The 70369-nt window shown below is 49.1% G+C and overlaps 2 protein-coding genes across 3 annotated transcripts; both read right to left on the bottom strand.

The window, feature by feature from the left end:
* Positions 1–11855: 11855 nt before the first annotated feature.
* Optc (opticin) lies at positions 11856–19981 on the bottom strand. The gene is made up of 6 exons (XM_046462774.2): positions 19730–19981; positions 19064–19199; positions 17362–17520; positions 16259–16461; positions 13005–13100; positions 11856–12516 (listed from the first exon to the last, which is right to left on the bottom strand). Exons 1-6 carry the CDS (start codon positions 19964–19966, stop codon positions 12346–12348), a joined length of 1002 nt encoding a protein of 333 aa, XP_046318730.1. The 5' UTR covers positions 19967–19981; the 3' UTR covers positions 11856–12345.
* A 4467-nt stretch (positions 19982–24448) lies between these two features.
* Prelp (proline and arginine rich end leucine rich repeat protein) lies at positions 24449–37792 on the bottom strand. Of its 2 annotated transcripts, none has more exons than XM_046463574.2 (3): positions 37644–37792; positions 29529–30520; positions 24449–27030 (listed from the first exon to the last, which is right to left on the bottom strand). In XM_046463574.2, the coding sequence occupies exons 2-3, from the start codon at positions 30502–30504 to the stop codon at positions 26855–26857; spliced, it is 1152 nt and encodes a 383-aa protein (XP_046319530.1). In that variant the 5' UTR covers positions 30505–30520; positions 37644–37792; the 3' UTR covers positions 24449–26854. The 2 variants fall into 2 exon arrangements, with proteins under 2 accessions (XP_046319530.1, XP_046319522.1); XM_046463566.2 differs by having other exon boundaries at positions 37634–37791.
* Positions 37793–70369: the final 32577 nt, after the last annotated feature.

Here is a 70369-nt window from a genome sequence, read left to right on the forward strand (position 1 = left end):
GATCATGGTCATCATCCTGGGTGCCAGATCCCCAAGGGAGGATTCCTATTCTTCTTTTCAGGGACCCAGAGGATGTCCCAGACCTGAACTGAGGCATGTCTGGGGGGTTGGAGGAATGTTAGGGGGAGATGGGCAGGAGTGAGGGATAAGCAGCGGCCTGTGAAGGAAGAGGAAGAGAAGAGGAAAGACCAGGCCACCCTAGCAACAGTCTTCCTGCTTCTCACCTTCAGAACCACGTGCTGTCAATGGCCTGTCATGCTCTCTACAGATTTGCATCATGCCATGACTGTGGGCAAGGCACACCCCCACCATGCAGAAGTTTGCCCTCAGCAGCTGTCTGTGTGGGACCCTACTCCGTGGGTCACCCAGCCCACAAGAGCTGGGTCGCTAAGCAGGTGAAGAGGGGCCCATGCCAGTGCACCTGCTCCTTCCTCCAAGGAAACTTCCAGCCCATCGTGGCCCCAGCTCCTTCCCCTCCCTGCATGGCTGGCTGTGTCTCTCACTGCCAATGTAACTCCCCTCAACTCTGGCCCCAGACTATCAACATGAGCACATGTTTGATTTGTCAATATAACCCCCATATCCAGGAGTAAGGGAACCACAGGAAGTGGGGTCCCCAGCCCTGAGACGCTTTGTAATCCTGACGGTTCCATATTCACTTCCAGAAAGAGAGACAGTTTGGAGACCCAACCAATAAGGAAGTCATTCTCAATATTTTAGGTAGGAGAGACCAACAACACCAGCTTCCCCAGCCCCGGCGCCCCTCCCCTATGCCCAGCATCCTGTCACATTAGCAGCTTAGCAAGGGGCGGAGGGGGGGGGCTGCCATGGCTTTCTCTTTCTTTCTTCCCCCACCCCAGCAGCTGAGTGAGTGGGAGGACAGTAATACTCTGTCAGCTTCCCTGTTGTCTTGTGAGCACATGGAAGGTCTGGACAAATGGAATTCAGGGGCTGGGGCAGAGTAGGCTGAGGCTTGCCTCCGGACTGCCAAGCCTGCCAAGCAGCCGAAATTGCAGAGCTCGGCTCCTGGGGAGAGCGGCTGCAGTTCTGTTCTACCTCGGTCCCTGGTTTGGAGTCTGGATTGGATTGCATCCCGGGAAATGTCCCTTTCCCTCTGCTAGCTGCTGTCCTCGGTATCTGTGTCCTATACCCGTGAGAACCAGGTTGAATGGATCCTGTATCTATGCCAAGACAGCCAGGCCGCAGCCTGTTTCTGGGGCATTGGGGCACTGGGGCAGAGAAGAGGGGTGGCTGCGGGTAAGCAACTCTTCACTGCACCCCAAACCCATGGCCCTGAAGAGAAGGAAGAGACGATCCTGTGAACATCTGGTTCACCTTCCCCTCTCTGCTGCCTCAACCTCTCTGTGTCACTTGAGTCACAGAACTGAGTTCCTAGTTAGAGAGAGAGAGAGACAGGCAAACGGAAATGACAGAGAGGGATCCAGCTCCCCTGCCCCCAGCCGGCCCCCAGTGTCCCTCTTGTTCTGAATTGCTTTGCCATCGTATTTCTCTCCCTTCTCGGCCCCTCTGGCCTTAGCTGCCCTGAGCTGCTCTTGCCTTCTCATCCATCATGCTGGCTGCAGAGCCCCAGAGCACATCTACAGAGAAACCTCCCCGCCCCGGGCCTCCAAGGAGAAGGGCTCAGCTGTCAGAGAAGAGAGAGGTTTTCAAAGGGGTCAGAGCACCAGGCCCTGCAGGATTGATGGGCTCTGAATTACGGGCATCGCATCCCAATGGGTCTTGGCACTCGGGAGCCAGAGCGGATGCCTGAGAGGGTGTCTCTGCACCCTTTCCCAGGCTTCCCTTCTCTCCTTTAGCCTGTGCTTGCTTCATGGCAGGTGTGTTCCTGTGTCTGTGTTACTTGTTTGTTGCTTTTCAATGGGTGGGGATTTTGCACACACCCTCTGCGTTAGATTGGGAATCTTCTGAGCACAAAGGCTTTTTCCGTGGGCTACAGCCCAGCTAGAGGGTTGGATGGCCACTTATACCTAGTGGGCACCAGGATAGAAAGGTCTCTGTGTTGATGACGAGTGGCAAAATGAAGAGCAGTTCACATCCAGGAAGATCCAGGAGGTGAGCGAGTGAGGCCGTCCTCAGTCTATGAAGGCAGCAGTGAGCCCAGACTGTACACGCACAGTCACCAAGAGGAGCGTCATTCCACTTCAAAAGACAGTTTGCAAAATCCTCCTCTGAGTGAGGGTTGCCCCAACTCCTTCCTTCTTTGTGGGTGACTAGTCCGTGTGTCTGTCTGTCTGTCTCTCTCTCTCTTTGGTACTAGGAATTGAACCCAGGGAAGCTCTACCACTAAGTTATGTCCCCAGCCTTTTTTTTTTTTTTCTTTTTGGATAGGGTCTTGCTAAGTTGCCAAAGCTGGCCTCAAACATGTGATCCTCCTGCCTCAGTCTCCCTCCCAGGTTGCTGAGATTACAGGCATTTCCTATGGTGCCAGGCTGGTCTCTTCTGCTGCGGCTCTCTCTTCAATTTCTCTTCTGCTTGCATGCCCCTGTGGCTTCCCCTAGGCCTGTCCCTGTTCCTCCCAAGCAGTGCCCTCTGCCTGGCCTCTATGCAGGGGATGCTCAGGAAGCCCTCTCACACCCTCCCTGGGAGCCAGCTGGTTCCTCTGCTGAAGAGTCCCACATCTGTGAAACCATTGCAAGTTCTTCCCCTAATGGTTCTTTCTGTGCCTCCTACACTTTCTCTCATCCAACCTTGCTACCGTTTTCCTCACCCAGAACTCATATCTTATGTCTTCAAATTCCATTGCATCAACCTCCTAACCAATGACTGCAGGCTTGTCTTCATTAAAACCAGCTTTCCCGGGCTGGGGATGTGGCTCAAGCGGTAGCGCGCTCGCCTTGTATGCGTGCGGCCCGGGTTCGATCCTCAGCACCACATACAAACAATGATGTTGTGTCCGCCAAAAACTGAAAAATAAATATTTAAAAAAAAAACAAAACAAAACAAAAAAAACAAAATCAGCTTTCCCGGAACTTCCCAAATGCTCACTTGATTCTTCCCATCCCAATCCCCAACATCAGGAAAACTGCAGGGGCTCTGCCTTTGCTCCTGCCGCCCGCTCTTACTCCTCTGTGCTAAGGTCCTTTGATTCTGCAGCCCCTGGCCTGGAGTGACACCCACCCACCAACCCTGGATCCCAGCAGCTCCTAATGGCCTGGGATCCCTGCTCCAGCATCCCTGCCTTTGGGACATTTACCTTGATCTCTACACCCACGTGGACTGACTGTTCCCTTTGGTGTCACAGCAAGGCTGTGTGTGTGTGTGCACACCTCTGTCGCCACGGTGACTGCTTTGTATTTTAATGGTTTATTCATGTATCCATGCACACCCCTCTCCCCCTGCGTCTCATATCCTCAGCACCTCTTGTTCCTGGCACACAAAAGGAAGGACTCTCAATTACTGAATGAGGGTAATGAAGTGAAGGAAGGAAGAACTAGGAGTGGACAGGTCTGTAAGCAAAGGCTCATAGGTCAGGGTTAAGAGGATGGCGGGAGAGAGAGGCCAGAGGGGCAGCTTGAGAGGTAAAGGGAAGAGAGTGTCAGATTCTGCCGCAGGGGGGGAAGCTTTGAATCTACAAAGCACCCTTTGCATTGCTGCTGTTGCCACCCGCCACAGCCACCGCCACCGCTGACACCTTCTCAAAATGAGGAAAATAAACCTGTTTTCCTTATGACAAATGCTGATTTGATGAGAAACCCTCTGGGCTTCCCAGGAGGTGGCCTTGACTCTGATAGGTGGCGGGGAGGCCAGAGTAAGCGAGGAGAGGAGGGGGAAGAAAAGAGAGAGGAGAGAGAGGCGGTGGGGGAGGAGAGCAGACTCCGCTGCTTGCTGATTTCTAATGTGGCGGAAGCAAAGCTTGGCTGCTTGGCGGCTCTGCTGTTCTGCTGGGAAGCTTTTTATTTTTTTGGTGCACGGGAAGCAGGAGGGGGGCCTTCCTTTCTCCCTTACTGCTAAGGAGAGCAGGGCTGGCTGCTGGTGGTTAGGCCCTGCAGCCCTGATCTCTGGGAGGTGGTCTAGGGAGGGGCTGGCTTCTGGGGCCCACTTCTGGGGTCAAGAGCTGATCTCTAAGCCCATCTCCCCGGGTTCCTGAATATTCTCCCCATTAAGAAAGCCAAAGCACATGAGGACTCCTGGGCCTGACCCTTCCAGATGATGGAATCCAATCCACTCTGGCCACAGGACAGAAAGAGGAGGAAGGATTTGCCTGAGACCACTCAGCAGGTTCCTGTTGGAGCAGGGCTGTGACCCGTCCAAGGAGGTCTAGACCCCACAGAGTAGTGCCGTCGGGGCCTCCTCTGCTTCCCCTGTAGCCCTCATTTTTAGGCAAAGCCTTCCTGCTTGTACCTGTCCGAAGGGGACTGACATGACTCTGAAGCTCCGAGATGCAGCCAAGCCCCTGCCGGAGTCTTTTTGAGACTGTGACCCAGGGCAAATGACCAGACTGGACTCCCTTAAAAACACAAGTCCTGCGCCTCCTGGAAGCTGCCGAAACTCTCAGTCCAGGAACCCAGGAGGGCTTCCTGGTCTCGCCTCCCCCACACCCTGGGGTCTCTCCCTTCTCCACGTCAGCTTCCCATTTCTACCCATTACCATCCCCAGGCCTGGTAGCCAAGCAACAGATTCTTCCTCCTTAAATTTAGGTTATATTCGCTCTGGTCACTGTCACCCTCCCGTTTGTGAATCATGCTCCCATCCCTCTTGCCTGTGTTTTTAGCATGACTAACTGGGAGAGAGGGGGCTGAGATCATTTGAGTTTTCCCAAGAAGGATCCACTGCACTTACCATAAAATCCTACGGGACCTTCAGATTCAGGGCCCCCCTGCCTCGCTGACCCACCCCAACCCCATTCTGGCTACTCACGGGAGGAGGGGGCGGGGGGGGGGCTCCTTTTGCTTTCTCAAACTTGCAGCACTTGTTTCTGCTCGGGCTTTGCACCTTCTGTTCCCGCTGCCTGGAGATCACATTTTGCTGGTTGCTCCTTTCCCATTAGGAAGGTTGCACGTCTCTGCCACGGTCCCTTCTAGCATGGGTCCTTATCTGAAATCTATTGTTTATCTGTTATTGTTTGTTTACTCTGTTGTTCTGCTGGGAGGAGAACTTGCTTGCATTTATGACGTCCCTGTGCTTGACACTTAGAACTGTTCAAAGAATCAAGGAAGGTCTCTGGAGGGTCTGAATCGCTGGAAATCTCTTGGTGGATGGATTTCTCCTCAGAAAACTGAGACTCAGGCTCCATGTGAAGTAGAGGATCTCCTTGGCGGAGCATTAGCAGATCCCCTGTAACCTCCGAGACATGGGTACTGAGGCTGCCTGCTGCATTTGGGTTGCTCCTGCTTCTCAGCAACCTCCTCCTTCCCTGCGTGTTTGCAGGCCCTCAGAGAAGTTACTGGGAAAACACCATCACGCCCCAGCCCTCGCCCTGGGAGTAGGGTGGTATGGACTTGCTTGGTGGTGACGGTACTTGTGCCTCTCCTTCCACGTTCCAGTGAAGACATGAGTGGGCAGTTCCCGGACCCCATGGTAGGAAAGAAGCATCGTGTGTGGACCTATATTCATTTTCACCGTGAGCTATAATCCAGGAGGATGGAGGGCACAGGCAGCAGAGAGGCAGGGGTGGGCCGGGCCACCTCTCTAGGAGTTCATGTCCCCACTGGGAAACCACAGTAAGAGAGGCTCCTTGGGGACCTCAAACCTGGCTTGGAATAGCCCTGCTGGACCTGCTGTGATTCTGTTTACCAATAAGCAGGAAGATGTCTATTGTGCTCAGGGTTAGAGAAGTGGAAAGAAGCTGGTGAATAGGAGTACAGAAGCCAAGAAGTTGGGCTCCGAGACAATAGATAGGAAGGGAGGGGGTGTGGGAAGGGAGACCCAGACTGGAGAGCCTTGGAGGAGAAATCCAGATGGCCAGTGCCAACAGTTGGGAGACCTTAGAGAGGAGTGGAGAAGGGGACATTTATGGTCAGTTTTCTGTAGCAGGTCTGCCCCTGACCTGTGCCACAGAGCTGGCCTGCACAATGTTTATAGGGAATGTTTTGAGCAAAGTTCCCATGGGAAGTGTGAGGTGAAACAGGATTTAGCACGCGTGCCAGACACCCAGCTCCAATCCAGGAGGGCTGGAGGGCTTTACGAACACACCAGCCTGAACTTTCCGTTCTGCCTCTTACTTGCTGCATGACCTTGGGCAAAGAACTTAATCTCTTTGAGTTCCTCTATCACATTGGGGCAGTGCCCATTTCATTAAACCGCTATGGAGGTTATACAACAGGCTCGTGCATGCAAGGCTAAGGGCTAGCACAAGGCACACAGTGTCTTAAAAATGGTGGTAGGGTAGTTTTTTGCATCCTGGACTTCTGGCCCTGTCTTAAACCAGAGAGGACCTTGCCATTTGCACTTGGTAAAGGCCCGCCTGCACACAGGGGCATGGACCAAAGGACTTAAGGACTCTCCGGTTCTTTGGAATGTTGAATTTCTGCCTCTTCCTATCTTTCTAACCTCCTACAATCTCTGTAGGGACAATGGTCTAATCCACTGACTTTAAAAAAAGACCAAAATTTCAGACGGATCTCTCCAAAGGGCCAGCTCTATCCTGGCAAGGCGATTTCATCCCAAGTACAAGCTGATTTGAAAGACTTGGGTTTGGAAAGACGACATTTTTCCTCCTCCTCTGCAGGGAGTTTAACTTGAAACATCTGGATAACTGCTTAACGCCTTCCTATCTTGCAGAACATTCCCAGCATAGCAGCTGTTTGCATCTTCCTGGCTGGTGTTTGTCAGGATTATCCAGAGCCAAGGACCTCATGAACCACCAGTGGTCCCCACCTCTTCTCTACCCACTCCTATCCACGGCTCCTCTGCCCCCAGCACCCTCCAAGGCCAGAGGCTTCTTTCCCTGATTGCCTATCCTTGAGGGCAAGGCCCCTTGAGGGTTTTCTTAGAACCCCAAGAGGGGCACCACTGCTCGTGCAGGTGCTGGGCTCTAGGTAACTGCCCTGCGGCATGGAGCCCCCCGGGAGGGAAGGGTCCCCTTCTCCACGACTGCATTCAAGTATTATTATCTCTAGTGTCAGGATGGCTGAGGATGGGTGTGGAGAGCCTGGGCTGTTCCCTCTTCTGTGTGGATCAGAGAAGGGGCAGGAAGGTCTGCAGCTAAGCCAGCTGGAAGGCCAATGTGCTGTTGAGTTTGGATCAGAACCTGGACTTGAACTAGACCCATTTGTCTAGGTCTCATCCCTTGTCTTGCTCTCCATCACCATCAGTTATCTCTCTGAGCAGGTGGGTTTGTGCTACAGAGGACAGTAGGTAGGAGAGGCTTTGGTCTTTGTTCTCAGACAAGAAATATAACAGGGTAGGGCCAGGCAACATACCCCTGGGGCTTGGATAGACTTTGAGCAACAGAAAGCTTCACCAGGAAGGTGCTGATTTTTGACACATGTCCCATGAGCAAGCAGAGCTCCAGGTGGTCAAACTCAGGAGTCTGAACTCTCATTCCAGTGCTCACTCCCTTGCTCACAGTCCCTTTGCAGGTGGCCACAGCATAAAGCACTTCCACTCCCTCCTGAGTCTGAAGGCTGAGTGGGACCAGTGGCATAGAAGCAGCAGAAAAGCCATTTGCTCCAGTGTCTGGGGCATAGGAGGGCGGGGTGTGCAGGGGGTGCATGTTCAGGAGGGGTGCACACTCCTGCCCAGGGCCACATGTCTGAAAGGGCTAGACTGGCCTCATTGCAGTGAGGCGGGAAGGAGAGGCCTCTGAGGCTTTGTCACCCTGGAGGGCTGGGGGTGGGGACAAGGAGACATGCCACACAGAGATTCTCATGGAAGCCAGGAGGGAAGCTCTTGAGCTGCTGGAGTCTGAATCTGCGGGCCAGCCCAGAGACAACCTTGAGAGAGGGAGGCTTCACTGAGCTGGTGTCTGGCGGTGGAGCTGGGGGGGGGGGGTAGGCTGGAGGAAGGAGGATCTAGACTGGCAGAGCCCGACTGGTTGCCTCATGTCTGTCTGCCTCCCTCCTGGACAAAGTCAGAAGTCCACAGACACAAGCATGTGGAGGCAGGAGAGATGGGGTGGTGTGTCCTTGAGCCCGGGGGTTTTCCCGGGCTGAAATCCCTGAGGATGCAGGCCCCGATCCAGCTGGGGTCACCAACTCAGGCTTTCCCAGCCTGGGGGATGCCCTTCTCAGTGCTTGCTTTTCAAAGTGCTTCCAGGCGGGCGCTGGAAAGGTGGAGGGCTTGCCTAGCATGCGCTAGGCCCTGGGGTCACGCCAGACACTGCCTCATCCACACAAAAACAAAACACAAGAAGAAAATGTGCTTAAGGGGATACGAATCCATGGCTCCAAGCGCTGGAGATGGGGTTTCCCTTTTCTCTGGAAGGAAAGCCCAAGAAGTGACCAACCCCACCCGCCTGGTTTTCATGTCACCTGTTGTTGGTCATCTTTCTCTTTGACTCCCATTTCCTATACAGTAGGGATGATAATTCCTCCCTCCCAGAGTTAGGACTATGGAATCGGATCCCTTATGTAAAAGAGCTTCTTAAAGTGCAAATTCGCAGCACAGGAGAAAGAGATGACTGTTCTCTGGGAGGAGACCTAAGGGAAGAGGAAGCAGGAAGGAAGTCCAGGCGAGGTCAGGGCGAGGAAAGCTCTGGGCTCCAACCCCTCCAGCAGCCCTTCCGCCCTCCATTTCCTCCCCAGCCCTGGGCCTTGCTCTGGGAGCTTCAGGGTGACCGAGGACTGTGGAGTTGAGGGCGGGCAGGTGCGAGGGCGTCATGCAGACTTACTCTCCCTCTGCTGCGGAGAAATTGGGGACCTGGATTAACGGGGTTGGGCAAGTCTGGTTCTTGGAAGAGGGAGATCCTAAGCAAACCCACTGCTTGCTGGAGTGTGCCGGGCTGACAGGACTCTGCGGTCCCCTCCTCAGCTCCATTCTTATTTTCTCCCAGTGTGGCCGGCCCCACCCTCCCCGCCATTCTGCCCATCCCCCTGGACAGGGAGGGGCTCCCCACTGCCTTGCTGTGGCCCAACCCTCCCTCCATCCTGTGGAATATGAGCCTTCCTCCTTAACATCAGACCAAGATGTAACAGCTGCTGGGAGCGAGCTGGTCCCCTCCCTTCCCCAGGGTGAGGGACAGATGCTCTGTGTAGAATTTTTTCAGGGAGACAGCCAACAAGGGCATGCTTTCTGTTCCTTGAGCTTCCTAGCCAAAAATGGGGGATTAGTCAGGGGACAGCTGCAGAGGCACGGCCTTGGGGAAGCCCTCCCCAGAGCAGAGAGGGCCCGGGAAGACACAGTGGCAGCTGCCTTCTTGACTCGCACTTGAACCCAGCGCCCACCCTAGGGTATGGTGTAAGAGCAGGACTTTGGACACCTGACAGATGGACCTGGGTTTGAGTTTCAGCCTTGCTGCTTCTTTGCTGTTTGAATGTGGCTGCTTCCTTTCACAAGCGGTTTCCTCTTCTGAGGCAGGGAGACAAGCACCCTGCTGTCTAGGGTCCTCCTGGATAAATGAAGCAAGGTACACAGAGTTTTCATTGCAGTGCCCGGCAAACTCCACGAGCCCTGGAATTGCTAGTCCCCTTCCCTTACAGCAGAGCAGGAGCTGATGACTTTCTGTATGTACAGATTCACCATGGGCATCCGGGCATCACACAGCTTCTCGCACCCAGGAGCCCCAGTTCTGGAAAATCTCAATGGAGGGTTTCTTTCAGTTTAGAATCTTGAGGCCTTCAGCTGTTCTGACTTAGGCCTTTTCATAATCCAAGAGAGCAGGATATGAAAGAGATACGGGGCTTGGAAGGAAATAGGACTAGGGGACAAGACAGAGAGAGAGAGAGAGAGAGAGAGAAAGCTAGACACCCACAGATTCTACAGGCACACACTTGGGAGCCAGCGAGAGCTCACAATCTAAAAGGCCTGCCTAGTCCTCCCATGGGGTGAGGTGTGCTAGTACCTTCCAGTCTCCAGGAGAGAAGGCGTGCCCCTCAGACAAGGCATAAGGGCACCTCCTACCACTTCCAAGACTTCCCATTGACAGGAAGTGATTTATCTTTTCTAGTTCTCAATTTCTTCTTCTGAAGAATGTGAATAATAAATCCCTGACTTCTTATAGGGTTTTGTGAGGATCCAAAGTGCTTGGTGAGGTGCTAGACAAGGGTGGGGGAGGTAGATAAATGGGGTTCTTTTCCATGTGGGCCACAAGAAACACCTGTCCCTCCAGACTCAAGGACCACCTGGGACCTTGAGTGGTTGCCTTGGCAACCCATGGCTTGGCTAACTCCTACTTGATCTTTGCTTTCAGCTTTAATGTTAATTGTGCCAGGAGGTCTTCCAGACCCTTAGACTTGGTCCCCTTCTTGCAAGCTTCCCTTTATAGCACTGACACGGAATTGAACAGTGTGGTTGGTTGTGGGATTATTTGTTCAAGACCTGTCTTCGGTGCTAGAGTCTAAGTTCTGTGAGGAAAAGGAGCATGTCTCTGTTGCACACCATCTTGTCACCAGCATGTAACAGTGTTTGGCATCCAGCAGGCAGGTGCTCCATAAAACCCTTGCCCAATGAGTAAAGGTACTGCCTGCACCATGCCTGCCCTATGCCTCAGCCAAAACCTGATGCCCAACACCATCCATCACACCCTCCCTGCCCAGTGGCTCCTTGTGAGAAGCAGGGAAAGGGGGGAACCTCCATCCCCGCTTATTATTCAAGAAACAATGGCTCCCTTCTTCCCAGCCTCCTAACACAGCAGGCTCCACCCAGCCTCCAAAAGGCTGCAGGTGAATAATTACTCTGTTTATTTATTTATCTCTGCACAAGGCTGCCCTCTGGTGGTTGAACGTGCAGGAGGTTGGGAAGGATGGCAACAACCGTGGCCAGGAACCAGCGAGTCGTGCCAAGCTCAGAGACTGGCAGGTGAGGCTGGGAAAAGGTCAGCGCTATCAAGAGGGTGTCCAGGTAAAGAGTTGGATCAGCTCTCCATCTTCTGATTGGCCGCCCTCCAAATTTAAGCAGGTCCCAAGATATTAAGGAAGGTTCCCAGAGACTTGGGAGGCTAAGGCAAGAGGATCACAAATTTGAGGCTAGCCTAGGCAATTTAGCAGAACCCTATCTCAAAATAAAATATAAAAAGGGATGGGGAATGTAACTCAGTGCTAAAGAACCTCTGGGTTCAATCCCCAGTACTAAAAAATATTAAGGAACATCCCACAGAAACCCTACTCACCCCAAGTAGGGCAGTGTAGGGGTAAGGAATGGATAGTTTAAATAGCTATTTCTCTCTCTCTCTCTCTCTCTGGTACAGGAGATTGGACCCCAAGGCGCTTAACCACTGAGCCACATCCCCAGCCCTTTTTTATTTTTTTATTTAGAGACAGGGTCTTGATGAGTTGCTTAGGACCTTGCTAAATTGCTGAGGCTGGCTTTGAACTCACAATTCTCCTGCCTCAGCCTCCTGAGCTGCTGGGATTGCGGGCATGCACCACTGGCTTTATTTTTTCTTTTCTTTGATGTTCTAGAAAGCTTGAGCAACCAACTCTCTTAAAAAATAAATAAGTAAGTAAACAACAACAACAAAACCCCCCCAATCGGTAGCATTTTAAAAATCTTTTACCATGGCCAACATCAAGTATCGAACATGATGTCACCAAACAAAGAACTGGGAAAAGATGCCCAGTAGTGCATCACTGTATGAAATCTTCACCACACCGATATCTCACACAAATAACTTCAGGAGTGTGATTAATAGTAAAACAATTGAGAAGCAGTGAGTTTTGAGTATTTACTACATTTATGTATTTTGATGTGATACGTTTAATTGTGAGGTTATATAATATAATTTTTCATAATGACTGTGTTTAATAACTGATTTGCAAAGTTCTGGAAAATTCAATCTTGCAAGCCTCGTCGTTAGTAAGAGTGGTTCCAGCACACGACTGCTTCTCCCCCTCTCTCTTCTTCCCCCTCCATCCTCTGCTTCATTTCTCTGAACTCCTCTGTCTCCTCCTCCTCTTTCATGGGTTTCCTGGCATTCGGTGTGGATGGGAGGGATGGGGAACAAGGAGAAGATCTCTGTGCAGACACTGCAGTTCCTGAGCCAGCAGCCATAAGGTGTTAAAGAAAGAGGAGGGAGAAATGCAAATTTGGCTACTGAAGGACACTGGTGTGTGTGTGTGTGTGTGTGTGCGCGCGCGCGGGTGGGGTGGGGAGTAAGGTGGTGATTTTTGCAACTGGAGCATGAGGCTCTCTAATGCTTGGGCTAAAGACCACTGTTTAGACAGGTGATTTTCTATGTGGCCTTGGGGGCCTCCAAGGGCTCCTACTTGGAAGAGAGGGAGGGACAGACTAGGTGAAGCGGCCTATGGGGAGCCGAGGCAGGCAGAAGTAGGCGCTGGGGAACAGGCTCAGGTTGATGGGGTTCCCGTCCAGCCGAATGTCTTCCAGTTTCCTGCGGGTGTGTCTGTGCTCCACAGGGTCACAGAAGGCGTCTGTCTGCATGGTCTCTATCATATTATTCTGGAAAGAACGGGCAGCAGCTGAGCACCCTCCCAGACGCTCTGGCCCCAGGCAGCACTGAAGGTGCCACCAGCCCTTCCCACCAGCCCTGCCCTTCCGGTGCACTTGGGGAAACCGAGGCACCAGAGCCCAGACCACACAACGAGGGGTGAGAAGAGAGTATCAAGCAGGGAGAGAGGTGGGAGAGATTAAGAGGGGTGAAGGATGGGAGGGAGAAGGAAGGAAGGAGGCAGTGATGGGAAGAGAAGAAGAGAAACAGGAGGTAGGAAAAGGAAGGAGGAAAAGCAGGTGGCTGAAGAGGTAGAGGAGAGGGAGTGTTCTCAAAGGAAGAGACAGAGAAAACCAGACTGGAGCCATGGACAGCCATCTAGACGAGACCGTGTCTCCCACACACCTCGGATGCCCAGGCCTTATGGGGCCCCCTGCCCTGTTATCTGCTGTCCACCCTCTGCACTGGCTGTGGCCCCCCTGTGGCTGAGGCTCCTCACCTGCAGGTGGAGTGAGCGCAGGCTCAGAGGCAAAGGCCAGGGGATGGAATCCAGTCGGTTGTCTGCCAGGTAGAGAAACTGCAGCTTCTCCAGTGCCTGCAGGGACACAAAGAGCATGGGAGGCTGGTGGGCAGTGAGGAGGTTCCTGAGGTGGCCAGGGTCAGGTGACCCCCTTCCATGCACTCAGGGTTTACTGCTGTGTGCCGCGCTCTGTAGTGGGCTCTTTGGTGGTGGGAGGGGGGAGCTAGGACCTTTAAGGAGTTGACGCACACTCCACTACCTCTACCTATCCAGGTGCTGCTGTTTTCGAGGTGCAAGCAGCTAGAGGCACGACAGGGGCTGTTAGTGACAGCTATGGGGAGCAGGGGATGAACAGGGATAAGGTAGAGGTGAGGAAGGACCAGGGGACATTTCAGCTCAGCCTCAACTTCTCTGCCATCAGAAGGGATTTTTTTCCCCCAGTGCAGATGTGTGGAACTTGCTCAGGAGATGTCAGAGAATGAAAATCCAAGGCACACCCAGACCAAGGGTGTGTGAGCTTGAGAGCACCTTCAGAATCAGGCAGGCGAGTCAGAGAAGGATTTGGGATGAGAGAAGCCTTTGGGGGCTCAGAGAACAAGGAAGAATAATAGCTAGTGTACATGGAGCAGCTACTATCTATGTCATCTGCCCGTGCTCTGTGTAAGTGCTGTTTTACTAAATCCTGCGGCCATTGGGGCACGCAGGTGTTATTACTCTCAATTTGCAGATGAGGAAACAAGATCAGAGAGGTGAGATGACTCACCCATGAGCCCAGGTCCCTCTGGTTCCAAAGCCCCTGCCTTCCCCTGGACGGAGGAAACAGCCCCGAAGGCAAAGAAGTCCTCCTAAGACGGAGACAGGCTGTTTCTCAGGGCTGGACTTGGATCATCAAGTCCAGGGGGGCTCTGTGATCACCAGACCCCAGCTCTTCACTTTGAGATGGGAAGACTGGGGCCTGAGGACACCCCAGGGGAGGGTTCTGGTTTCCACGGCAGTAGGGCTATTAGCACTGCACCCAGAAGGCTGAGGGTGGAAGGTGTTTGGGAGAGGGGAGAGAACAGGAAAGTGTATGCCTTCACCCGGTTTCAAAATGGTAGCTGCCTTATTTGATTTCTGCTCATCCTTCCTCCTCCTCTTCCCCCTCCTCTTCCTCCCTTCCTTTCTTCTCTTTCTCTTCCTCTTCCTCTTCCTCCTCCTCTTCTCCTTTCCCTTCCTCCCTCCCTCCCTTCCTTCCTTCCTTTCCTCCTCCTCCTCCTCCTCCTCCTCCTCCTCCTCCTCCTCCTCCTTCTTCTTCTTCCTCTTCTTCTTCTCCTTCTCCTTCTTTTGGTACTGAGGGTTGAACCCAAGCTTCTCTACCTCTGAGCTACCTCCCCAGCACTTTGTATTTTATATTTCAAGACAGGATCTAACTAAGTTACTTAGGATAGTCTCAAACTTGCGCTCCCCCTGTCTCATCCTCCCTAGTTGCTGGAATTACAGGTGAGCACTACTGTGCCTGGATATTTGATGCTTCTAAACAGTTTGCCAAAAGAGCCCACCATAGTCATGATTGCTGAACGACAGGGACATGTGTCTTCAGGTAATTCTGCCATTGTACGAACATCACAGAGCGTACTTACATGAACTAAAAAGGCTACAACATCACTAGGTGAGACAATCTTAGAATTTCACTATCATATATGTGGCCTGGTGTTGATGACTGTACTTAAGAGAGACAGACAGAGGCTGAAAGTGAGTCCAAATGAAGAAGACACGGCTGGCAAGTGAGTAATGGGCTTTTGAAGGCCATTACTAATGTCCAGCCAGTATGCATGCAGGGGTCAGCCTTGTCCACACTGTGCTTCACTTCTTCAGCGGAACTGCACCCTCTGTTCTTCCTAACCCTGTCCCGGGGGCATATGTTTTTAATTTGTTGTTTTTAGATACTAGAGTATATTTTGACATGTTATACATACATGGAATATAATTCCCATTTTTGTGGTTGTACATGGCATGGAGTTACACTGGTCATGCCTTCATATATGAGCACAGGACAGTTATATCTGATTCATTCTACTGTCTTTCCTATTCCTATGCGCCCCCCTTCCCTTCATTCCCTTTTGTCGGATCCAATGAACTTCTATTCTGCCCCTCCTCACCCTCCCTTGTTGGGGGTCAGTATCCACATATCAGAGAATATTAGGCCTTTGGTATTTTGGGGACTGGCTTATTTCACTTAGCATGATATTCTCCAGTTCCAACCATTTATCAGAAAATGCCATAATTTCATTCTTCTTTATGGCCGAGTAATTTTCCATTGTGTGTATATATCACATTTTGCTTATTCATTTATCTGTTGAAGGGCACCTAGGTTGGTTTCATAGCTTGGTTATTGTAAATTCAGCTGCTACAAACATTGATGTGGCTGCATCACTGTAGTATATTGATTTTAAGTCCTTTGGGTATATGCCAAGGAGTGGGATAACTGAGTCAAATGGTGGTTCCATTCCAAGTTTTCTAAGAAATCTCCATATTGCTTTCCAGAGAGGTTGCACCAGTTTACAGTTCCACCAGCAATGTATGAATATACCTTTTCCCCCACATCCTTAACAATATTTATTGTTAGTTGTATTCTTGATAATCGCAGGAGGGCATAGTCACATCTTACAACTTAGCCCTTCCCATCAAAACTAGACAGACAGCCAAGGACTCATTGGATTGACTCTCTTGAGAACTGGACAATAGAAAATCACTTGTTGATGGTTTTTTTGGGGAAAATGATACTTAGGATTTAGGGTTAGAGTTAGCACTTTTGCAAGCCAAAGCCAAAGGCATTTGGGGGTGGGGTCTGACATTTTGGGGAGCAGATCCTGGGAATGTGCTGAGGATGCAGGTGTGCAGAGAGGTGAATGGAGCCGAAGCAGAGAAAGAAGCCAAGACAGGAGACACACGCCCCTCAGAGGAGCAGGAAGACTGGTTTCTTAGCACTGATCTTGTTTTTTGGCCCCCCATTCCCAGTAACAGGCTCATGAGGCCTGATAGTACTGGGTGTCCCATTTGAGGAGGCTCTTGGAATGGCATGCTATGAAACTCCTTTTCCTTGAGTCAGAATCCATTTCTTCCAACCCAAAGTACAAACAGAAAAGGATGAAAAATAATCATGGATTTTTAGACCTCAGAACACCCTGGAGGGTGCAACGCGCATGATGTGGGTGGGGGCAGGTGGCGTGTGGTGGTCTGAGTCCCTGACTCACCCTGAAGGCCTCAGGCTGTATCCCCGAGCTCCGGAGCCTATTCAAGCGGACATCCAGGAACTCGATGCCACTGGGCAGCAGGGGCAAAGCCACCAACTGGTTCTCTGGGAGGATCAGATCCTGCAGGGCAGGCAGCAAGCGGAGGGCGTCATTGTCAATGGAGGAGATGAAGTTGCTGGTGAGGTCAATCCTTTTCAGTTTTGCTGAGGGACATTGGGAGAGAACAAAGAAAGATACTGGAACACATTATTTTTCCTTGCAGGGATGTGCCTGGGTATCCTGCTCCATCCCTCTCAAGATAAGGGAATTCTAACCAGCTTTCTCCCTGCAGTAGGTCCAAACCAGAAGAAATCACAGTCTAAAGGACCCCTTGGAAAAGCCCGCGGATTCCTCAATACCTTTCCCTGGATTCTGGGTTGCCCACCTTGGATCCCACTGGAAGAAACCTCTGAAAGGCAAGAGCCAACTAGCCCGGGAATCTCTGGACCCATCCCACCTGGTCCCTATCAGCATACTGAGCCCTCTGCACTTTTCACAATGGGCACCAAGGCTGGAAAGGCTGTGGGTGATTGGCAATGGAAGCTGGAGTGGAGCCCGGCTCTCCTATCAGGACATGAGGCCTAGAGCAGCCAACAGCATCATTTATAGGTGGAGGATGATCTGGTCCAGAGGCCAGCAGAGCTATAGGTGCTGAGACATATTGAAAATGTTGGCTTCATCCCACCTTCCCTGCCCAGATGTTTGTAGAAAAAAAAAATGAGAACAGAACACTTCTACCATTTAAACTCGTCAAGGAAAGGAATTAGAAGGACTTGGGGGATCTTTCCCTTTGACAGCTGGAGACAGAACTAAAAGGGAAAGACTAACACACAGGTGGGCTGGGGCTGAAGCTCAGTGGTAGAGCGCTTGCCTAGCATGTGTGAGGCACTGGGTTCCATCATTAGCACCACATAGAAATAAATAAAGGTCCATCAACTAAAAAATATTTTTAAAAAAGACTAACACAGGTGGGGGAGAACAGTGTCTGGTCACTGTTCATGTGGCCAGATGCAAAGGAAAGGACCCTGGTGGCCCCTCTCCCCTTTTCTCAGGGCATTACATACTCAGCCCTTCGAAGTCTCTGGTCCTGATGCGGCTGATGCGGTTGAAGCGGGCGTACAGATAGGTGGTCATCCGGGGAAGAGGAGGAATGTTCTCTAGGTCAATGTCATCACAGTACACAGAAGATCCGAGGCACACACAGACCAGGCAGGTGGGCAGGCCTGGCCCAGGTGGAAGACAGAACAAAGGGAGACTCCTGATCAGACTCCCTTCAGCCTCTGAAGCCCATGGCTCTTGACCCAGGGAGTATCTGAGCCATGTGTCCTCTTGATGGCCTGTGGGTTGCTGTCTAGAACCAATTGGCCGATGCACCCAGATGGTACTGACAGCTCTCAGCCTGTCCCTCAGCCCTCAACCTAAGAGAATCAATCAGCTTCACCCTTAGTTCCTACTCAGTACTTTCATAAAAGACCCTGGTCCTTTGTAGGTTTTCCTGGGTCTATGTGAGCATTTCTTGGATATCTGGTGGCCTTTTTCCCCATAGGTCTCCTCTCTGGTCTCAATAGGAACAGTAAAGATGAAACAAAGCCAGAATTCAGTGGAATAGTCGGGGGTTGGTTGCTGGGTCTGCCAGCTGCCTTTGGGAAGAGCAGCTGGACATGTTCTCTGAGGCTCTGAGAAGCACAGTAAGGCCCAGACGGACTGGCCAATGCCCGTGCCACATCCATCTCCCCTTCTTATGGCAGCAGCACCCCGATTTTCTACTGGGAAACAGCCCTCCCCTAGCCCCAGTCCATGGCCCCACCTCTGTATCCAGCACTCATGAGGCTAAGGCAGTCCATCCAACTCAGACCACCTTTAAAAAGTTGGGAAGACTGTATTGGCTCAGGCCCTGGAACTGTACGGGAGGTTCTGTCAGTTGTTCTCGCAGGACAGAAATTCCTGTGAGGCCATTATTAGCCCGACTCAAGGAAGCACTACGGTAGCAATAACAGCCCCAAGATGAAGTAGCAGTTCCCTGCCAGCAGTGACCAGCGGGACTGGTAAAGCAGGGGGCCCCAGGACCCTTCTTATCCCAAGACCTTGAATGGCAGGTCCAGCTAAGGCTCTTTACAGTCTCTTAAGGGTTTAATAGCTTCTATGGCTCTGCAAGGTCACGGATCCTGACCAAAGGTCTTGGCTGATGCTCCAGTCCCCCAGGAGCACCCACGCAGATACCCTGAGAATAGGGATGCCAAGGTCAAGCAGGCCCAGAATGAGCTGCTTCCTTCCGATGCCCCAGTTTCTGGTCCCCAGCAGCGTTCTGAGCGCTCTCCATTGGCCACACCAGCAGCCCTGGCTCCAGAAAGGCTTTGGGAAGGAACGGGGAGGGGCTGGGGCTGCTAAGGAGGTGAATGTGAGGCTGAAAGCAGTGACTGCTTCATTTGCCCCCATGCCAGTGACAGCCACAAAGTTATTTATTCTTCTCTACAGGCTTTTAATTGTCTCTAATCTAATTACCACTCACCTTGCTCCCTGAGTGATGCTGTTAATTAGGGTAGGGTGGCTCTGTTGGGGCACAGGGAAAGCTTGCAGTTGCTTTGTTTAGGAAAGCCAACCCCGCCCCCCCATGGCTATCTCCCCTCCTCTACCTGCTGTTAGGTGCCAGCCTTGACATTCTGTTTCTACTCCTGACCACACTCCACTTGGGTACCACCTGGCGCTGGGTCATGGCTGCCGGACCTTGGACCTACAGATATGATAACCATTTGACTGTGTACTTACCATGGCTGGCTGGGGAGCCCAGTGGGCCTGGCAGAGTAGGCTTGGTCATCGTGGGGTTTGACAAGGGTGTCCTTGGAGTCATCTTGCTCTGGGTGGGACTGATCCTGGTTGGAGGAGCCAGACTGGTTACCTTAACCTGGAGACACAGCACACAGCATATAGTAGGCTGGATTTTGCCCACAAAGGACCTAACTTTGGGCTTTAGAAACCTCAGTGACCCATCTCAAACTTGCAAAGAGTCACTGTGAAAGAGGACGGAGGAAGAGCATAAAGAGTGAGCCTGGAAGGGACCTTAAAGAGTATCAGATCCACGTGTTCATTAGATAGATGAGGAAACTGAGGCCCAGATTGGGGAGGGACTCGGATCAGGGAGCCAGTCGGTGCTAAGGCAGAACTAGCACCTGGGTCCCCAATTCCCTAAGCAGGTGCTCCTCCATGCTGACCTGGCTCACAGCACCCACAGCAGAGGCTTCAAACTGGAGGACAGTCTAGGAAAAGAGATGCAGGTGATATTTCCTTTTCAGGGAGAATATGAAGACTTTGCTGACCCTCACCTCAATGAGGCACACTGTCATACCTGACAGCCTGGGAGCCTGCATCATGGGGCAGGTGGAGAGGGGCCAGGGGCCTGGCCTTGCAGGGTATGGTCAGTTGCGTGTCCCTCACCTCAGCCAGCTGGTCCCCGTAGTCGGCCAGCTCCTCATAGCTGCTCAGGTCAATGACCTCACTGTAGTCATCCGGGCTCACCATGTAGCTCCCCACATGCAGCTCTGAGTAAGGATCGCCTTTCCCACAGTGGCTCTGCTCCTCCCTCCTCCTCCGTTCCTTCTCTGGGAGAGAAGCCGGCCCTGCCTCCCGCAGCACCAAGGCCAGCAGGCTCAGGAACAACGTGGAGAGCCTCATGAGGGGCCTGGGGGTGGGAATGGGGTGAGAACTGGGTGGAATCACTGCAGCATCCATCCTGCGGGGTGCGCATGAGGAAGAGCGGCTGTCTGAGACTCGTGGGAATGGCTTGAAAACGTCCTCCCCTTCCCACCATTCATCATGCAAGCTTACTCAGCACCTTCACTCCACACTCAAGCTCCCTAAAGGCTGGGCTATGACTGGGGGCACCCCCAGCACCTCTTCCACACACCCACACTGGTGTTATCTCATACAGCACATGCAGACACCCACATAATCCTGATTCCTCATCACAGACACACTCACCAAAGCCCTTTATCCATGCACCTCCCAGCGCTCCCGGCATGCATTTGTGCATCTGTGTAGATATTCTCCCTTAACCGCACACTCAAAATATAACAGTTAGACACTAAATTAGATTCAGAGAAACCCCCAACCTCAAGGAGTCTTTTGTAGTATGTGTGTGTGTGTGTGTGTGTGTGTGTTAGAGATCACTCAATCATGCACTCACTCAACAAACATGTATGGGGTCCTTGTTAAGTTCCTGGCACTAGACTTGCCTCTGGCAGGGGCAGAATGAACATGGTGTGGCCCTTCTCAGGAGCACCTCATCTGTTTGGAGACATGGACTTACAATTTGACATGCAATGTAAAGAATGTTAGTTCATAAAATAGATTGAGAGAGGCAACTTTTTACAAACCTATTTCTAGAAATCAGAGAGTTCTTTGTGTGTTGTAAGAAAGTAGACACATCCAGAAAATTCCTTAGATATCTGTACATCTGTGTATGTGTGAGCACACTGGTGACCATGCCCATGTGCGATGGTCACGTGAGTGTGAATGTTCATTTATTTAGCTCACCCATGTTGTTCAGATGGGCAGAGAGATGTGTGTGGAATGGCCGTGGATGCATCCATGGAGAGTGGATACACAGACACAGCAGGTGTGTGACTGATCACACGGCCCTCCCCAAAGTCCCTGCACACATTTCTAGTAGACCCTCCTCCTCAATTTCAGCTGAGCAAAGGGCTAAGCCCCTAGCAGTAGCAAAGGGGCACATTTCACCTCATTTCCTATTCCTTACTCCAAATCAAACTATGTGAATTTTAAATAAACTCCTGAGGCAGAGTTCACTACCCAACCAGAAGCCTCCTCCAACTTCTGCAGCCAGAGGCCTAGACTCCCTCCGTCCTCCCTGGCCCAGCCCCAGCTCTTTCCCCTCACCTGTGGCCCTGAGGCCTCCAACCTTGAACCTTACCCTTTAGATGCCCTTTGATTCCAAATGGAGCCCTACAGCATACAGACAGAGGGACTCTGATGGAAAGGGTGGCTGCCGTGGGGCAGACGCTGGGCAGGAGACAAGCAGGCAGGCAGGCGTGGGTCCAGTCAGACTTCTCATTCTTTGTGATGTCCTGCTGTTTCCCCTCCTCTTTCCTCAGGGGGTCCCCAATTCCATTCCTTTGCTTGATGAAGGAAATTCTTCCTCTCTCTCTCCCTCCACCAGCCTTGCCACCCACCCCCTCTCTTTCTCTTAACTGTCTGCTCCCTCTCTTTCTGGCCACCCTCCTGATAAGGCCAGGTCTTTGAGGGGCAGGCGGTGCCCACCCTAAAAGGAAGGGGCCTCAGCCTCAGATTCTGAACTTTCTGAGAGGGCTGGGTTGAGGGTATGTGGAGGGCTGGAACTTGCCTTCCCAGTTTTTTTTTTTTTTTTCCTCTCCAGCCAAAGAGTGATGAGGATTGGCTTCATAGATGGAATCCAAAGATAAAAAGAGGCTGAGCCAAAGAGTGCCAACCAGCCCCCACACCCACAGTCCCTGAAAGGAACCATATTGAACAAAATTACCAGCGGGAGGGTCTGGGCCTGCGGGATGCAAAGAGATGGTGAAGAGCGGGTGGGGAAGGATTCGAAAGCCAACTGAAAGTTCACAGATGATGATCAGGAGGAGGATGCAGAAAATTCTTTAAAACTTCTAGGAAGAAAGGACACGGAACCAGAAGCCTCCTCCAACAACTCCATGGAAGGGAGTTGGGCTTGGACACCAGAAAGGACTTCCTGATCATAAACACTGAAGACACCATGAGGAGCCTTTGGGGCTGGCTGGGAAGTACATCCTCCCCTCAAAGATGTACTTATCAAGAGAAACTCTTCTTTACTTGGTGCCTCAGACAGGCGGTGAGTGGGCGTGGCTAAATGTTTCTCTGATTCTGCCAGCCTGCAGCCGGCACCTCTGCCAGGCTCTTCCATGATGTTCCCTGCTCCCTGTTCCCTCCCACTGGCTAATCCTTTATTCTAGCCGCAAGGCCACCTGAGTCTAATCCCTGTATTGAACAGATGAGGAAGCCAAGGCTCAGAGAAGGGCGGTGACTTGCCCAAGATCACTCAGAGCCACACCCAGCACCTAGATTCCCTGAGTCTCACACCAGAGTTTGCCTTGGTTTGTAGGATTTCATCTTTTCGACCTCATCCCAGGGAGCCCTGAGACCATGTGTCTTCGGGCGCTCAGAATAGATGGTCTTGGCAAACTCATCTCTGCCCTGGTCTAACAGGTAAAGGGGCAGACCTAATAGCCGGTGTGGGAGGGGGCCTTCCCTCAACCCAAGAAAGCTGGGCACCTGAGAAATGTACGTTCCTGTGCCTCTGGCACTTTCCCACCCTGGAGCTACACCATCCAGGCCTCTCCTGGGTGGAGGGAGGTGGAGTCCTGCAGCCAGAAGGGATCCGGGGAAGCAGATGGCACATTTGGCAGACTGTGCTCCTCGGCTTTCCTCTCCATAGCCAGGCCAGAGGACCTCTGTCCCCAAGGTCGGTCTGGGAGCATCCCCCCTCCGGTCCCACACTTTATTCCAGCCAACGCTACTGCTCATTCATTCCCCCGCCACTTGCTTCCTCCCTCCCTCTCCACTCTCTCATGACACCCTCGCAGGTCGCGATGCCTCTGCCCTGCGATGGGTCCTCCTCCGAGCTCCCTCCAACCTCATTGCCAGCCTCGCGACCGCGCATGCGCCGGCTGCCTGACGCGCGCCCCCGCATCCTCCGCTGGGAGCCTCCTTCTGATGCAGGCTCCGGTCCTAGACTCTCTCCCAACTTCTGTTCTCGCTTTCGCAAGCTCGCGGTTACACACCGGTTCCCATGGATTTCAGGGAGTGGCCATGGACGTGTATGAGTGACCTGCGTGGGAAATGGCCCACCCGCGTGCTGTTGCAGACGGCTCAGCTCCGCGAGAGCCTGGCAAAGGGGGCGGGTGGTCGGGGGAGGCGTCCTAATCCTAATCTCTCATTAGCAGAGGCACAAGGCATGTTGATGGAACGGAGGTGGCAGGTGGTGTGGACAGAAGCCTGGCCAGATGACCTTGTTGCTGCCTATGTTCTGGGCAGGGAGAGTGGTGGGGGTGGAAAGTTCAAGAACCCTCCTGCTTTTTGGATAGCAAGGTATATTCCCTGCTGAGGACTGCTAGCCACATAACTCCAGGACAGGAACACAGTTCTTTCCTTCTCCTCAGAATCCCCCTCCCCCTTCCCCAGGGTGGACTCCTCTCCTCCTTGAGTTGGCCATTCCAGACATGTGCTTTTTCCTTTTCCCATTTGACAAAATTCGAGTGATCCCTAAGAGCCTGCTTAAATGACAGGAGCCTTTCCAGTTTCCCCTAAGCAGAGACAGGGGTCCTCTCCTCCCTGCTGTTTGTACACAGCATGACTTCTAACGCTTCAGACTGAAATCCAATTCGTGGAATTTCCCCCTTTACCAAGTTATGAATTCCTCAAGGGCATGGGGTCTGTATTGCTCAGCCTAAATTCTTAACTGGGAACCTGGCCTATAGTTGATGTCCCTGAACATTTGCCAAATGGACCTGAAGCAGGTGTTCAGCAGGCAGGATGGGAAGCAGGAGGGCATATTTGGCAGTTTTCTCCTACAGAAGGTGGTATGAACTGGGATTCTAGTAAGTCACTTTTGGAGCCAAGTTCCTTCCAAAGAGGAGCCAGGGGCACCCCCTGCTTGCCTTTCAGGAACTTCTGCATGGCCTACAGACCCCCATTTCAAATGATGTGGCCCTTTATTCTCTGCCCTCAAAATGGCTTTTCCATTGTTCCTGTGCACATTACATTTCCCCAGTTCATCCCTAAGCTTGGCCAGGAAAGTTGACTGTTTTGTCTTTCCACCTGTGCCTCAAAACTGAGCCTGGGGAGACCTTGACAATTTAGTGTCTGTGGGTCAAAAGAACCTGGGGGTTTGGATTCAGATGTGGCTGTTTGATTTCTAGTCTAACATTAAGAATAATTTCTCTTGAGGGCTATGAGTTTTGAGGAAATTCTCTGAGAAAAAGCTTTGAGATGACTGTCCCAGCAGATTCTTAAGAATAATATCTTTCCTCCACCCATCTTCTCAGTAAGAGGTGTGGAGGTGGGGGGTGGTGTCAGGGGATAGGGATACAGATGACTTTAAGGTATTATCTTGACCTGTTCACAGTCTCAATTTCAAGCAAGTTGTTTTTCATATTACTTTATTTCCTCTGCTGTAAAGCGTGTTGAAATGTGAAACTTGTTCCACAAAGTTAACATGGTCTTCAAGAGAGAGTAGCTATATGTGCAGAGTACACATACACACCTACGTACACACCTGTTTATGTAGATGCCAACAGCACTGAGGCAATGAACTTGGGTAAAGAGAAGGGGCTTTCTAAACTGAAAGGCAACCTGCCCATTGTGTGTGCTTGGCCGGGGTGGGGGTAACCTATGATGCCAATTGAATGCTCCCCCTGTGGTGTACAGCTGCAGAGAGCAACACAGGGAGCAGACAGATTCTAGATGGGGCAATGGAATGATGATGATGGTGTGGCCACTAAAAGGTTTGCAGGACTAGGCTCCCCCTGGGGAGTCACAGGAGCTGTGCTCCCCTAAGGGCCTCACCAAAGGGGCTGAGGTCGCAGGGTGTGAACAGGTCCGAAGGGGGCTTATCCAGGCCATAGCACCAGGTTGCTTACAGCCATAATAATATGTTGACTTTAAGCAGGAGCCTTGGAGAAACCAGCTGCAGCCAGAAGAGGAAGCTGAATGGAGCAGGGAAAAGAGTCGGGGGTGGGATGGACCTAGAAGGTGCAAAAAAGAAGTGAATGAGAGTATAATAGAAATGCCTTAATGTTTGGGACTCGGCTTAATCCAACTTCTTGAAACCTTTGGAGCTTTTCTCATCCTGGCTTGAGGGTGGGCCCTGTGTTACCTGTTTCCAGAACATCCACCTCTCCATACTCCCCACCAGCATACACACTCAGGACTACAGAGGGTCAGAGCCCCTGGAGTAAATTAGGGGGGAAGAGGTAGGTGAGGAAGCCCAGGTGCCACTTGGAGACCTGCTGAGCTGCTCACCTGGGCCAGGTAAGGAGAAAAGAGAATCCTTTGGGGAGGGACAATCATATAGGGAATAAATTACTGCAAAGAAAGGGGTAATAGGTAAGACTTGTCCTGCATTAGGGTGTGCTGGAGAGTGCAGAGATGAAGACTTGGCACATGAGAACTGGGACCTCAAAGGAGCATCTTATCCCCACCTGTGTTTATGGATGTGGGAGCTGAGAGCAAATGGATCTGTCAGGATCCAGGTCAAACTGTATTCTCATCTGGGCTCTCCAAGGTTTCCCATTTATGCTCATTCACTGTTAGTAAAGATGCAGACCTCTGCACCTTTGTGCCCTTTGGGCTCTAGAGGAGAGAGGCACCATGCACGTCACCCGTGGCTCTTCCAAGCTGGAATCCTATACCAGCTTCTTAACCTTGGAACATCACCCCACCGAGAGGGTGAGGAGTCTGGAGCCAGCTGTGACCTTCAGCAGCCACCAGGTGTCACTGATGTGTCTGTCTTAGAAATGGGGGCCAAATTCCAATGTGGCAGAGGCTTCTGGGAGATTTCCAGATGCTCCGCCCCTTCTTCCTTGTTCCTCAAGAACCGCCTGCTTGGGGGTGGAAGTGACTGGGCTGATCACACTAACACAGAACAGATGGCGGGGTGGGGCGGTGTCTCTTGACCTTCCACTGTGAACACTGTGTTCCCCAGGGCCTCAGGACTTGTGTTAAAGTTGGGTCAGGGGGGCTGCAGGGCCCATCTATACTGACATGGGCCCAGCCTCAGACCCTGATCCCCAGCCCCCTCCCTCTAGCTGAATCCCAGTTCTTTGAGCCACTGTTCCTATCTGAGGCCCAGCAGGAGGGTGTATGCTGGGTTTGCCTGGAGAAGGAGGAGGGACTTCAGACTATCCCTGTGCAGAGACAGCCAGATGCAGGCCCTTAGGGAACCCTAACCCTCCGGCCCATCTTGGTCATTCCCTCACACTTCCTTCCTGGATAATGTGGATGGCAGAGAGCAGTGCAGTGTCCCTGAACAGGGAGGTGGAACAGCAGTTTTGGAAGGAGGGATCCTTGGTTGAGGAGACCTGGATTTCTCAGCCTCTTTGGGGCAGCGTTGCCCAAGATGGAGAAATCTCCAGCAGGACTCTCCGAAGCTCACCTCTGGGCTTCCCCAAATCATCTCTGTGTCTCATTTGGCCAGGACCAAGGTCAGATGTCAATCCATGGCCCAGCCTGAGCCAGGAGTGATGGGTGGAAGAGGGAAGAGGGTATGTGAAGTCCTTAGGCATACATCTGTGTTTCTGGAGTAGAGGGAGATCACAGGAGGCCAGCCGTTTGGGTGTGTGTGTGCAGGGGGTGCCTTTGAACTGGGTGGGACCAAATCAAGCCCTGGGAAGTCTTGCTTCAGAGCTGCAGCAGAACCTACGGCATCTCCCATCCTCAGAAAGGGGAGAGGTAAGAGGCGGGGCTGGGAGCAAGAGAGGGCGACAGAGAAAAATGATGGGCACAGGCGCCTTCAAGTGCGGTCGGAGGAGGTCCAGCCCAGGGCAAGGTCTAGATGACCACGGACTGCAGGAGGCGGAAGCACATCATGAGGTCCAGTGGGATGGGTGGCTTCAGGAAGTTCCCATCCAGCCGCAGGTAGCGCAGGTGTGGCACGTTCTCCAGGTCTGAGGAGAAGTCGTGGAAGGCCACCAGGTCATGGGGACAGATCTGCGTCCCATTGATTTCTATGGAGAAAGAAGGGGAGACGTCAACAGCAGGGTGCGTGGGAGGCAAAGAGAAGGAAGGACTCTAGAATTCTCTCTGGAACTAGCTGACCTTGGGAATGGGTGACCATAGATGGGTGGCCCTAACCTCCAGGCTGTTTACTCATTTGCAAAATGACTGAAGTTGGAAATGATCAATAATTGTTATTGAAGTCACTCTGGAGAGTTGGATGTTATGATATCCGACCCATAGCATCCTGGGGTGTTAAATTGGAAGGGGTCCTTGGAGACCCCCATGATCAGGTTTATGCTGTAGAAAGAGGACTCTAGCTAAGTGTGGAGAAGGAACAGAGGGAGGGAAGATCGGAAGCCACGGGGATGTGAGAATTACTCTGGAGAATTACGCCTGTGGGGTGGGTGTGGAGTGTGAGGATGGATGGAAGATGGTTATGTCGACAGAAGTAGGGATGACAGGAAGAGGAAGAGATCTGGGGAGGTGATGAGCCCACTGATTCTCAAGTGTCCATGGCCAGAGATTCCATTTTCTCCTTTGCCTCTTGTGAGACAGATGAGGCATGTCATCTTCTAAATAAGATTCTTTTTTCTCCCTAAGCCTGGCCTTGCTTGTCCTCTGTGGAGACTAAAGAGGGAAGAGAGGGAGGAGTCATTGTTGTCTTCTCTTCCTCTCCTGTTTTTTCTCTTTCATGGTTGAGGTAATGGAAGGACCCTGACCCAGGTGGATTTTCCCATAGGGCTTTATTATTTTGTGCCTTATTATTCTGACACTTGTTCCTCATTGTGTGAAATGTTGAGGGTGGTGCCTGCCCTGTACATCAACGAGGGAATGTTTATGATGTCATTTTGCAAAATGTACAGGTGGCAGCAATATGATAATTGTTGAAAACATAATCGTGCCAGGCATGGTGACACATGCCTGTAATCCCAGTGTCTTGGGAGGGAGGCTGGTGCAGGAGGATTTTGAGTTCAAAGCCAGCCTCAGGATCAAGGCCCTAAGCAACTCATCAAGATCCTGTCTCTAAATAAAATATAAAAAAGGGCTGGGAATGTGGCTCCGTGGTTAAGTGCCTCTGGGTTGAATCCCTGGTACCAAAAAAGAAAGAAAAGAAAACATAATCATCATGCTGACCCAGGTCCCACTGTGCCCATCCTATTCTGTTAGTGATGTGGAAGTCAGGCTGGGTGGGGGTGAGCGCTTGCAGTGGAGGGCATGATTTTTCTGACTTCAACCTCAGCAGTCTGAGATACTTCTCTGCAACATGTTTTTCCACAGTCTGGAACTGTCACCATCTATTAATTGAAGTGTCCTTTCTGTCTATATTCTCAACCTATTCATCTTTCTGGGGTTAATGTGTTCCACTTTAATTGCTATCTGCAGGGTAAAATTAGACTGTTTTTCTATTTTCCTGAATTTGTTTCTTGCAAGATAAACAAACACACACCTTCTTCACTTCTTGTAATTATCCCAGATACATGAACAGGCCTGTTGTGTCCATTTGTTCCAAGATCACAGAAACTTAAATTCTCTCTTTTTGGATTAGAAACCAAAGATCCTCCCATATTGTTCTAGGTTTCCCTTTCTTTTTCCTTGATTCTCTTCACCCTTCATTCCTTATATGAAGGGAGCCAGATACTCTTTCATTTCTGAAGCTTCTGCTCAGATCTGACATTCTGATTAAAGCAAAGTTGAGACTCTCCATTTCCTGCTCTATGCTGCAATAAACTGAGGACCCTGTAATATAGCTTAGCCCAACTTTCTCTCTCCAATGTGCAACTAAACATTGCAACCTTCCAGACAGATTCAGAAAGCACCAGCATACAGGCATTTTTTTTCCCCTAGCTGCCACATTTTTACCAGTTGTATATGCTGAAAAAATAGCTGCCTCTCTGGATACCTTTCACAGACTCTTCAAAACTGAGGTCCAACTTTGAGAAGAAGCTTTCTCCCACAGTGCTGGCTTCTGCAGCATACAAGCCCAGGACATTTCAGGGTGAGCATTCAATATTTCTATTCTGTTTTTAGGAGAATGTCCAGGAGTATATTCTATGTCTACCCTATTAATAGATCCAGATGCCAAAGAAACTGGTACTGATGAGAACAGATGGAGAAAGAAAACCTATTACCCTCCAAACATGGCATTTTGTAACTTCATCCATATTTAACTATTAAGTCCTCCTATCAACCTTGTGCTACAAGGTATTGTTTTCATTCTCTTTTTATAGATGAGAAAACTTCCTGGAAGGGTCAACTAACTTTTCAAGGTCACATACATACAGCAAGTGGTGAGGCCAAGATTTGCAGTCCAGAGATCAAGTGGATGCTTTTCCAGTGCTAAGGATCAAACCCAAAGCCTCCTGATGCTAGGCAAGCACTTACCACCCAGCCACATCCTTCCCAGAGGATGCTTTTGGTATTGCCCACTCTGAGGCTCCTGAGAAAGGGTGTAGAGCCCCACCCTCCCTGGCCCTGGCCCCTGCAGCCCTGACCCCACCCCACTCACTCTCTATGCTGTTGTTGTTGAGGTACAGGTGCTCCAGCTTGTTGTTGATGGCCGGCACATTGCTAATCTTGTTGTGGGACAGGTGTAGCACGAGCAGGTTGGAGATGTTGAAGGAGTTCTTGGGGAGTCCCCTATCCGACAGCCTGTTGTAGTTCAGCCGGATGAAGGCGAGGTTGGGGAAGCCCTTGAAGTATCCATTAGGGATGGTCTCGATCTTGTTGCTGTCCAGGTAGAGCTGGTGAATGGCCGAGGGGACCTTGGGTGGCATCTTTCTCAGGATGTTGTGGGCCAGGTTGAGCTGCATGAGGCTCTTGAGGCCCTGGAAGGTGTCGGGCTTGAAGACGCCGTCGCTCAGCCTGTTGTGCTGCAGATCCAGGAGCAGCAGGTTCTCCAGCTTGCTGAAGACGCCCGGGGGGATCCTGGAGATGTGGTTCTGGCTGAGCCTCAGCTGCTCCAGGTTCCTGGGCAGGGCCGAGGGCACCTCTTCCAGCTGGTTCTTCTCCATGTAGAGGAACACCAGGCTGGGCAGTTTCTCCAGCACCCTCTGGTCTACCTTGCGAATCCGGTTGTTGTCCAGGTTGATCCACCTCAGGCCCGTGGCGTTCTTGAAGGACTCCACAGGGAGCTCAGAGATGAAGTTGTTCTGGAGATAGAGGTAATGGATGCGGGGCGGGATGACAGGGACCTTGCGCAGGTTGCGGCTGTCACAGTAGAGGGCCGATGGGAAATCAGGGGGGCAGTAGCATTCCCGGGGACAGTCAGGGAAGACAGATGGAGGGCCCGGAGGCAGTGGGGGAGGCAGGTCTGTGGGCTCTGCTGGCTCATGGGGCTGGGGAAAGCTTGGAGTGGGCCTGGGCCGGGGCTGGGGCCGGGGCCTGGGCCGGCTCCCGGGTCTTGGTCGTCTTGTTGACTGGCCTTGGGCCCCTGAGGCCAAGATGAGGAGAAGTGGGAGGAGCCAGCAGAGGGATGACCTCATGATCCAGGTGATTCACCTGCAGAGGGGAGACCCAGGGGTTCATTAGTTTGCAGGGCTGCAGGGGTAGATGCCTTGACTCTATGGCCAGAGCCAGGCAGGACTGGCTCCTGGGGAGATGGTACAGAGCTAGGGGACTGTAGAGCAGGTGAGGATAAAGAAGGCTCCAGGTTCTGGATTTCCCACATAGTAGCAATGAACCTGCTCTGGGGAGGATGGTCCATCCTGGGAGAAAGCCCACTGAACTGGGTCAGGAGTTGGAGAAAGCCCTTGACCCTCTGGTCCTGCATCTCTCCATTTGTGGCATGAAAAGATCATTCCTGCCTTTATAAGAGGCATGTTAGGATGTATAAGCCTTGAGTCCTGGGGTATTACATCTGGAAGAGTCCTTAGAGATCCCATCACAGTGTTTTTCAAACTGTGCCTCCATTTCCACAGGGTCCCTTGGGTTGGGGAACTGAGGAGGTGGCCCTGGGTACTCTCAGCCCATTCTTGTACCAACTTAGATTTTAAAAATCTGTTGTATACATTGAGGTTTAGCCAAAACATTCATTTGAGAAAAGAAAAGAAAAAATTTCATTACCAAAAATGGTTTGACCCCACCAAGAACCCACTGTTTACAGAAAAGTGAGTCTGGAGGGAAAAAGTGGCTTGCTAAGGCCAGGAAGTCATTTCACAGACAACTGAGTACAAAAATCGAAATCTTCCGCCTTCCAGAGCAGAGCTCATGGGAAGAAGGAAAGTGCTCAGACACCCTGCATCCACCCATGCTCACCCGTGCTCTGGCCTCCCCTCTCCTCGCCCACTGCACTTGGCTCAGAGAATGCTGGTCTTTGCCAGCATAAGCCATGCCAGGAATTTCTCTCCAGATGTGGAGGCTTCTGGGAAAATAAATAGGAAAGGAATAGAAAGATATAGGGGAAAAGCACTTTTTCCTTTGACATGGTATTTCTGCTCTCCATATCCTTTGGAGTTGGTAATATTGAGGTAAGCTATCAAGAGGAACTTCCTTTTGTCTTCAGTAATATTGGAATAGGAAGCTTAAGGATCTTTTGGATTTGCCTTTCCATTGGCCTTGATGACACCTCAGATAGGGCCACGTGGTTGGAGATGAATGAACCTAGAGAAATATCAATCAACCCAGGGCCACGGTGGCGAGTGGCAGTTCCCACAGGCTTCCTCCCCTGGCCTGGGCTGGGAAGGGTCCAGGAAGAGGGTGCCCTGTACCTTCCCTTTCTAAGACTATCAACCCTACTCTATCCCTGCTGGTCTCCAGCCAAAGTCCCCTTCCCACATAGTTGCAAATGGATTTTTTTGTACTTTCTGCTCAATTGTGATGGTCCACCCCCTGTCCCAGGCCCTGGGGATGCAGGCTTCTTGGGGTTCACAGCTTTCACTCACACGTGCACACACACCCTAGAACCCAGCTGCACACTCTTACACACCTACATGCATGGTCCTCTCCCCATTCCACACATAGAAGCAGACTCACACTCACATGTGCCCTGTGTGCATGCATGTGTGGGAAGGAAGCGGGGAGGGAGGCTGGCTTCTCCAAGGGGGTCTCAGGCCATTTTTCCCTGGACCTCTCTATCCCCAGGGGCCTTGCAGTAAGGTTCCTGGCCTCACCTGCTGTGGAGGTGTGACAGTCTGGCGACCCACTGAAAGGACTGAAAAGACAAGACGTTCATTGTAGAACCTTAAACTTGAGCCTCATTGCTGGACTCCAGATCACTTATATTTGTTGAATTATGAATTAACACTTTATAAAGCCTATAATTTTCTGGAAAATAGCACACAATCATTTTACATATAAATTAAGGGGGCAGTTTAAACACTAATATTCTAAACATAAACATTTTTAAAAGCCCAACTTATGGACCTTCCCCCCCCCCCTTTGTGAATTTCTTTGTATTTTAATCACCCAGAAGTCTGGAAATACGCCAGAAGTAAATCTCTCCTGCTGTGAGAATGAATACTGGCTCCAAGGCCAAGTCTAGAGGCGGCTGAGGTTCCTTATTCCCCTTCATTGCCTTTGTCACCAAAGCACATGTGAGGTGCCCTTAAAGCAAGCAATGCTTGCAGAGCTTCCAGAAACTTCCTGCTCTGTTATCTGGGAGTGACTTGGGAGCTGGCCTCTGCGGGGGTGGGTTCTCAGTGTCACAGAGCCTGGATGGCCATTGTCAGGGTGACATGAATGGGAAGGTCAGTTCCAGTTCTGCCCTGCAGGGCCACCACATCCCCATCTCCAGTGCCAGACCCTTGGAGAACCATCTTATCCTCCCACTAGTCCCTTTGACCCTTTTGCATTCCAGTCCTCAAGGGCTAGCCAAATTCCTCCCAGAACCTACAAGAGGCTCCCTAGGAAATGCACCCTGGGGCGTGGGGCATGGGGCAAATTTCCACAGAAGCTTGGAGCCCCAGGCTGAATCAGAGCCACTCCACAGCCTGAGCACACAAGGAAATAGTGCTAGTTTCTAAGCCCTTTTTCAGGGGCCTGCTCCGCCCTGCAGAGCTTGGCTGGCAGCACAGCAGATCTCTGGCCCACGCTCAGTGATATCCTAAGTCTCTAAAACCAGACCCAAGATCCTGGAGGTACCCAGACTTCAAGGAGAGTCACAGTCCCTCCCATAGAGCCCCAAACCTACCCCTCTCCACTCCTGCCTTCTGTCCAATATCAAGCTCCCTCAGGGTGGAGTATGCATGTGTGTTTAAAATTTCTTATGCTTTTGCAAGCACACCTCCCCACCCCACCCCCCCTTTCTGCTAGTCAATGACCACTTGTTAGACACCTACAACGACGTGATTCATGCAGCCCGGTCTCCAGCACCGGCTCTCACAAAGGTGCTGCTTCATGGAGGGGAAGAGCAGTTGCTTTGGCCAACCCTAAATTCACTCTCTACATTTAGGTACATTTCCTAAGAGAGTTTAAAATTCAAATGTCAGTTCCAACTATATAAATCTGAACTTGAACCCTAGCTCTGACTCTCTTCCCCGGGCACCAGCCAGCTCATCTGTGTGAGGATTTAAATGAGATCATGCATTCGAAGGCACGCAATTGAGGTCAAAATCTCTACAAATGGCAGGACTTATTGATTTATCTATTTATTTATCTACAAAAGAGTGGGTTCTCTAGGGAGTTCATTGATCTTTAAAGTGAGCTATTCCTCTTTCCTATCTATCACATTTATTTAAGGTTAGAATCCAGGACTGGTACAGTGTTTCAGCTTTGAACAAGGCTGGGCTGAGGCCCAGAGGGCTTGTCAAGTCCTTAGGAGCTGGTTTAAGGATAGTTGGCTTTGTGTGGAGAGGTCAGGGTCGTCTGCCAGGGCTGGGCAGGGTTAGCATCAGTTTTATTCATACTATGAACTGACATTCTTACAACAAATTATCTGGCTAAGTAGTCGTCTTTAAGTGTCCTCGTGGCTTAGCACAGACAGATACCCTGTCTCCGAACCAGGCCTATGGACACTCCCTAGACCCCATTTTTGGTGCTGGGGATGGAACCCAGTGCCTCACCCACGCTAAGCATGCACTCTACCACTGAGCTACACACTTAGTCCCATCTCTTCTTCCTCTTCTTTCTCTTTTAAACCCAGACTTTTGGAAGCCATTCTGTTCTCTATATCTCTTCCTGTAGCCCAGAGGGCAATTGGAAGCAGGGACAATCAGGCATCTCTGTCCGCTCATTCGCTCATTCGTAGAGGAATGAGACAGGTGCACCCAGTCAGCCTGGAGCTCTTTCCAATCCCCATTAGGACTGGTGTGGTCCTGTTCTGAGCCTCAATTGCCTCATCTGTAAAATGGGGATAACAAAACCTTCTCTCTGTCTACATTCCTCATGCATTTGTCAGAAGGGAATGTGATAAGCAACTTTTAAATGTGCTACCGATCAAAGAGTGCTAAAAATAAATATAATACTATTATGGAGAGACCATCTGTCTCCCCAGTGTCTACCACAAGGCAAAGTGTAAACAGAATGAAGTTTTATGGCCTCCGGCAACGAGTCCAGAAGAGCAAATTTTCCCTTCTGGGAAACCAGAGTGGAAGAAACCAGAGTGAGAAGAGTGAGAAGACTTTTCTCCTCTGACAGCCTGCTGCCCACCATGGCCTCCTCTCTGCTCCCTCCCTGGGTTTCTTTTTCTTGGTGTAGTACTGAGGATCAAGTACTGAGGATCCGCTAACCCGTATATGCTGGGCAAGCACTCTACCTCTGAGCTATGGCCCCAGTCCTTTGATGTTGAAACAGGGTCTCACCAAGTTGCCCAGCCTGGCTTCAAATTTATAATCCTGCCTCAGCCTGGTGAGTAGCTAGGATTCCAGGTATGCACCACCAGGCCTGGCTCCACCCCAGCATCTCCAGCATCTCCAGCTGCTTAAGAAGGACAAGAAGAATCTGTTTGCCAGGAATGGTGGCGCACGCCTGTGATCTCAGCGGCTCAGGAGGCTGAGGCAGGAGGATCGCGAGTTCAGAGCCAGCCTCAGCAAAGGTGAGGCACTAAGCAACTCAGTGAGACCCTGTCTAGGAATAAAATACAAAATAGGGCTGGAGATATGGCTCAGTGTTCGAGTGCCCTGAGTTCAACCCCCAGTACCAACAAAGAAGAAGAAGAAGAAGAAGAAGAAGAAGAAGAAGAAGAGGAGGAGGAGGAGGAGGAGGAGGAGGAATCATCATCTGTCTGATGGCTCCAGTAATTATAGATTTGGATCTCAACCAGATCTGTAGTTGTTTTCCCTGGGCATACTAATACCTTTCTTTTCCCCCCAATGCTGGTGATCAAATCCAGGACCTCGTACATGCTAGGTAGGCACTTTACCCCTAGCCAACCACTTTTTGGATTATTTTGAAAGTTAAGTGAGTTAATGTGGCAAAGTAAGTGCTCAGTGAATGCCAAGGGATTATTGATAATATTTCAAGGTAAGGGGCCTTTTCTCCTTCAGCCTCATTCAAGGGCAGCCCCACTCACTGCTCAAAAGCAGGGGTCTTTCTTGCAGTGTAGATATTGCCTCTTCCATGCAGAGCAACTTCTTTGTGACTCTGAAGACTCCACTTAGGACTCGGAATCAATGAGTTTGGAGAGACCCTAAAAGCCCCCTGGCCACCTGGGAAAAGCTAACTCTGTCCCTCTGGTTCACTAACCTCGCCCCACACTTTCTGCAGCTGGTAAAAGGGTAGCAAAGGTGGAGTCTCCTTCCTCTGCTGCCTGGGGGACAGTCTTTCATACCTGGTTTTTTGTTTTACCCCTCTGGCTTTGAGATGCTTCTCTCTTGTGTTCAATAAACAGGGCTACCCTCCAGAGAAATGAAGAGGGAGCAAAGAACTTCACAGTAGGCCCAACCTCTGAGACAGCCCATCAGAACCGAAAGCTGTCATGAAGAGGAGAGGGAGTCTAGAAGGGTTGGAGCTCAGCCAGCATCATGTTCAGCAGATAAGAAGAAACAGGAGCTCTTTGAAGCTGTACTGAGGGAACTATGTTTCTGAAATGATCCTTTGTGATAGAGATGCTTGGGCTTGCAAGCAGGATGGAGAGGGCCACTCACCGGGGACAGTCCTATTCCCTCCAGTGCTCACTCTGACTCTCCAGATAAGGGAGGGCCTGTTGGGACACTTGGAGCTCCTTTTCCAGGCAACCACACAGCCTTCTGCTCAGAGAACACTGGAGAAGTCCTGGGTTCATACATGGCAGAAGGTCTCCCTCAGGCCCCACCTCAGTTTATCAAGCCCTGGCCAACCATTGGGACCCTGGATGTATTTTTTTTTTTTTTTTTTTTTTTACCCTGGATGTATTTTAAAAAGCATGGATTCCTGGTTTGCATTCAGCCTGCCTGGAATGAGGGTCCACACACTGTGTTTTTAGCAAGCTGTCCTCACAGCCACTGTCCCCACCACCCCTGGTGGTCTGGAGATGAGCTGTGCCTGGGAATCCTGCCAGCCCACACCTTGTCAGTGAGTTTGGGGGATGGGGAGGGGTCCCCAGTTTTCCCCTCCCTGATATCTTAAGGAATAACTGTCTTCTTTTCCCTCTACCACAAGATCCCCTTTCTAACCTCAAGGGTTGTGTTAATTTTGAAATGGCTTTAAGGAGAGATTTTTTTTTTCCTACAAAGGAGAAAAAAACAAAACAAAACAAAACAAAACAAAACAACAACCAAAAAAACAACTGCCCTAGATTTGGGGATCAGGACCTCTAAGACTTGCAGGCTGGATGTGGTGGTGGCACATGCCTATAATCCCAGTGGCTCAGGAGGCTGAGGCAGGAGGATTACGAGTTCAAAACCAGCCTCAGCAACTTAGCAAGGCCCTGAGCAACTTAGCAAGACCCTGTGTCTAAATTTAAAAAAATAAAATAAAACAAGCCAGGGATGTGGCTCAGTGGTTAAGTGCCCCTGGCTTCAGTCCCTGGTACCAAAAAAAAAAAAAAAAAAAAAAAGACTTGCAGGCAGGGTTGCTTTCTTTTCTTTCTTTCTTTCCAAAAGCCAAGTGGTTTGGACCAGGAAGACAGAAATTCGGACTGCTGAGCAGATCTGCTTGGAAGGCTACATCTTTCTCCCTCCTACCCAATTAAGCTCAAAAGAACGGAGAGAGTCTTCCAGCTCCTGTCTCACTCGTCCCCTCTGCCCGGCCTAGACTCAGGACACATGATTTTCTTTTGGCTCTGCCATCTCCGTGGGAAGACACACTTTCTCTTTGCTCTTACAGCTGGAGAGGTGTGTGAGAGGGTGAGAGACTAGATGCAGAGAGAGTGTGTGTGTCTTTGACAAAGTGTGACAATACATGAAAGGTGCAGAGAGATGGGCTTAGTGTCCAGTTTCTATGGCAACACCTGCTCTGTTGGAATTCTGTGTGCGACGTAGCTCTCTGGGCTACAGCAAACATCTGTAGCAAGAAAGTTTCCCTTTAGCAGCAGCGAATATGCGGGTACAGGAGGATGGAGAGGAGAAGAGGAAGAGGGCGGGGGAGGAAAGGAGGAAGACTGCATTTGAGCTCTTTGGGGAGGAGGGGGGGGGAAGGAAGCAGGGACACACTGGGAAAACAGAGGCTTGATCAGTAAACTGGATGGGAAGGGCAGGGGGTAACTGGCTGGAAAAAGGAGACTTCAGATCTCCTGGGCCTCTCCCAGCCCGGGCTTACCTGCACACACCTGCTGTCCTCAGCTCTGGGTCAGGCGGTCCTCCTCTTCCTCCCCACCCTTCAGTGGAGCTGTGGCAGCAGAGAGCCAGCTAGAAGTTCTGATCTCCAGTGGTGGTGCGTGCTGACTTTTCTTCCACCAGATCCTACTAGGGTGGGGAGGTTAGGTTAGGGGGAGGGAGGGGCAGATTGCAGGGAGGGAGAGGAGGGAGGGAGGAGAGGAGAGAGGGAGGGAGCTTGGGAAAGGAGGAATGACAACAATAAAGTCTTTATTTGGCAGCCAAAACTCCAAAGACTTCGTCCACACACCATGCCCACTAACGGACTCGCTTTTAATAATGTTTCCTTCTGCTGCTGCTGCTGCTGCTGGAGAGGACTATTTGGCCCCTGTTTGGAAAACAAGCTAAATTAACAGGGGAACAGGCATGGGAATCAAGCCTCCGTAGGCCAGGCCAGTCCAGCACGGGCCTGTTGAATTCCTCCTTACAAGTGCCTTGCTTTGATGCTGGTCTCTCCCTGGTGTTAGATTCCCAGCCCAGTGAGGGGGCTGGGATGCTTCTTCTGATCAGGGACTGTCCTTCCCCAAAGCATCTTCTCCAGGAGATTGTTAACAGAGTGGAGTCTTACCGTGCAGTGAGCTGGCACAGGAGATCACTTTGGTTTGGCTGGCCTAAGGACCAGAAAGGCAAAAGTTGGGCCTGAGTCACACACAGCAAAGTTAAAACTAAATTCAGATCTGATGGAAGACCCAAGGTCACTGTTCCTAGTTCATGTGGACAATGCTGGAATCTTCTTTCAGTGTCTCTATCACATTCAAGTGAGATTTGGGTGCTGTGTGGTCATCCCATAAAGTGACTGGGAAATCCAAATTTCCCCAGTGACTGTCAATATCCCAGAAGATCCATTCAAGTATCACCAATGCCTTTAACAACACTGTTCAGTTAAAACTCTCAGCACACTTGCAGTCAAAGTAGTAACCCCAGGAAACTTCCTGCCATCCCCATTGACTATTTAGAACCCCAGTGAAATTCACTTCTGTCTCCATGGGCCCCTGGAAAGCTGCAGAGCCCAATGACAGGGACTCCCCCCCACCCATCCCTCAAAAAGAACATAAAAGTTAAAGTCAAAGCCAAGCACAATGACACATACCTGCACTCCTAGCTACTCTGGAGACTGGGGCAAGAGAATCACTTGAACCCAGGAGTTTGAGACCAGCCTAGGCAATATAGTGAGTCTCAGGAAAAAATAGAATATCAATAAATAAATTTGGGTCGTCCCTGGGCTCTGCCACTTACAAGCTATGATCTTGGACAAGTTGCCTGATCACGAGGAGCCTCCGTTTCCTCCTGTATAATATGGGTATGTCTCTACCTCCGAGGGTTGGGAAGATCAAATGACACCATAAATGTGGAGCATTTTGTAAACCAGGACATTTGTAAACATTTGTCAAAGACATTAGGGTTTAGAAAGGGGTTATAGTGAATGGCAGTCGGCCTGAGAAGGGAAGAAGGAAAATTCCAACCCACACCTTCTCTCCCCACCCGCTTCCTCCCCAGATCCTGTGCCCTCCAGATCCTGCTAGTGAGGCCCTGCGGGAGCTCGGCTGGTGCCTCTCCAGATTCCCATCAGCACTGGGCCACTTGTGCCTTTCATGTTTCCCCCAGATGGGGCACAGCCTGCTCTGTAGACTGAGAGCATCAGACCCCGGCTCACAGAGACCTAGATGAGCAGAGTACGGTGAGGTGCAGGGAAGAAACTGGGTTCCAGGGGAAGGACAGCTGTGAGGAGTGTGGGCAGAGGCAGGTGTTATCACTGCATCCACCCAAATCCCCAGAGCCTGTGCTCCTGGGCAGGTGACAACCCACTTCCCAGCCCTTCCCAAGCAGGAGCGTCTCCTTCCCACTCTCTCATTTCCCTGTCCAAGCTATGCAGACAGAATTGCCCCAAAGATGGGGGACAGCCAGTGGGACACTCAGGAAGGCCTAGAGTACAGTTCTGATTGGTGACCTGTGGATATGATATGACTCAAGGACCTAATAGAATTTTGATAGCACATTGATTAAAATTCATATTATGGAAAATTTAAAACATACATACACCTACATGGAAGAATATTAATTAATGACCTCATTACCTATACCCAGTTTCAACAACTACCGAATCACACTCGTTCTTGTTTCTTCTACCCCCTGCCCCCCACATACACCCACAAACTATTGGTACACTTTGAACCATTAATTTTTTTTTTTTTGGTACTGGGGATTGAATCCAGGGTGCTCAACCACTAAGCCACATCCCCAGTCTTTTTTTTTATATTTTACTTTGACACAGGGTCTTGTAGTATGCTTAGGGCCTCGCTAGGTTGCTGAGGGTGGTTTTGAACTCACAGTCCTCCTGTCTCAGCTTCCTGAGCAGCCGGGATTACAGGCGTGTGCCGCTATGCCCAGCTGAAACATTGATTTTTTTTGTAATTGGGTTTGAATGCCTTTAGGCAGGGCAAGCGCTTCTCTGTCCCACACACTGACCCTCTCTGCTCTCTTATCCTGGAGTCCAGGGCCACTCCATGACTTAACTTCCTGTCCTTGAAGACATCTGAGTTCACAGCCCCTGGTAGAAGCTGAGAAATGGGAGTTGGGACAAATCAGGGAACACTGGAAGGGAGGGAATATCAGGTCATCTTAACCAACCTGCCTTCATCCCTTCGATAGAGGCTAAAACAGCCTCTAGAGGGGCCAGGTTCTTGAGAGCAGCATTATATCTTACATGTCGGGAGACCTCAGAGATGCTCCTGTCCCTCTCCGACTTTAATTCATCATTCACAAAACACAAGGTTGTACTAAGTGACCTCAGGTTCTCTTCTAACAGTATTGTGAAGAGTCTGAGGTTTGGAGTCAGGACACCTGGGTTAAAATGTCAGCAGTGCTGCTCTCTAGCTACCTGGCAAGTGGGTCATACAACATGTCTGAGACTCATGTTCCTCGTCTGTACTTTGAAGGCAGTAACCCTGCCCAATCTCCCTCCCAGCCTCTACCAGGGTAAGGTGAGGATCACTGGAAGCCAGGTGGTTCCTCCCTAAAAAGCCTCCCCTCTCTCCTAGAGTCTAGGCAACACACAGAGGTGTGGCTTCACCTTGGAAAGGTTTTGTTCAGTTTTTGCCGTCGAGGGGATGGAACCCAGGGCCTCCCGCCTGCTAGTCAAGTGCTCTATCACTGAGTTACACTCCCAGCACTTTTATTTTGAGACAGGCTCTCTCTAAGTTGCCCAGGTTGGCTTCCAACTTGCCATCCTCCTTCCCAGGTGGCTGGATTATTGGCATGTGCCACACCACAGCACCTGGCTCCAGGGAGGTATTTCTTTCTTCCTAGTGTGGTCAGAGGACACCCAGGGACATAGCTGTGAATTCTGGGCAAACAGCGGGAAGTGCAGGTATCTAGGTTGCTGCAGCATTGACCTAGGAGAGGGCTGGGACAGCAGATTTAGGGACAGAATGCAGGGCCAGAAAATGCAGAAGACCAGGCAGGAGAGGGATGTCCACTGTGGTGGATTTGAGCTGCATTTCCAGTCTGGACTGAAAGCCATCTGGGGGCTTGTGGTTTTTTGACCCTCCTGATTAGCGCTGCTTTGGTCCTCAGCAGTGAGTGCTTGCGACCAGAGAAGGGGCAGATTGTGTGGTACCCTTTGCCTACACACGCAGAAAGGAGCTGCTTCAGGCTCTGACCTCCCCAGTGCTGGGAAAGGCAGTGTGGGCCTGAGGAGTCTGGGCCCAGTGGTCATCAGGCCCCACAGAGGCTGGCCCTGGACAGACCCTCACCCCTCACCAGCTGAGGCTCCCAGCTGTGGGAGGCCTGTGGTTGTCCTTCCCGCTCTCCAGCCTGGGGGGCCTGGGTTGCCTGGGGTGAGTGGGCTCCTGGTGGCCCGAGATGGTGTCCGGTTCACTGTGGCAGAGCCACAGTACCCACCAAGGGCTTGGCACACTCTGGGCACTCAGTAGGGGTCTGTTTCATTGAACTGAAAAGGGTTGAACAAGGAGATTCTCTGTTACTTTCTTTTAAAAACAAAGTTATTATTTTTTGAATAGGTAGTAATTTTCTTGAGTCAAAATTCAGAAGGTTTGGGTAGAAGTTTACACACAGACAAATCTTCTCTGGCCTGTTGCCTCATTACCTAATTTCCTCCAGGAGGTTATCAGGGAACCAGTGTCTTGTATCCTGGCAGATGTGTCTAAAGCAGATGTAAGCAACAAATAAGTAACCAGATACTTTATTTTTATCTTGTGTATTTTAAAGATCTCCCTACATTGGGTCATAGGTTCTTTCTCTCTCTCTCTGTTCCCTGCCCTTGCTCCTCCCCCACCCCCCATGTATATGATCATTCCCTCTTGATGGACATTTAGGTTCCTGATTTTTAAGGCCAACAGTGCTGAACTTAGAGTCTCCCAAACCTAGTTCAGGTCCTGGCTGTGCCTCCTTTCCATACTAACTAGGTGACCTTGGGTCATTTGCATTTGCCAGGTATTCATTATAGTGCATCAACTCAGCAGCACAAGAAGTACATTTAGTTTTCTCCTCTAATTTCTGGATCTGAGTGCTCCTTTCATGAGAAAGTGGAAAACTCCATCTCAGTCTTTCTCGGTCCCCTTCACCCCTCCCCTGGGCCTGTGCAGCAGCTTGAGGCAGGTTTATCGGGTGCCAGGGCCCAGTGCGGTGTGGCGGGATCTCTGGGAAGGGCATGCATGTGGCCCTGGGCTAACCATACTGCTGAACACACCCTTGATCCTGTGAGGCTTCTGGCTGGCACTTTCTCACTGCATGTAGGGGACAGAAGCCTCCTGCAGGGCTGTCATTTCTCTCTGGGGGCAGGTTGGCTGCCGGGCATCTGCCAGGAGGCAGGCCACTGGTCCCATCCTTGAGGCCCCACAGAAACCCCTCGTTCTCTCCCGTCCTCCACTTCTTCTGGCGGCGGGCGGGGGAAGAAGTTTCCTTGTCCCCCTGACCTCTGGCCAAGACACTGTGTCAATGCTGAGAAACCCCCGGGGCTTAGGCTTATGGAAAATGAGGTCAAAGTCGTTTGTAGGCTGCTTCCTTTTCCTGCCTCACCACAGACCTGGGGGAGGGGAGGGCGAAGTCAGGGAAGGAAGAAGTGAGGCTTATTTGTCCACCACGCCATGAGCACAGTTGTACTGAAGGACCCCTGTTTCCCTTTCTGCTCATGGTCCATGATCCTGTCTAGGGCTCCTTACCTTGTGGGCAGGCTGGACAGTCCTACAGAGAGAGGCTGGGCTGGTCACCTGGTGAAAATGACCACGTCATTCCAAAAACCTTATCACCACGTGCACAGGCAATAAGAGCCCTGGCTCTGCCACCAGGCCCTGTGTCTGAACAACAGTCTGGAGCATGCCCAGTAAGCATTGCTCATGTGGTCCCCGAGGCCTTAAGAAGCCAGGCTCAGGCTTTAAGAAGCCAGGCTCATGGTGAGCAATGATGGCACTTTACCCTCCCAAGTCAGGTTCTTCTAGGTTCTGGGATGTTTCAGTCACATCATCTTCAAACTCTAGTCTAGCTTAATTTTCTTTCTTTCTTTTTCTTTTTTTTTTTTTTGTGGTACCGGGGAGCACTTTACCACTGAGCTACCTCCTCAGCCCTTTTGAAATTTTTATTTGGAGACAGAGTTTTGCTAAATTGCCCAGGCTGGTCTAGAACCTCAGCCTCCTAAGTTGCTGGGGTTATGGGCATGCACCACTGCACTGTAACTTAATTTTATGTTGTAAAAAAAAAAAATCATAAGTTGCAGAAAGTCATAAGCACCTAGATTAAATATCCAGGTTCCAGGTGTCATTCTAAATAAGCCCCCACTGCCACAGTGACCAGTTATGGACATGTGTGGTCATTCATGTCTTCTGTCACATGGTCAAGTAGGGCAGGAGCAAAGCAGCCCTGCCACAGTGGCTCAGGGGTCTCTACATCCACAGGTCCCCTGAGCAGCATCTTTAAATCACAGTAATGATATTGGCAAAACCTCCTGAAAGTCCCCGTATATCCAGCACCTTCTCAACCCTCTGCACGAGCCACGGTCCTCACACCTTTCTGTGAGCAAGGACTGCTGTGGTACTCTCAGTACAGGTGAGAAACAGTGGCACAGATGGTTCAGGTCCATAGGTTCAAGGTCACACATCTAGTACAAGATCTGAACCTGGACCACCCACACCCATGCTCTTGTTTGTGAGTATCCATGCTTCTGTGATGGCTGAAACACAAATTCTTTAAATAATTTCTTTTTTTTAATATTTATTTTTTAGTTTTAGGTGGACACAATATCTTTATATTTACTTTAACATGGTGCTGAGGATCAAACCCAGGGCCTCATGCATGGCTATGTGAGCGCTCTACCACTGAGCCACAACCCCAGCCCCTAAATAATTTCTAAATACCTAACTTTACATCTATCATTAGGTATTTTCTATTCTTGCAAGTCCAGCTATCGGCACAAACTTTTTTTTGGAGGGGAAGCGGGGTATCAGGGATTGAACTCAGGGGCACTCAACCACTGAGCCCCATCCCCAGTCCTATTTTGTATTTTATTTAGAGACAGGGTCTCACTGAGTTGCTTAATGCCTCACTTTTACTGAGGCTGGCTTTGAAGTCATGATCCTCCTGCTTCAGCCTCCCCAGCCGCTGGGATTATGGGTGTGTACCACCACACCCGTCAATTTTTTTTTTTATTTTTAAAAAATAAAACTGGGGGTCCTCTCAACTCTTCTTCATCATAGTCATTCTGCCTCATGTAATCCCCAAGTTCCTTCAGGTCTACTTTCTCCTTGGCTTTCTAAGCTGCCCCTTTCTCTCCTTCAGGGCACTATTTCCCTCCAGATCCTGTAGCATCCTGACAGGCCTCCCTGCCTCTCATCTCCCCGACTGCCCCACCACCACCCTCTTCCTAAAGATGAAGCTGACCAGGTTCTGTTTCTGTGGCTTTCTGTTCCAAGGGCTTGAGTTTGGGGCCCTAGTATATTCTGGATTCAATTGAAGGCTCTTAAAAGTGCCCGAGGCCCCACCCCTATCCATGCAAATTCAAGTACACCTGTGTTTCCACCCCCCCATCACTGCTACAGCTGGAACCCCAGGCCTTGTGCATGGTGGGCAAATACCCTACACCCCACATCTGTGTTTTTAAAGGCTGGTCATTGTGAGTGGTCCTGATCTACCCCCTTGGTGAGGATTACGGGCCTACAGAGAGCAGTCCAAGCTGCACCCTCTGACCCCTTCCCAGGCCCATTTCTCAAACTCTAGACTCCAACACGTGACTGTCTCACAGTGACCAGAGCCCTCCAAGCCATTTCACCTCTCCATATCTTTGCTCATTGTCTAAAAAACCCTTCTTGGCCTATGTTACATCTTCTAGAATGTTCTCCCTGAGGGCACTGTATTCTCCAAGCCCTGGGTAGTTAATGACCCTTTGGTCCATGCGCTCCTGCGGTCCCTTAGTGGATGGCCGTCCCCGGACCTATGCCTGTTCTCTGCCCCCTCTACTAGCTCTCGAAGGCCTATACCACACCTGGATTCCACTGGGGGATGCGGGACCACCCCAGTCTGACACACAGTGGGTACTGAGAAGCCTGCGCTCTGCTCAGCAGCAACCTGGCATCAAGCCCACAAACTCTGGAAGTTTCTGCTCTGGTGTGTTTGTCTGAGTCATTGCAAAATTCTCCCTTTTTTGCAGTCTTCTCATTTTCTAATCTATTTTTCATGACCCAGCAAGAGTATTATTTCAAAACACAAACCTGATCATGTAATCCCTGTGCTTAAAATTCTGCAATACCTCTCAGTTGTTTATGGGATGAAATTCAAATGCCTTGGCCCCTGACACAAGTATGTCCCAACGTTCCTGTCATTCTCTCTTCCTTCCACAGTTCCGGTGGCACTGAGAACTAGAATCAAGGGATTACGATTCCCTGGCTTTTCTGTCTTTAGGCCTTGGCCCAATCCGGGTTCCATGTTCTTCTTCCTCTTATTCTCCATTTGGAGAACTCCCATCCACCCTGAAAAACCCAATTCAAATGTTACCTCCTGTGAAAAGCTGTCCCTGGTTCCCACATGCAGTGAGCTTGCCCTCACCCGTGCCCCTCTGGCCACAGCTCCATTACTGCACTTAACAATGCCGGTATGGTTTATTTCCATGTCTGTCTCCTTTGCATGATCAGAGGGTCCCCACAGCACAAATCCAGCTCCCAGCAAATAGATACTAATGGTCGGAAGAGCTAACACTTGCCGAGTTCTCCCTACATGCCAGGCATGACCTTTATGGTACAGTAGCTTGTCTAATCCTCTGACAACCCAGGAGCAGGCACTATTATCATGATCCCCATTTTGTAGATGAGGAAACCAAAACACAGGGTATTATACATCAGTAAGTGTCGAGGTATACAGAAAGCATCAAAGCTAGGATTCAAACCCAGCAGCCTCGCTCCAGAATCTATGCTGTCTATGTTCTACTAATAAACTTGCAGAATGAATGGGATCCCGCAGGCTCTGAGCTAGTGCATGCGTGCGTGCGTATGTGTGTGTGTGTGTGTGTGTGTGTTTAATAAAACAAGCTATGACTCCATCTCTGCCCACGCTATCCCTGGTGTCAAGCTGGGTTGAAAGTCTGCTCTCCTGAGGCCTGGTCTGTGGCTTTTACTGAAATAACAGAACTGTCATCTTGTCTGGCAGGTGTCACCCACCCTCGCCCACTCCTCTCAATATTCCCATACGCCTCAGCCTCCTTCCTTTGTATTTCTCCTTTCTTTGGCTTGGCTTGCCCAGTCTGGAAAAATGAGTGGTTGGCCTGCAGCTCGGGGAGCCGTGCCTGGGCTCCCTCTTGGCCTCCGTGGGCCCCTCCTCCTGACCCCCTATGCGCTGCCCTGGCCTTGTTCAGGGCCAAATCACAAAAGGCCGCAGGGGCTCAGCCCACGTGGCTGCCCACCCTGGCTTCCTTCTGAATCTGTGAGTCTCCCAACCTGCTCGGCCCAAAGGCCTCAGCCAGAGGCAAAGACAAGAACCAAGAACATGTTTGAGATCAGGCTGTTTGCTCCCTCTCGGCTCTGAATCGCTACTGCAGGATGTCACCAGCAACACGACACTGGAAAAAGCATGAACTCCCATCCATGGCCTAGGGCTCTGTCACTTCCTGGCGCTGGTGACAGGGGACACCAAGCAGAGGCAGAGGGAGAAGCCACAGCCACTGTGTCGCTGGCATGCCTGTCCCCTGCTTAGGCTTGGGTCTCCGGAGAGTGGAGGCCCCACTTGAACCTGGAACTTGTCAGAGCACTCCTACTCCAGCAGATCCCTCTGTCCCCACACTTGTCCCTTGCTCGGGGTTGTGCCTGGACTCCTAGGTCCACTCCTCACATGGTGTGGCTCTGCCTTTAGATGGGTGGCTCCTGGGTGCTCAGAAGTGGCTGATCTGTGTCCCCTACAGATGGGGCTTTTCCTAAGAGCAGCGAGAAAAAGGCTTCTCCCAGCTGAGGCGGGGGGGGGGGGGGAGAGGAGCAATGCCTGCCTTCATCTTCCTCCTCCCCCTCAGTGCCCAGGGAGGACAGAAGGGGCCTTGAGGGCCACTAGAAGTGCCCCATGGCACCAGTGGGGTGGCTTCCCACCTCTTCTCCAAGAGCCGACCCACCATCTACATGGGAGATACAGACCCTTACTGGGCAATTAAAGGGCCCAGGCCTGTGACACCTGGCTCTGAAGGTACCTGGTAAAGGATAAATGCTGTTAATGGCTGTGGCTCATGAAATCGTGTTGTGGAGGGATCCAGAGCATTGTTATGAAGTGTCCTTGCCAAGAGACACTGTGTTTCCTTGTAGTGTTTACACTGGCCTTGGCGTTCGTAGACAGAGAATTTAGCCAGGACAGGTCTGGCCTGTGGGCTGGGGAAGTAATTTGCCGGGCACACATGCTGCCCCTTGGAGCCGGTCACCTCTCTGTAGTGATCTAATGCGGCCACCCCAGCCAGGTCTCAGAAGACTGTTCTGGGCACCCTCTTTTCAGGGCTACTCTGAGGTGGGAATAGGGGCTGTGCAGCAAGACCAGACCCTCTACACCATGGCATCCCCATGGGCTGCCCCCATGTGGTCCCTGGAAGCTGCCCCTGGCTAATATCAGGGCCACAGGCCTGGCTGTCCCATCCCACGAGGCGTTCAGGGCCTTCGAGTTGGAAAGAGTGATGTGAGCTGAGCACCACAGCGTCCCATCTTGGCCCACCCCAGGTGTGGGGAATTTTCAGGCCTCACTGAGCCAAGCCACAGAATGAAGGCAAAAAGGCAAAACATGTTTTGGAAGGTGGCTGGCAGCCTGGACTGTCTGCTCCACGGGCCAGGGCGCAATGAAAGGCTGTGGAGCTAGCAAAGTGGCGTGGGGCGTCAGGGGAAGCAGCCTAGGATGGGGTGGAGTCTGCTTTATAGAGACCCTCAGGAAGGAAGGCTCTCTCCCTACCACCCACCAATATTATCAGCCTGGCACTTTGAGATGAGAAGATGTTATTGGGAAGTTTTTCCTTCCGTCTACCTTGCTTCTCTCATACTGGAATCCAGGCCTCTTCCTTTCATTAATTTTTTTCTTTTTAGTATTGGGGAATGAACTTGGGGTCTTGCACATGCTCAGCAAGCTCTCCACCACTGAGCTGCAGCCCTTTTGATTTTGTTTTGAGGCCGAGTCTCTCTGAGTTGCCCCGAACTTGTGGTCCTTCCTGTGAGGCAGACACCAGAGGCCTCGAACTTGTGAGGGAGAGGAGGCAGGCAGAGGAGCCCTCCCTGGTCTTAAGTGGACTTAGGTTTAAAGAGCGCTTTGGGATCTTGGGAGACAGGCGCTGGGTCAAAGGCGGGGTGTTGTCAGGGGCCATTATGTCACTGGCATTACTCATCTGTGAGCTCCTCCTGAATGCAGTAGCTCTCTGGGCAGGCAGCCACCCTCCCTCCTGTTTGTTCTGGAGAGAGGAAAAGTGAGGGGAGGTGGGAAGGCATGAGAGGGGTGATCAGAAGAAGAAGGGCAAGAGCTGGGGACAGAAGGGGAGCCAGCTCTCTCCACAGCGGGCTGTGATGACCTCCGTTGTCTGTCTGCACCAAGGGGCTGGGTGCGTGGAGGGGCACTTGGTTTCACTCTTCTTGGCTTCCTCTCTCCTCCAGTCTTTGGGCTACTCTGGTGGCTGAGTTCAGGGAAGGGATGTGACATTCATTAGCCACATTGCAGTGGGGCTACCCTGGTGGCTAAGCTCAGGGAGGGATGTGACATTCATTAGCTGCCACATTGCAGTGGGATTAAATCATCCTGGCTGCTTGTCCCCAGAAGCACTCTCCTTTCCATTGGGCCCTATGGGGTGACAGGTCCCTCTTGGAGCCCTGTGGTGCCATTAAGACTCCCCAAGCCTTCAGCTGGGCTCCCTGCTCTCGCCTGGACCCTCCCCAGAGCTAGGTCCTGTCTCATCTCAAGCCTGAGGTTGGTGGTGGAAGAGGGGGGCACTCTCACTTTCCAGCAACCCCCCACCCCACCCAACCCTGCCACCCCGGCCTGGGAGGTTCCTCCAGGTTCAAACCACCACATTGGACCTTGAACTTCTTGACCAAGGAATTATCTTACTTTCTCCCTTCACCCCAGTCTGTCTTCCTGGGATGAAGACAAACAGCCCCATCAGGGCTCTCCTGGGCCAGCCCTGCCCATTTCCATGTCTGTCTGCCTTGTCTCTCTTTCCTCCATGGTGACCTCAGGCCCCCTGCCTGATACCTTCTGCTGTCATGGAGATCTGGAGGACGCCCTTAGAGGAGCTACCTAATGAGGGCTTGCAATAAAATCATCCCAGAACCCTGCACAGGCCTGGAACTCATTGGACAAAGTGTTCAACAAACATTGAACACTTACTATGTGACTGGTGCTATGCTAGGCTCTGAGAATACAGCTGCGAATGAAAGAGACGGGGTCCCTGCCCTCCTGGAGTCTTCAATATAGTGGTGGATATAGAAATAAACACAAATAAGTCTTAGTGTATCGCAAACCGTGGTGCTATTAAGGGGGAGACAATCCATAGTAGGTTGCTAATACATATTTCTGTAATGCAGGAATGATGAATTAACTTTGCTTTTTGTTTGCTATTCTTTTCCTATGCTTCTTCCAAGCCGAAAGCTGGTGTCTGGTCTGTACTGCCTAAAAATATCCTTAATTATATCCTGTCCTAAATTATTCCTTCATTTGTTCCCCTTGCATTAGTCTTTTTCCCAAGAATAATAATAATAAATTCCCCCACATTAAATGTCTCCCATATGCCCAGCCATATGTAAACCTTCACATATCATCTCATTTTAGTTGTTATTCCTAATTTAAATATAAGGACACTGAGACTCTAATGAAATACCTTGTCAAAAGCCACACTGCACCCATAGAGATTTCACGTCTTGTGCTTTTGATAGTCCCTTTAGGCTAGGGCCCCCCAAATCCCACAAACAGCTGGAGGACTGGTGAGGACTGAGAGGGCCTAGAGACATGAGCCCTGTGGGTTCAGCAAGAGTTGCCACCCTTCCTGCCCCTTCGAGGTCAAGGTTGCCTCAGACCTGCCCTCTGCACCCATTCTGATCTCCAGATCAAGCCACCCCCATCTGTCCGGGGATCTTACCCACTGTCTCACTTCAGTGTCTCTCTCCCTCCTTTCCCTTCCAACAAGGAAGGCATCCTGGCTTCTCTTCTTGTAGGATGAGGCTGTGTCCCCTGAGAAGCACCTTTGGGTTTATCCCATTCATCTCTAGCTCTTCTGTTCTTCCACGTCATTTCCATTTAGCTCGGGATTTATTCCAATAAACCATTCCAGTCCATGTAGCTACGGGATCGTCTCAATTATACAAACTGATGAGCGATGCATTTATAATCAGGGGCTCTCCCTTAACCTGCAATCAGACACTGGAATCCACAGATGGCTCCATGGCAAGCGGCGCCATCTTGACTCCATCCAGTGTTCTGGGTGAGGCCTCTGGTTCTCTATCATCCATTCTTCACCAGAGGCAAGAGAGACTATTTTCTTACTTTTAAAATCAACTATTTTTGAGTTATAATTTACATAGGATAACAGGTATGCGTTTGCAGTGTCCACTTGGATGAACTTTAACTAACGTAGATACCCATGTAACCACAGTCAGATGTGTTGGAAAAAATTTTAAATTGATGAATAAAAAATTGTATATATTTGTGGTGTACAATGTGATGTTTTGATAAATGTGTACATTGTGTACATGTTAAATTGAGCTCATAAACATGAATTTCCTCACAGAACTATTTTTGTGGTGAGAATACTTAAAATTTACTCTTAGCATTTTTCAAGTATTTAATACATTGGTATCAACTGTAGTCACCATGGTGTACAACAGATCTCTTGAAACTATTTGTCCCATCTAACTGGAATTTTGTACTTCTGCTGATATCTCTCCAATCTCCCACCCTCATTTCCAGGCAACCATCATTCTACCCTGCTTCCATGAGCTCAAAGTTTCAAGAGTTCATGTATAAGTGACATCATGTGGTATTCATTGTGTGTGTGTGTGTGTGTGTCTGTGTGTCTGACTTGTTTCACTTAATAGCCCCCAAATTCATCTATGTTCATGCAAATGATGGGGTTTCTTTCTTTTCAAAGACTGAATGGTATTCCACTGTGTATGTATACCACATTTTAAAAATCCATTTATCTGTTGATGGACACCTAGCTTGATTCCATATGTTGTTTATTCTTACTGATGTTGCAATGAATGAGAATTCAGCTCTCTCTTCAACATACTGGTTTTGTTGAATCACCTGATAGCTTAATTCTTAATCTTTGGGGAAACTTCATACTGTTTTCTAAAATGGCTGTAACGAGTTGAGCATCCTTAATTCAGATTTTGAAATGCTCCAAAGTCTGTAATTCTTTGAGTACTGATTTGACACCACAAGTGGAAAACTCCACATTGTAAAACTTTATTTCAGGCACAAAATTATTAAAAGGATTTCATAAAATTACCTTCAGGCTATGTTTAGAAAGTATATATGAAGCACAAGTGAATTTTGTATTCAGACTTGGGTCCTATCCTCAAAATGTTTCCTTATGTATATGAAAATATTTCAAAATTTTTAAAAAATCCAATCCAAAGATCTCCAGTCCCAAACATTTTGGATAAGAGATACTCAATTTGTACTCGTTTTGTACCTGCCAACAGTATTCAAAGATTTCCTTTTCTTCCACATCTTTGCCAGTACTTTTAATCTTTTTGGTAATATTCATTTTAACAGATATGAGGTGATATCGCATTGTAGTTTTAATTTTTATTTCCCTGACAATTAATGATGCTGAGTGTTTTCTCATACACCAATTAGATGTAAAATATTTTCATCTTCACACACAAAAAATGTTTTGTCATGTCACTCCTGATGCCCCAAAACCATTCAGTGGAATTCTCAATGCCCAGTAATGATGGACTAGGCTGTTTGGACAAAGTCTACTATTGAAAACAAATAAAAAAGATAGATAGAATATTTTTTTAAAAAATTTTTCCTAGAAAAAAATAGAAAGAGAGAAACAACTAGGTAAAATTTATGGGTGAAATGGGAAACCCTGAGACAGAAATTGAAATTTGGCCCTCATGGTATTTTGTGATTCCCAGTAAATTTTTCAGCTTTTGTTTTGATGCCTGCACAGGCAAGGAGATAAAAAATTGAAGCTCAGGGCTTGAAGAAGAGAGGGACATATTCCCCTCCATAATCAAGGACCACATAGGACTTTCATACCCTTGGAGTAAAGGTGAACTGAAATTAAACCAGGCTGGTAACAATTTGGCAGAGTTCCCATCACTGTGTGGTCTAAGGAACCTCAATACCCTGAACTTGATTTAAGATGGTTTCAGATGAGTACTCCCCATAAGTTCTTGGCAAAAAGCAAAAAAAAAAAAAAAAAAAGGCAAAATAAGCAAAAATGCTTCTCTGGAGGAGGGCACCCTCATCTCTCAGGTCTCAAATTGTTCCCAGGAAAAAAATTTTTTTCAAGTATGATGTGCAGCAAACAAACAAACATGTTTGAAAATATTTGAAGTTAATAGACTATAACAATTGATTTATATTTGGAAAACCACCCAATAAAACTTCTAGAAATAATCAATTCAATTAATAAAAATGAAAACTCAAAAGATAGATCTGGAGAGATTCCGTAAACTAAAGGACAGAGGAAATTCTCCAAAACTTAGCACAGGGGAGCAAAAAGATGGAAACTGGAAAAGAAACATTGACCATAGAGGACAGAGTAAGAAAAATCAACATATGTTTAATTGGAGTTCCAAGAAAACATGAGAGAGAGAGAGAGAGACCATCTAAACAGAAGACAGCTGATAAGGTTCTAGAACTGACGAAAGGCCACAAATCACAAGATGAATTCATTTCAAAAAGGATAAAGATAGCCCTGTTATTGTGAAACATTAGTAACTCAAAACACAACAAAAAAGCTGGGCGTGGTGGTGCATGCCTGTAATCCCAGCTGCTTGGGAGGCCTAGGCAGGAGGATAGCAAGTTCAAAGCCAGCCTCAGCAACTTTGAGGGGCTGAGCAACTCAGTGAGACCCTGTCTCTAAATAAAATATGAAACAGGGCTGGGGATGTGGCTCAGTAGTCAAGTGTCCCTAAGTTCAATCCCTAGTACCAAAAAAGAAAAAGAAAAATATTAATGACAAGTTATCTTAATTTTTTTTAATATGTTGGAAGAAAATAGCTGCTCACCTAAAATTCTTTCCTCAGTGAGAACACATTTAAAGAGTGAAGGTAAAATACAGGTACTTTCAGGGGATAGAAATAGAGTCAAGCAAAAGAAAAATGATCCTAGATGGAAGGTCTGAGAGTCAAGAAAGAATGAAGAGCAACTGACTGGCCAATATGTGGATAGATGTAAGTGAACATTGTGAAAAACAGGAATAATCATGTTTTTTTGAAGTATAAGAATAAGAGATATAATGGATTTTTCAAATACATGATGTCCAAACTGAGACCTCTGATATTCCACCCTAAGCCAAATCCCATTTTATTTCTCCCTATCCAAATAAATGACAATTTCATTTCATGAACTGCCCCAAACTTGGAGTCCTCCTTGTTCTCTTTCTGTCTTTTCGCATTAGCAGATCTTGTTAGTTCTACCCAGTGGGGGGCTGGAGCTGGCCTGTATTGGTTTACAAGAGCCAATTGTTAAATTTCTGGGAATCTTGTGAGGCAGCTGACATGCTGTTGGTAACCTGAAATCTGCAATGTTCCCTGTACTGACACCACAGAAATCAGCCCTACCCGAGAGCTGGTGGTTAAACCTGGGCCAGCACAGCTCTGGGTTACCTACAAAGTATCCAGAATCTGATGGCTTCTCACTCCCTTCGCGGCCACCACTCCAGTCCCAGCTAGCGCCATTCCCTCACCCAGATTATTCTACCAGTCTCCCAAAGGGTCTCTTGGTTCTGCCTTTGTTTCTCCATCTATTCTTATAAAATTGTTTTTAGTTGTAGATGGACACAATACCTTTATTACTTTATTATTTTTATGTGATGCTGAGGACTGAACCTGGACCTCATGTGTGCTAAGTGAGCGCTCTACCACTGAGCCACAATCCCAACCCCCTCTCCATCTTTTTTTTTTTTTTTGATTGGGGGGCGAACTGGGGATTGAACTCAGGGGCACTCGACCACTGAGCCACATCCCCAGCCCTATTTTGTATTTTATTTAGAAACAGGATCTCACTGAGTTACTTAGCTCCTCGCCATTGCTGAGGCTGGCTTTGAACTTGAGACCCTCCTGCCTCAGCCTCCTGAGCCGCTGGGATTACAGGCGTGTGCCACCACACCCGGCCTCTCCATCTATTCTTAACAGCAACAAGAAGATCCTATTATGCTGTGGCTTTTGATCTCAGAGTAAAACCCAAAGCTTTGACTTCTCTCTCCCCTCTTTACTTGCTTCTCACCTCTAGTCTGCTGAGTGCCCCTCCATTCTGCTTCCTTCCTGTTTCTCAATCCCTCCAGTCCTCTCTGTTGGACCTCAGGGCCTTTGTACTTGCCATTCCCTCTTTCTGGACGTTCTTCCAACAGCTATCTCCACAATTCCTTCCCTTCTCTTTTTGAGTCACATTCCCTCCTTCTCAGGGAAGCCGTCTCTGGCCACCCTATATGAAATTAAAATATCTGCCCCAAACTTTTTTTTTTTTTCAGGTGCTGGGGATTGAACCCAATGGTGCTCTACCACTGAGCCACATCCTCAGCCCTTTTTAATTTTTATTCTAAGATCAAGTCTTGCTTCATTGCTCAGGCTGGCCTCAAACTTGTTATCTTCCTGTCTCAGGCTCCTAAATTGCTAGGATTACAGGAGTGTGCTACCATGCCCAGCTGGCCCAAAACTTTTAAACTCCCATTTTGGCTTTATTTTTCTTTGTAGTAACACTATGAATTTTTCATATTTATATACTTGTCTTTCATATTTATATACTTGTCTTTATTATGTCTCACCAATTATATGGTGCATGAGAGTGGGGCTTTTGTGTGTTCTTGTCAAGTTGTATCTCAGCCCCCAAACTAAGTCTGCTATAGAAGCACTGAACAAATCATTTCTTTATGCTGACTTTTATTTGATCCACCCCAGGGCATTTGAATGTTCTATTTTGGCGGAGGACAGCAGGGACTCATCTGGGACTCACTGGCACCCTGAAGGCAATGTGTGGGCCCAAATCTGGCAGCCTGGAGCTGAGTCCAGCCCAAGAATGTGTTTTCTTTAGTTCACTAGACATTTTAATAGAAATTAAATTGGTTGTCAACATTGAAAAATGGGAGATTTCATATTTTCAAAATCCAGATTTTCAGCTTCTCTGGAAAAATCCAAAGATCTCGCAATTCTGGGGCTGCATTCCTGCCTGGCAAGCCTCGTCAGGGTCAGAGCAGCGCAGGCCTCTGCTCCCCACCCTGTTCCTGACCCGCTTCCCTCAGGCACGTGTCCGTGTCCGGGACCAGCCCGGTCTCCTTGGCTTCCGTCTTTGTGTAGTAGTGGGATTAGTAACAAGAACTCTGATCTGGCGTCAGGACCTGGGAGTTTCAGCTCCTCATCTGTGACAGAGATAAAGATGGTACCTATGTGGTTGGAGGGTGCTCATCAGAACCCCAGAGAACATCTGCAAAGGGACTGTGGTTTCAAAGCTCAGAACACCCTGAAGGGATCGGCATTCACAACACACCCACTCACATAAACACCTCATCAGAGCTGCCAGTGGCCCCGCCCAGGCCATCCTGCCTGGGGATCCCACCCAGACATCCCATGCAACATCGTCTGCCTCCCAGATCCCATCAGGCTCCCATGCAGACAGCGAGCTCAACGCCCTCTACCTTCAGCCTGTCGGAGGACCCCGACCCAGCCCGCTTCCTGGCTCAGCTGGTCTACCAGCCGTCTCAGCAGCTGAGTCGTGGTCTGGGACAGGCTCTCTCCTCTGGCCACTGTGCTAGCAAAGCCCTGCTGGTTAATGATAAGAGACAACCTGGATGGCAGGCAGGCAGGCAGGCCCTGGAGAGGACATGGGGCAGTGGCCCTCCCCCACCCCGACGGTGCCCACCCACACTGCCACTGGAGCCCAGTGTGGTTCCTGCCTGACACCAGGCAGACAGGAGTGTGGTGAGCTGGAGGCCATTCCCCTGCCCAGGGGGGGTTTGGGGTGGGAATGCGGACTGTTCTTGGGAGCCTTCAGAAATGTGTGGGGAAGCCACAGGAATGCCTGAGGACAGGGAGCCGGAGGATCCAGAGCGCAAAGCTTCCATGTGCCACGTCTGTGGGCTCTGAATCCCCGCTTTGAGGAACCGTGTGGTTACTTGCGGACCCTGTTGCTCCAGGAGAGTCACTTAACTTTTCTGAGCCTGATTTTTCTCTTCTGTGAAGAGGAGACACTTTTTCCTATTTTCCAGTGTTATGAGACTTGCATGAGACCACGTGAGAATCATGTTATCGGTTCCATAGCTCCTGCTCTATGGCAGACAGGACCTAAATGCTCCATGTGCATCACCTCAACCCTTCCTCACACCAGCCCTACCTGTAAAATGAGTCATTATTATTTCCATTTTATAGCTAGGAACACTGAGGCACAGAGAGATTCAGGAACTGCCTATAAAGTTATGGGTAGTAAGTAGAAGAGCAAGGATTTGAACCCAAGTAGTCTAGGTCTGGAGTTCAAGACCCCTGTAAGCTTTTGCAAGTGTCACTTCTCTAGAAAAAAGTGTCAGGACAACACTAAAATCTAAAAAAAAAAAAAAAAAAAAGGAATCTAAAAAAAAAATCTGGGCACTTGATTCCCACGTGTGGCTGGGGAAAGGGGGATTTTTGAAATCTCCTCAGTAAAGGGTACAGTCAGGCTGTCCTAAACCTCTTGAGTCCCAGAGAGGTGTCTGCGTCCATGGGGAAGCTAGGACTAGCAGACAGGGAGAGTGGGGACCATCCAGAGGGCCAGTCCAGAGACTGAGCTGTGTGTGGGTGTCTGGGTCACAGGAAGCTCAGAGAGAAGTGCACAGTCTCTAGGAGGAGGTGGCCCCAGAGGTCGAGAGAAAGACTGGGTGTCACCCAGGTGCTGTGTGGCTGTGGTGGGACATGGGCCTTCCTGCTTTGTACACTGGTTCCTGAATGCCACCTGTCCCTCCAACAAATTCTGGAAGGAAGGTTCCACCATCAATTCCGCAGTCAGGGGCAGGATTCATGGTCCTTTAGGCCTTGTTAGCTTAGGAGTAGCTGAGTGGGCCCAGGCCCTGCCCCCTGCGCTCTGAACAGTAACCTAGGACTTCAGTAATAGCCTTAGGGTTTTCCATGCTCTCCCGACAGCTCTCCTCCAGACAGCAGATAGCAGCTCAAGCTGGGTCTTGGGCTGGTGGCTGTGAGGAAGTGGACAACAAGAATGCCATCCTCCCTCCTGGGGAAGCTCCTCTGGTTTGGTTCTGTCAAACCCCCTCCTTACTTTGGGGAAGCAGCCGACTCAGGCTGGACTCTCCTGGGCTTCTTGGGTGGGTTTCTAGAAACTTCTTTCTGGTTCTGCCACCACTCAAGTAGGTCTCTTTTCTAGAACATAATCACATCTGTTCCTGGCTTCTCTCTTTCTGCTTCCCTAACAAGGTCAGAGGGGAAGAAGACATTTCTCACCTGAACTCAGGGGGCTCAGGATGTGAGCTGAACATGTCAGCACCCACCTTATATTTATTTTCTTTGTCCTCCAGTTACTTCTTCATGCTCACCATGCAAGTGAAGGGTAGGGACTGTGTCCTGTGTACATAGGTCCCCCTGTTATGTCCCAAAGGGCCAGTAAGGTCCTGGGCATACGATACCCATTTACTCAAACCCACTGTCTGGGTTAGGACATCAGTTCACATGTGTGACATAAACCCAGAATAACAATATTTAAGAAAAGTCAAGATTTTGTCTCATATAAAAAGCTTGACAGGGCTGGGGTTGCAGCTCAGCGGTTGGGCATTTTCCTCGAATTCGTGTGGCACTGGGTTCCATCCTCAGCACCACATTAAATAAATAAATAAATAAATAAATAAATAAAGCAAAGATACTGTGTCCATCTACAACTAAAAAATGTTTTTTAAAAAAGAGAGAGAGAGAAAAAAAAAACAAACACCTTAACAGTCTGCTTCATACAGTCCTGCAGTGCTGGGACCTCTCTATTATGTCATCCCTCTTCCCTTCTCTGCATGGCCTCATGGGACAGGCTTACCCCTTGCTGACTTCCCTGTTGGCAGGAAGTGAAGGACTATGGTGTGGGAGTAGCAAGGACCATCACAGTTCATAGCCCACTGGCCAGGCAAGCCAAAGGGTACGCCTAGCTGCAAGGGAGGCTGGGAAATATGGTTTTATTGTAAGAAGGCATATTTCAGGACCCAGCTGTAACCTACGTTATACTCACTAGCTGAAAAGTCTGAATTTATCCAAAAGATAAAGTCATGTGATGACATGAATCACATGCAGATTTCCTTAAAATAATCAGGCTCCAGGAATTATGATTCATTCATTCATTCCTTCATTCATCAAGCATTTCCTCCTCTATAAATGGGATTAGTAGTGCACCGCAGGGGGAGATTCCGAGAACACTGAATGAGCTAACACCCAGGCAACCCTTAAACCAGAGCAGCACAGAGCCCACAGTGTCGTACCAGGGTTCACTTGTCCTCTTCTTCCTTGGCACCATCCAAGGTGCCATGGGGATTAGAGAGCTGACTCAGACAAGAGTCCCACTGTCAAGGAGTTCATAAGTTAATGCTTCCAAGAAATACGAATAGTACCTCTGAATCCCCTGGGGCCTCCTCCCTCACTATTTGGATCCGCTGGCTTGAAGGCTGGGCTGGGACATCTGCAGTCCATTAAAAGCTGCACTGGAGATTCTGAGGCACCTTCAGAGGCTCCCAATAGAATGCTGGGTGCCATATGGATGTGGGAGCCTTGAGGACAGGTTGACTGACTCTGTCTGGATGGGTCAGGGGAGGCTTCCCAGAAGAGGTGCCCCCTGAAAGGGAGGGTGGGCAACACCTTTCAGATGTATCAGCATACATTAAACTGATAAAATTGGGGTTGGGGGTGTAGGTCAGTAGTAGAGCATTTGCTATCATGGGTGAGGACTTGGATTTGATCCCCAGCTCCACCAAAAAAATAAAAAAGGATTTTTTTTTTAAATAGTGATGGCATTTTCCAGAACTTTCAAGAGTGAGTTAGTGCATAGGTTTGGGAGGTGAGGGTACTAGAGGATAGGGGAAAGATGACTGGAAATCAAGCACAGAAACTGGGCTGGGCTCAGCAGTCACAAACACTCCCTTCACCCCAAACTCACCCACTGACATGCACAGACTAAAAGCCTGTATTGACTATGACACAGAGAGGTGGGGAGACAAGGGAGGATAGAGCTTACCGGGAATGAATGAGCTCACTTTGGGACAAACTGATGAGGTTTTTCACATTCAACATCTGAGTGGAACTCTCCCATGGGCAGGTGGGTGTACAGGTGTGAAGTTCAGGTGAGACCTGTAGGCTGACGACGCAGACTTGGGTGATCTGCAGGCTGGTGATAGCTGAAGCCATGGGAGTAGCTGGGACCAGCTAGAGGTGGCCTGTGAGGTAAGAGAGGCAGAGGGTCAGGCTGGAGAGTGACATACCCAGGAGACTTAGGTGTACTGCTTTCTCAGCACCTCGCCCTGCAAGACAAAGCATGCACTGTGAACTGTGAACTGGGACAATCCCAGCTGCTGCCCAAGGACAAATGAGGGAAGGAGGAGCTATGTGGTTGTCACTCCCCCAAGTTCAGGCACTTGTGTGATCATTTTGATGAGTCCTTGAAGCAGGTAGGAATTCACAGCTTTCTAGCCGAGGAGTTGGCTGCCCTGGCAAGTTGGGGAGCCAGAAGCCCACAAACTAGAAGTGGACTCATGGACTCATGAGCTGGAAGTTCTCAGGGCACTCCCCTTCCTCTCTGGATGGGGTTTCTGAGAAATGCCTTATTCCAGCCAGCACAATGGGACCCAGAAGCACACCCACATTGCTGTGACAAGTCTCACACACACACACACACACACAACACAGTAAAGCTCAGGGTCCTCTCATCATCTCCCCACTTGCACTTTTAATATATCTGTATGAAAAACTCGTGCAAAGGATGCAAATAAAATGTACTTAGCTAGGGATTGAACAGAGGGCCTCTTTTTTTTTTTTTTTTAAGAATAGAGTTATTTGAATTGGGGCTATCATAGAAAATACCGGACATATGGTCACCATATTAAAAGGCTGTGAGTCTTTGGGTGGGGTAGGAAAATTTTCTGAAGTAGTGACTTATGTTCCCTCCCAATATTTCCTTCTACTTTTTGACCTTCCTCCTCAAAGCCTCCGGGCAGAGCTGTATCAGCAGAGCAAAAATCTCCACCCAGTTTTCATCCCCTTGACTGCATCCTTCAGATTATATAAAAAAAAATTGGGAAGAAAAATACAACAATACCCGCCGCATGATTGGTATCTCCTAAAACTTGGGTGAATGGATAGAGAACTCAGACACTTATGAGTTTTGGAGAGGTGAGCCTTGACCCAATAACTGGGCTGAGCCCCAAGAGAGCCAAGGAACCCCAGGAAGACTTACACCCTCTGCACTAGACAGCAAATAGGAGGCAACAGGGTCCCGGAGACAAGTGTTGCAGGGATGTTAAGGCAGGTACTAAACCATCAGGCAGAAATACACGTTTTCCCAGGAAATCATCTCTTGTTTGTCCCAGCATGTGATGGTGCCTCAGTATCATCATTAAGTGACAGAGAAGTAACAGAAAGAGCCACCAATCTAAAGGGACCACGGGATGGGAACAAGGGCAGCATCTCCCCCTCTGAGAGGTTCACTCACCAAGGCCAGGTGGGAGATGGAGGTCTCAGAGGATGTTTTTCAAACAGGTAACACTGAACATCAGAGTCTGAGTCTACCCCACAAATTTGACACAACCGTGGGAGAAGGGGGTTGATTCCTAAAATGAATGAGATTCTGCCAGCCCAGCTGACTGAAAAGTCCAAATAAAAATTTAATTTCTTAAAGAAAATTATAAAAAGTCACATTTCTTGTACACATGAGCTTGTGGATCAAGATCCATACATTTAAAATCATATATATGTATATAGATTACCAAATTGGCTTTTTAAAGAACTGGCACTTTTTTAGAAAATGTAAGTGAGGTAGTCACCGTACTACAAACCCAAGTCTTCCAAAAGAAGAAAATGTTATTTCAACCCCACTCTTTAAAAAAAAGAAAACAACAACAACAACAACAAAAAAAAAACAGGAGATGTTGAGAGCCACAGCCAAAGGGGCCCCAGCAAACTTCCAGCTGCCAGCAAACTTCCAGCTGCTGGCTGATGATTGGCTCACAGCGGCCCCAGCAACATCTAGCTGATTGGCTCCTCTGCGGTGATGCTCATTGGGCTGTTTCCCTGCCCTTTCAGACCACGGAGCTGCTCATTGGGGGACTTTTTTGGCTCCGCCCACGTGACCCAGCCAATCGGCCTCAAGAGCAGGAGGATTGTGGGAGGTGGGGAGAAGCTTGTGTGGGAGAGAGAGGCTTGTGGAAAGCCGGTGGTGGCAGTTGAGGCTCTGAGGGTTTTTCCTGAGAGACTATTTTGTTTGTCGTGTGTGGTTCTAAAAATAAAGTTAGTTTCTTTTGACAAGTGGCTCCTGATTGTGCCCAGCCAGACTGCGGCATTTGGTGGCTCGCACGGGGAGCGACTGAGGGTAAGTGAAACTGCTCGCCCCTGAGGACAGGGCGAGAGGATGGGTAGCCATTTTAAGATTCTTCTTTTGTTATTTTGTTTCACTTTTGTTTTAAGTTGCCTGTCCCTGGAGATGAGTGAGACGGAAGAAAAACCGCTCACATCTGAGGAAAAACTATTTACGTCTGAGGAACAGATAGGGAGAAAGGACGGATGCCCATGTCAGGAGGATAGAAAGGCTATAATGACTTTTTGTTGTTCCCTTTTTATTTCATTCTGTCTCGGTTTTGTTTGGCGTCATCTTGTTGGGTTGTATTATAGTAGAAATACGGAATCAGAAATTAGTAAAAAACAAACTGAAAGAGTGTTAAGTAAATTGTTAGAGGAAGGAGGCATCTCAGTAAAATCAAGAACAATCAGGGCATACGTTGATACAATACAAAAATGTAGCCCATGGCTTTTTAAGGAGGAGTTGTTAAATATATCACAATGGAACCATCATGGTGAAGATTTAAAAAGAATAGAAAATAAAAGCCCAGGGACTCTGCCAGTTGGCACATTGCCATTGTGGACATTCGTATCTTGTTTGCTTAGTCCAAAGCCTTCAGTTCAGACAATGGTAGAGGAAGGAGAAGACATAATGATTCAAGTAAAAGAGAAGGTCTCTCAAGTTAGTCAGACAGAGGAAAAGATTCAAGTAAAAGAGAAGGCCTCTCAAGCTAGTCAGACAGAGAAAGAAAGTGTAAAACAGAAAAAGCCATCAGGGGGAAAGTTACAACAGGAGACTGCTACTAACACCTTTCTATCACCAGAGGGTGTAAGTGTCCAACCAACAGCACCACCTCTACAGGAGACTGCTACTAACACCTTTCTATCACCAGAGGGCGTAAGTGTCCAACCAACAGCGCCACCTCCATATGCTGGGAGGCCCCCAACCCCCGCAGTTGATAGTTGGGATCCTCAGACAAGATCTCAAATATTAACATGCCCTGTATTTGAGGCAGGAGGGCAGCGATTTTACCAAGTTTTAAATTTCAAAACAGTGAAGCAGCTAAAAGAGGCTGTAACAACCTATGGTCCTCAAGCACCCTTCACTGTAAGCATGGTCGAATCCATTAACAACTTGAACATGACGCCAGCAGATTGGGCTAATATGTGTAAAGCTGTGCTAAATGGAGGACAATACCTGTTATGGAAGGTTGCCAATGAGGAATTTTGCAAGGAGACGGCTAGGCGAAATGCAGCAGCTGGTTATCCTCAGAGAAATCTAGATATGTTGTTAGGAAAGGGACCTTATGAGGATCAGCAGCAACAAATTGCATATGATCCTGGCGTATACGCACAAATTGCTGCAGATGCAATTAAGGCATGGAAGACTTTACAAGGACATGGAGGTTTACAAGGTCAATTATCTAAGGTAATACAAGGAGCTAATGAAACTTATGCTGAATTTGTAGATAGGCTTATTCAAACAGCTACCAGAGTTTTTGGGAATACAGAACAAGCAATGCCATTACTAAAACAACTGGGTTATGAGCAAGCAAATCGTTGGTGCAGAGATATCGTTAGACCATGGAAACATGAAGATTTAAACACATATATTAAATTATGTAGAGATATTAATGAACAAGAGCAAGTCGTGGCAGCTGCAGTAAAACAGGCTTTAGATGCCAGAGACATTAATGAACAAGGGCAAATTGTGGCAGCTGCAGTAAAACAGGCTTTAGATGCCAGGCCAAGAACATGCTACAATTGTGAACAAACAGGACATTTTAAAAGGAATTGCCCTATTGGAGGAGGGTTTAACAAAACTAGGTATCAAAGGAGTAGAATACCAGGTATTTGCCCACGGTGCCGTAGAGGGAGACATTGGACTAATGAATGCCGTTCTCAAACCACCATAGAGGGTACTCCATTATCAAAAAACGAACAAGGATCAGGTGTTTATCCATGATATCATGGAGAAAGGCATCAGGCTCCATTGCCAAAAAATGGACAGGGGGGCCCAATGCTCCGGGGCCCAAAACCACAAATATACGGAGCACTGGAGGAACCCAGCAACCCCATCAGGGTAGTGCCCAGGACACATTGTCCATCAGATCCCTCATCAGACAAACCAGAGGGAGCGAAGGGTTGGACATCTGTGCCTCCGCCAGAGCAGTACTAACTCCAGAGATGGGAGTTCAAATCATTCCCACAGGGGTGAAAGGACCTCTTCCCAAAGGAACAGTAGGCTTATTATTGGGACGCAGCTCTTCTACTCTAAAAGGACTTATGATAAGTCCTGGGGTAATTGATCCCGATTATGAAGGTGAAATAAAAATTATAGCCAGTTCTCCAAAGGGTATATCAGTAATTTCACCAGGAGATAGAATAGCACAGTTACTAATAATACCCAGCCTACATGATAAATTTTCCAGTCGTACTGTAGAAAGAGGTTCCAAGGGATTAGGCTCCACAGGTGTAGATTGGGCTATGCTTTCTTTAAATTTAGATTCTCGCCCCATGCTAAAACTAAATATTCAAGGACATGAATTTAATGGGCTACTGGATACAGGTGCAGACCTTAGCATCATCTCTCGTCAAGAATGGCCAAAACATTGGCCATTACAACAAGCCACTCAAACGCTTCGAGGCCTAGGAGTGGCAACTAATTCCCATAGAAGTGCAATGGTATTAGATTGGAAGGATCCTGAAGGATGTGAAGGAACTATACAGCCATAAGTATTGGATCATCTTCCCATAAATTTATGGGGACGAGATGTCCTAGATCAATTAGGTTTGACATTAACAAATAACATCAACCAAAATGCACCCACTATTATGACTAGACAAGGTTTTAGGAAAGGAAAAAGATTAGAAAAACAAGAACAAGGTATAGCAGCACCAATACAAATAGATCAAGGAACAGACAGACATGGGTTGGATTTTCAGAAAGGGCCACTGAGAAAATAAAAATTACTTGGAAATCAGAAAGACCAGTATGGGTTCCTCAGTGGCCCCTAACTAAATAAAAGATACAAGCAGCCCATGACCTGGTCAAACAACAATTAGCAGAAGGACATATACAACCTTCTGTATCTCCCCATAATACTCCCATTTTTGTCATCAAAAAGAAATCTGGTAAATGGAGATTATTGCAAGATTTAAGAGCCATTAATAATGAGATGGTTATTATGGGACCTGCTCAATCAGGGATTCCTCAGTTGTCTGCTTTGCCAAAAACCTGGTATGTTTTAGTTATAGATATTAAAGATTGTTTTTTTTCAATTCCAATTCATCCTGAGGATAGTCCACGTTTTGCATTTACTATCCCTGCACTGAATCATGAAGGTCCTGATCAGAGATATGAATGGAAAGTACTCCCTCAAGGGATGGCTAACAGCCCAACTATGTGTCAAATTTATGTTAACAAAGTAATCCAGCCACTTAGAAATCAAAATCCTGAACTACAAATATTTCACTATATGGATGATGTATTATTAGCACACAAAGATAAAAACACATTGCTAGAATGTTATGCCACACTTACAAACTTATTAAAAAATTATAATCTAGAGATAGCAATAGATAAAGTACAATTAAATTTTCCAATTAATTATTTAGGAGTTCTATTATCCTCAACCATGGTCCATCCACCAAAAATTCAAATACGAGTAGATCAACTCAAATCACTTAATGAATTTCAAAAGTTATTAGGAGACATAAATTGGATAAGGCCTTATTTAGGTATACCAACAGGAGAGTTGGGACCTTTATTTGATATCCTACAAGGTCCATCAGATCCAAATTCACCCCGAATGTTAACGCCTGAAGCAAGAAAGGCATTAAAAATCATTGAAACATATATGGAAAATATGCATTTGGATAGAATTGATATAAGTTTGCCTTTATTATTTATTGTACTACCAACAAAAAATATTCCTACAGGAGTATTTTGGCAAGAAGGTCCATTATTATGGATACATTTATCTTATTCTCCTAACACTATTCTTACTAGGTATCCTGAGGCTGTAGGACAATTAATACTCAAAGGAATAAAAGCAGCAAAGGGAGTGTTTGGAATTTCTCCCAATAAAATTATTACTCCATATACTATGAATCAAATTGATGAGTTAGCTAATGAGTTAAATACTTGGGCAATAATCATGTGTAAATCTAATGTTTCATTTGATAACCACTTACCATCTAATCCTTTATTGTCTTTTTGGTCATTGCATCCTGTAATTTTTCCAAAAATGACAAGAAAAACACCTATCATGAATGCTCCAAATATATTCACTGATGGGTCAAATAATGGTACAGCAGCAGTAGTTACCCCTGATCAAACTTTTACATTTTTAGTACCCAAACAATCAGCTCAAAAGGTAGAGCTTAATGCAGTTTTACAAGCTTTTGTGATGTTTAAAGATTCTGTATTTAATTTATTTTCTGATAGTCAGTATGTAGTTAATGCTATAGTATCTCTTGAAGATGCTGGTAGGATTTCCCCTTCTTCTACTGTTTTCTCAGCCAAAGGGGCCCCAGCAAACTTCCAGCTGCCAGCAAGGAGAAAGGTCCACTGTAATGCTTGCAGTCATTTTCCAAACATTTCACACAAAAAAAAAGAAGAAGAAGAAAGAAAAGAAAAAGAAAAAATTCCCTTGAATCCAGTCATTCATTCAACTCAGGCAAATATGGAAAAACTGGAAGAGTGAGCAATGAAGAGAGAAGTCACCAGAACAGGGACTGGGGATGGAAAATGTTTTGCAATTTCATGGCCGTTGCCACCTCTGTTGGTGTAATAGGTCATGAATGCGGGTGTTTTGGTGCCTGCTGCTAAGGGGAGCCCAGCACAGACTCCAGACACAGCCTCCCTTGACCTTCATGCACTTAATGGAGCGCCACCTTGATGTCTGGAAGAGCTGCCTCACCCTGACTCCTCTGAAGGACCCCTGGTGAGTCCCGAGTACCCCTCCCGGCCCCCTCGACGATTTGTGAGGGTGGAGCCATGGAACCTTCTGCCAACAGAGGCCTCCATGGGGACAGGCTGCAAAACGACTTGGAAATGTTCTTGCTGAGGAAGAGGGACCATGGCTGTCTGCTCACTGTCCCCACACCTCAGGAGGGAGAAAGGGGCTCTGGCTGCAGAAGGAGGGCACACTTCCAGATCACTGGACCATCACCCGCTAGTTCATGTCCCCAGGTAACCTAACCCTCAGGTGGAGGGTGTCAGTGGGACTTTTGGAGAGTAGCTCAGTTAACGCCCTCTCTCAGCTCGACCTTCTTCAGTGACTTCCCCATTCAAATGTGCCCACAGACATGCACACCCAGGCGTACGTGTTTAGTCTCCCCATCCTACAGAGAGTGCCTCAGGACCTCCAAGCCAGTTTTGTTCACTAAGCCTTGCCTTCAAGAATTTTCTGGGAGCCAGACATAGTGGCACATGCCTGTAATCCCAGCCACTTGGGAGGTTGAGGCAGGAGGATCACAGGTTCAAGTCCAGCCTCAGCAACTTAGTAAGGCCCTAAGCAACTTAGTGAGTGCCGCAGTCTGGCTGGGCACAAAATCACGAGCCACCACACAGCTTGTAGATTCAAACAGCAGCTCTTTATTCCCGAACTCACACCGGCACTCTACAAACACGTTCTGGGGAAATCCACGTTCTCTTCCCAAATTCACCTCCACTGGGCTTCTATCTCCAAAATATATTGTCTGAATCCCGTGAGAACTCAAGGGGAACTCAGGCAGCAGGATACGCCCTATTCCCAGCAGGAATAATCTTAAACCTTAAACCTGGAACCTAAACTGGGAACGCCCTAAACACGATTATCTTAAAACAGGGAACACCCTAATCTGCCTTGGTCCTTGAGCAAGGTTACTTACATTCAATGTCACTGCAACATGTCAGCAACATGGGGTACGCTGGCAAGGAAATTGTCATACCTACTTGGCTAATGGCTCCCAGCAAGTGAGACCTGTCTCAAAACAAAAAAATAAAAAAGGATTGGGGATGTAGCTCAATGGTTAAGCATGTCTGAGTGTAATCCCCAACAGTCCCTCACCCCACGAAAAAAAGAAAAAAAAAATGTGTAGGTAGTATCTTTGCAGAAAGGGTGGAAATTCCATCGTGGGAAACAGTGATGCCATTCCTGTGTTTGGCAAATTCAGACACAGAGGTCATGGCTGCACGGAGCCAGTGGAAAAGAGAAGTTGCAGCAAGGGAGTCGGAAGGTTGGGGCTTCTTCACTCTCCTTATCCCAGTCCAGTTCCAATCCTAGACTCTCTGATTCCCAGACCTTCTGCTGAACCATCCTCCCCACCCTGTCCAACCCACCCAACTCCACACGGCCTCCCTCAGCTTCCAGGGAAATGGTGGGGTGATAGAGAGATCTAGACGACAAGTCTAGGGGAAGCCACCAGGGCTCCCCTGGCTCCGGAAGCCAATGGAAGGAGTGATAGAAAGAAGAAGAGAGCCAAGCTATTTCCCGGGGGGAAAGCTGGGTTCTTTGTCCCGTCCATCTGTGACCACTTGCCCAAACTATTGCTCCTGGAAATACCCCATGGGGTGTGAAAGCAGTGAGAAGAGATTAGTGACTCAGGGTAGGAGAGCCGTAGAAAATTTGGTGGAAGATTGAGTAGGAAACAGGCCTGGCTTTAAACAGGGCTGACTTCTCCAAATCGTCCCTCCCTACATGTGGTTTAGTCAAAGAAACTTGCCCACAAGATGCCCAGAGAGCAGGTGGTGGAGGGGATATGTATTCTCTCAGAGACAATGGGTACGGTAGAAAAAGCCTCATAACAGGAATTAGGAAAGCCTGCTTAGTGGCAGAGGGACTTTGGTAATCGCCTGTGTTAGTCTGTTTGGGCTACCATAGCAAGACACCATAGACGTTCATTTTCTCACAGTTCTGGAGACTGGAAATCTGAGAGCAGGTAACTACTTGCTGGGTTCTGGTGAGGGTCCTCTTCCTGGCCTGCAGATGCCCACCTCCCTGCTGGGAGCTCACATGGTCTTTCCTCAGTGCATGCATGTGGAGAAGTTCCCAACAATCCCATTGGATTAGGACCCTAACCTTTAAAAGTCCTATTTCCAAATATAGTGACATGGGGAGTTAGGGATCTAGCATATAAATGTGGGGTGAGGAGACAATTCAGTCCACAGCACACCATCTCTGAGTCTCAGTTTTGTCATCTTTATAGCGTCTTATCCTCAACAGCACCTATCTGGGGGCTTTGCCTTTCCTCTTTCACTCCATTTCAGCTCCTGCATAATGATAATCTAACTGGTCGCTTTCAGGGTCCTTCTCCCAAGCTATTCCGTTGAGACTCCTACTACCCCGTAAGGGAGGTGAGGGAGGTGTTGATGCACTGTGCAGGTAATCATGCTGGACTATAGCTGCCTCAAAACCTAGTGGCTTAAAACACTTGTTAATGTATCTCTGGATTTTGTGGGTCAGAATTGGGACAAGGCTGGATGGTTCTTCTGCTCCATGTGGCTTTGTCTGAGGGCATTTCAGTGTTTGACTGATAAAGGCGGCTTTAGCCACAAGTTTCTCAGTGCTTCCAGAGACCTGGGAGGAAGCTGCAAACTTCCTTGAAATTTTCAGAACATCATCTGTGCCTCGCTCCACTGGTCAAGAAAGTCTCTAAGACCAACCCAGAGCTTCAAAGGAGGAGTAGCAGAGATACAATCTTCAATCAATCACATATCCTATATTAGTGCATTTGTGCTGTTGCTACTCTAATGGAATACCCCAGGAAGTCTACAAGGAAAAGAGGTTGACTGGGCTCTTTTCAACCCTGATTCAGCTCCAGGGTTGAGAGGTCTCTACAGGGGCTGGCCTTCTTGTGGGAAGACTCCTGAGGTGGCACGAAGCATCACATGGCAAGAGTGGGGTCTGTGCGGGGAGACTGTCTCTTTCCCTCTGCTTATAAAACCACCAGGATCCAGTCACTGGTTTTACTCTAATGATCTCATCTAACCCTGATCACTTCCCAAAGCCCCCACCTCTTAACCCTAGTTGGAGTAAGTTTTCACCCTCTTAATTTCTCATAAGAGCAATATATTTTAATCCATGAAGCCCTGGTGGGCACTCAAACTATAACCAAACCATAGCCATCCCCATTTTCCATTAGGAATAAGTTAGGCTCCTGGTGATGTGATTGTTTGGAGCACTTAGAGTTATTATATACTATATTCATTTCTTAAGGCTGCTCTAATAAATACCTGCAAGTTTAATAGCTTAAAACAACACTAATTCATCCTCTTATAGTTCTAGAGGTCAGGAATCTGAAATGTGTCTTAGGAGAGAAATCAAAGTCACCACTGAACTACATTCCTTCTGAGGCTCTAGGGGAGAACTTGTTCCCTTGACTTTTCCAGCATCTGGAGACTGTCTGCATCCCTTGGCTTGTGGCCTCTTCCTCCGTCTTCAGGGTATCACTTCAACCTCTGTGTCCATCGTCACACCAACTCTCCCTCCTCCCTTTCATAAAGACTTTTGTGA

This window comes from Marmota monax, unplaced genomic scaffold (assembly GCF_021218885.2).
Source record: "Marmota monax isolate L192 unplaced genomic scaffold, Marmota_monax_Labrador192_F-V1.1 WCK01_AAM20220418_F8-fsc00099, whole genome shotgun sequence".
Classification (NCBI taxonomy): domain Eukaryota; kingdom Metazoa; phylum Chordata; class Mammalia; order Rodentia; family Sciuridae; genus Marmota; species Marmota monax.

What these genes read in the sequence shown, in the direction of transcription:
- Optc (XM_046462774.2), bottom strand. Translation starts at nt 19,966, where the DNA reads ATGAGGCTCTCCACGTTGTTCCTGAGCCTGCTGGCCTTGGTGCTGCGG. An exon ending in ACGGGGACCAGCTGGCTGAG is followed by an intron (nt 19,200 to 19,729) that starts GTGAGGGACACG and finishes CTGTGTCTCCAG; the next exon opens with GTTAAGGTAACCAGTCTGGC. An exon ending in TGCGCTCACTCCACCTGCAG is followed by an intron (nt 12,517 to 13,004) that starts GTGAGGAGCCTC and finishes CGTTCTTTCCAG; the next exon opens with AATAATATGATAGAGACCAT.
- Prelp (XM_046463574.2), bottom strand. Translation starts at nt 30,504, where the DNA reads ATGAGGTCATCCCTCTGCTGGCTCCTCCCACTTCTCCTCATCTTGGCC. An exon ending in CAACAACAACAGCATAGAGA is followed by an intron (nt 27,031 to 29,528) that starts GTGAGTGGGGTG and finishes CTTTCTCCATAG; the next exon opens with AAATCAATGGGACGCAGATC.